Below are 71,327 nucleotides of genomic sequence, written 5' to 3' on the forward strand. Positions count from 1 at the left end.
TTTGCTTCCGCGCTGCGACCTGGGTCTTCTGTTTCGAGATAGCTGGTCCATAGCTATTCTCGCTGACCTAGGTTGGAGGGCTTGCGGTGATTTTGAGACATAGGCCGACGATTCGAATTTCGAAGAAATTTTGATCGGCTCCCATTCACCCCCCCCCTCTGGTCGCCAATTTCGGTCCCTCAATTGGTATCAGAGCTCGGTTGAGGTTTTCAGTACCTTAATCGGTTTGAAAACCACTTGACGACCATGGTGAGTCTTGGTAAGATCCCGGTATTTTCCGGCGAGGACTATGCCTACTGGAAGGTTTGCATGAGAGCCTTCTTGCAGAGCATGGGAGCCGAGGTCTGAGAAATTACCACGAACCAGCTTTACGAAGTGCTGGCTGTTCGAACCACGCCTCTCCAGGTGACCCAGCACGAGGCTAACGCCAAGGCCGTCAATGCCTTGTTCGCTAGCGTTTCTCGTGCGGAGTTCTCATGTGTCCAGGGTTTTCAGGAAGCCCACAAGATTTGGACGTGCCTTGAGAACTACCACGAGGGTACACCTCAGGTGAAGGCCAGACTGTTCGAGACTCACCGGCGTGAGTACGAGAACTTCACACAGGAGCCGGGTGAGAGCATTGACCTGATGTTCAGTCGTTTTTAGTCGATTGTGAACAAGGTCAATGCGAACAGATATGCTGGTGCCCTTGAGTACACAGAGCACGAGAAGGCTCTCAAGTTGCTCTGCGCACTTGACCGCTCTGTGTGGGATCTCAAGGTGAACACGATCATTGAGTCTGCAGGCTATGAGACTCTGACCGTGAATGAGCTTTTCAGCAAGCTCAAGGCCACGGAAGTGGATAACCAGACACGAGCCAAGCTCAATGGTGCCCCTCCTTCCAAGAGCGTCGCTCTTGTGACTGGCCCAGGTGGATCGAGCTCTAACGCTAACTCTGCTCTTGGCTTTTCTCTTGCCTCTTTGCCTTCTGTTTCAGATGAGCAGCTAGAGACGCTGGGCGACGACGACTTGTGCCTCCTCATCAGCAAGTTCCAGCGCGTCTACCATAACAGGCAGAGGAAGAAGAACCCCGGGTGCTACAACTGCGGCAATCTGAACCACTTCATCGTCGATTGCCCCAAGAAGTCCGGCGGTGGCCAGAACAACTCCTTCGACAACTACCGACACCGCGACCGCGACGAGGGAGGCTCCAACAAGGAGCGTCGGTGCCACAAGCACCGCAGTCGTGACCGGGGAGGACGCTTCGACAAAGAGTCACTCAAGAAGCGCTTCCAGTAAAAGGCCAAGAAGCGGGAGAAGGCCTTCCTGGCACAGCTCAGCGACCTCAACAAGAGCTCCGACACCGACCGCTCTTCTTCACCGACCTCCGACGATGACGACAAGAAGAAGAAAAAGCGGGACAAGGAAGCCACCGGCTTCATCGGCCTTTGCTTGGCGGCCGGTCGGCGCAAGAGCTTCTGCACCATGGCGGGCGAAGCCGATGGTGCTCGTGCGTCTTCGGGTGGACATGCTACACCGACGCACTCTGGCTCTTCTCCTGGATCCGAGAGCGATTCAGAGGTAAACTCCATGATCGACCTGTTAGATACAGAGGTTAGTGAGTTGTACGCCGCTCTCGACAACCAGAAGAGGCTGCTTAAAGAAGCAGCTAGAGAGCGTAGAAAGCTTAGGGCTGAGCTGGCTTGTGCTAGGGAGAAATCTAGTGAGGATGAGTGCGCTGGCTGCATATCTCACATGAATGATCTTGTTGCTCTCCGTGCCAAGCATGATGAGAACGTCGCGAACTTAGATGTTGCTAAGACTTCGCTTTCTGACGTGTCTCACGAGCTAGCCAAGGCCAAGCATGAGCTTGAACTTGTCAAGGACACTCCCATTGTTAGTGATGTGCTTGAATGCGATGAGTGTCCTATCTTCAAGTCTGATCTAGCTTCTTTGCAGTCCAAGTTTGCTACTGTTGTTTGTGAACTAGAGGAGCTTAGATCTAGGCCTGCTTTGCTTGGCGCTTGTAAGCTTTGTCCCACGCTTAGGTTGGAGCTAGAGGAGAAGAACGCTTTGATCAAGTCTTTTGGAAAGACTAAGGTCGTAGAGTCTAGCCCACCTATTGACTGTTCTATTTGCCCTGGTTTGATTACTAATTTAGATAGTCTTGCGGTAGAGAAAGCCAACTTAGAGAATGAGAATACCTATCTTAGGGCGATTCTGAGTTGGGTTTCTAGCAGTGAGTCGCAGTTAGGCATGATGATTAAGCAGTTCAAGCGTGGTGATGGGTTTGGGGTTGATTACACATACACGAAGTCAGACTTTGACAGGTTGTATGGTAAGATTGGCAAGGCTGCTGGGAACACTGCTAGCACGAGCACGCAGCCTTCGCTTGTTGACCCCGTGGATGGTGTGCTGAAAGAACCACAAAAAGCACCTCCACAGAAGCAGGTATGGGTTCCAAAGCCCAATGAGCTGAGGAATCCCCTCGACACGCTCCCTGCTGCCACAGCCTAGATTGCCCAGAAGAAGAGGGCTGCTCCTCCCCGTCCGCAGGCTAGGCCTCCACCTCCCAAGCGTGAGGTGAGGTACCACTGCGAGTTCTGTGACAGGGAAGGTCACCTGGAGGAGTTTTGCTTCAGGAGGAAGTGGGCTGTGAGGAGAGAGCAGGAGAGACGGAACGCGGACATGTACTCTGCTCGGGTGCATGGTCCTTCTCGGCATGGTGATAGGTGAGATGCTAGGGTGCGCCGTGTAGGTGGAGGTCAGGGAGACGGTGGTGGTTACCGTGCTCTAGCGGGTGGTCGCTTTGGCGGTCGTGCTCCTGGTCATTTTCAGTACGGCTATGGACCACGGGACCGAGGCTTTGGAGGAGGTTTTGAGGCTCCACGCTTTCCTCGCGGTGGTGTTCGTCAGTCACGCGGTAGACGGGACAGGGGATACGCTTTGTCTGGTTTTGCTAACCCTTCTGTAGAGCAATTGGCTCGACACTGGTTTGCTTCTCACTTTGCTAACCCCAGTGTTGAGACATTTGCTCACCCTTTGTCTCACTATTGATGTGCAGGTCGGAGGCTTGGAGAACAGGTGGATCATGGACTCCGGTTGTTCGTGCCACATGACCGGAAATGACAAATGGTTCTCTAGCCTCACACCGATGTGCTCAAAGGAGTACATTGTGTTCGGGGATAATGGAAGAGGAAAGGTACGTGGACTTGGCGCTGTTCGAGTTTCTGATCGCTTTACCCTGAGAGAAGTTGCTTTGGTTTCGAATCTTGGCTTTAATTTACTCTCTGTTTCGCAACTTCTTGATGAGGGGTTTGAAGTTCGCTTCAAGTAGGATTGCTCGCGTGTTTTGGATTCCAGAGGAGATTTGGTTTGTCGGATTACACCTCACGATCGGTTCTTGGTTGACTTCTCTGGAACTCCTTTTGGCCCTTCTCATTGCTTGATGGCAGGTCCTTCTTTTGATCTGTGAAAGTGGCATAGGAGACTTGGACATTTGAGCTTTGACTTGTTGTCGAGACTGAGCTCACTTGGCCTGATCCGAGGATTGCCCAAATTGAAGTTTGAAAAGGACCTTGTTTGCCATCCGTGTCATCACGGTAAGATGATTGCTACTTCACATCCACCTGTTAATCAGGTGATGACCGCTCACCCTGGAGAGATGCTACACATGGACACAGTTGGTCCTTCTAGGGTGATGTCTGTTGGTGGGAAGTGGTACGTTCTTGTGATCGTGGACAATTTTTCTCGTTATTCTTGTGTCTTTTTCATGAGAACCAAGGATGAGGCTTTCGAGTTTGTTCGAGACTTGATCTTGAGGTTGAAAAACGAGCTACCCCAGGCCATGAGAGCGATTCGCAGTGATAATGGCACAGAATTCAAAAACGCTCGTTTTGACGCCTTTTGCAGTGATCAAGGGCTTGAACACCAGTATTCTTCTCCCTACACTCCACAGCAGAATGGAGTTGTAGAGCGGAAGAATCGGACGCTGGTTGAGATGGCGAGGACGATGCTCGATGATCATAGGACTCCTTGCAAATACTGGGCTGAGGCAGTTAACACCGCTTGTTACGTGTCCAACCGCATTTTCTTGCATGCTTTAATGCACAGGACTTCCTATGAGTTGCGGTTTGGACGCCAGCCCCGTGTTGACCATCTCAGAGTTTTCGGTTGCCGGTGCTTTGTGCTGAAAGATGGAAATCTTGATAAGTTTGAGTCTCGCTCGTCTGACGGTGTTTTTCTCGGTTATGCTTCTCACTCTAGAGCGTACCGTGTGCTGATTATTGATACTAACATCGTCAGAGAGACTTGTGAAGTCACTTTCGACGAGACTGCACCGTGCAATTCTTCTGTCTTTGAAGTTGCAGGAGATAATGAGCTCGGCACCTCCATCTTTGAAGATGAGGAGGAAGAAGCTGCGGAGGGCGAGGCTGAGGCTACCACGCGTGCTGTGGACCCAGTTGCTTCCGCCACGAGCTCAGACGATGATGACGGCCCCGATCCGACTACATCTACTTCACGGGGGCTGTTCGAGGAGGTGACTCAGGCTTCACCAGCTGCACCTGAGGAGACACCAGCTTTGGTTGAGGAGGAGACGACTTCGACACGGGAAGCACCGCGACACATTCAGCGCCGCCATCCACCTCAACAGATGCTAGGTGATCTCAACGAGCGAGTCACCAGGTCCAAGATAACAAGTATCGCTGGCTTTGCTCATTCAGCGTTTGTTGCCTCTTTTGAGCCCAAAGATATTGGACACGCTCTTTCTGATTCTAATTGGGTCAATGTCATGCATGAGGAACTTGAAAATTTTGAAAGAAACCAAGTTTGGGTTTTAGTCGAGCCTCCACCTGCTTGTAATCCCATCGGAACGAAGTGGGGTTTCAAAAACAAGCAGGGTGAGGATGGGTTGGTTGTTGGAAACAAGGCTCGTCTTGTTGCCCAGGGGTTTTGCCAAAAAGAGGGTATTGATTTTGAGGAAACTTTTGCCCCTGTTGTTCGTTTGGAAGCTATTCGAATCTTTCTTGCATTTGCTGCTTCCAAGGGTTTTAAGGTTTTCCAAATGGATGTTAAATCTGCCTTCTTGAATGGTTTTATCGAAGAAGAAGTTTATGTGAAGCAACCCCTGGTTTCGAAAATCCCAATTTTCCAAACCGTGTTTATAAACTTCAGAAAGCTCTTTACAGTTTGAAACAGGCACCTAGAGCTTGGTATGATAGATTGAAAACCTTTTTGCTGGCTCAGGGCTTTAAAATGGGATGTGTTGATAAAACTTTGTTCCTCAAGCGATCTGGCACTGATTTTCTATTAGTTCAGATATACGTGGATGATATTATCTTTGGTGGCTCTTCTCACGCTCTTGTCTCCAAGTTTTCTGAGCAGATGTCCAGGGAGTTCGAGATGAGCATGATGGGTGAGCTGCAGTTCTTCCTCGGGCTGCAGATCAAGCAAATTCCTCAGGGCACTTTTGTCCATCAAGCCAAGTACACTAGAGACTTGCTGCGGAAGTTCGACATGAGTGACTTGTCTCCTCAGCCGACTCCGATCTGCACATCTACGGCGCTTGATGAGGACTTGGACGGCGAGGCGGTGGACCAGAAGGAGTACAGGAGCATGATCGGCTCTCTCCTGTACCTGACGGCGACGCGACTGGACATCCAGTTCGGCGTCTGCCTCTGCGCGCGGTATCAGGCTTCGCCGCGCACCTCCCACAAGCAGGTGGTGAAACGCATCTTCAGGTATCTGAAATTCACCCCTGAATTTGGTCTTTGGTATTCTGCGGATTCTTCTCTGGTTTTGGTGGGCTTTTCTGATGCCAATTTCGGTGGGTGCCGGTTGGATCGCAAGTCAACATCCGGCACTTGTCAATTTCTCGGTACATCTTTGGTGTCTTGGTCCTCTCGCAAGCAAACTAGCGTAGCTCTTTCTTCCACAGAAGCTGAGTATGTTGCTGCTGCTAGCTGCTGCTCCCAGATACTTTGGATGAAACAAACCTTGCAGGATTATGGCTTGAGTTTCGGTAGGGTTCCCATCTTTGTAGACAACATGTCAGCCATTAGCATTGCAAAGAACCCTGTCCTACACTCCAAAACCAAGCACATAGACATCCGATTCCATTTCCTGCGAGACAACCATGAGAGAGGACACATAGACCTGATCCATGTCCCTTCAGAGAGGCAAACCGCAGATATCCTCACCAAACAGCTAGAGCAGGACACCTTTGCTCGCTTGCGAGGGGAGCTTGGGGTTTGTTACCCCTTTTGATCGCTGACTTTTCTTTGGTTAGCTTTGTAGGTCTTATTTGTTCTTCTTTTTGTTTTCTAGGTTTGGTAGTTGCATTGTGCATATGCATTGTACATGTTTGTATTTTGCATTGTCTCACTTGAACTAGCATTCTTGTATACACTGCTATGATCTTCTAGTACCTGCTAGTGTGAGTTGATAAATTTGATCATGTATAGCTTGCTCCACTGTGTATATGACATCATCTGAGTTAAGCTATTTTGATTTGAAAAACTGAAAACATGATCACCCTGTTTTGGCTACTAGCATGTTAGGGCGTGTTGATATGCTTTGCTATCTTATTCATGCTAGTGTGGCTTTTCGTTCAGCAATTCATACTTGAAATGATCTAAATCTGATAAATTTGCTTGAACTGTTCTTGATATGGATTGAAAAGATCCAGGTGGGATTGCTTGTCGCACTGATCGAGCTTTCGGGACGGCTCACTTTGCACTTGTGAGAACCCGGGCAAGGCTGTGCATGACTGAAACGAGTGCTTTAAGCTTCTAATTGTCTTTTGGCATAGGCTTGGCCTTGTTGCTAAGTAAAGCATGACAAGCTTTCAACCCCTGGCATTAAGAATTGCTTGATATAAATTTGGTTGAAAAATGAATGTGTGCAACATGCTTTGGCTGGTTTGGCTCACCTGTATGAGTATGAGTAGCCCTGCTTTCCTTTCCCTACGTGTTAGTGTTAGATCATGGGTGATGCTTTTATTTCTCCTAAACTAAACTTGCCTAGCTCTAGACTGATTTGATATACCCTGCTGAGCTAGATGCAGGTCTTGTTTATGGATGCACACGTGCTTGTGACTAGATGTTGCTCATATCATTGTATCCCTGAATGCTTTCACTTATACCTCCTGCATTGCATTCATGGCATAGCATCTGTTCAGGGGGAGTTTCAGCTTCAGGGGGAGCTTTAAGTCTTTTTAGGCTTGATGTGTGCATGTGCCGACAAGGGGGAGAATTTTGGGAGAACTGGTCGAATAAGGGGGAGACTTGTTTGATTTTTGAAAAACTTGTTGTGCACAGGGCTTTGAGAGTGCATCATTTTGGGAGAGTTGCACTTGTGAGAGGGAAAAGCTTTGCTTGGGGAGTTTCTGCTTTGTTTTTGGCTCCTGGTTTCCTCGTTTTCCCTCTGCTTCTTGCATGACTGCATCGAGCGTTACCTCTGTCTTTGAGGAGTCATGTTTTGGCTTTTGATCGATTGCGTCGAGTCTTTGCCCTTGTCTTAGGGGGATCGATCTTTGCTTGAGTAAGTGACTGTTCTTGCCTTTCTGAGCTTTTCGTCACTTGTTTGAGTTCTTCTCTTTCGTGTTTCTTTGTTCTTCTCTGGTTTCACTTCTCCTGGTTTGTTTGTGGTGTGTTGCCAATGCACTCATCAAGGGGGAGATTGAGGAATGTGAGTACTCTACCCTGCCTGTGATGAGTGAATTGCCAACCGTGCAGTGTGATCGTGCGCTTGGTCTTTGGATTGCAGGTACACCGGCGTCGAGTGTCGGCGGGGAGCTGCCGTGGAGGTGTTGTGGCCGATGGACCGTGCGGTGGACGGCGGTGAAGGGCAGCCGGGACCGGAGCTCGGACCGGGCGGCAGCTGTGGCATCCACTCCTGGATCGAGGGCGCAAGCGGCGACGGAAGGCGGGTTTCTTGGTTTGCGCCACAAAACCAAGGAGGCGGACGGCGGTTGAAGATGCCAAGTCGTGGAGGCACGGGCGTCGGTCTCGGGACTAACGGAGGCGACAGGCATTGACGGCGTCTAGGGCCTTGCTACGAGCGAGGAGGTGACGGGCGTCGGGCGGCGTCTAGGGCCGTCAGAAGGCCGAGGCAGGAACGGCGTCTAGGGCCACGGCGTGGAGGCGGGAATCTTCCCGCGCGTGAGGTTTTGGCGGTTTTCTCAAAACCGGCCACCTACCCGGGTTTCGCGGACCCTCCAAAACCGCGGACCGGATCTTCGTCGACGTGGCGGCATCGCAGCAAAGACTTCGAGTCGAAGAAAGAAGCTCCGCCGTCGATCGAAGCTGTACAGCAGGGTGCTGCTGACCCGACCGGTCTGACCGGTCCCCTGGACCGGTCTGACCGGTCTGGCCGCAGCAGCCGGGTATAAATACCCCCACCAGCCCGTGGCTGGTTGAGTCTCTTGAGTCCTTTGTTTTCTCTGGGTTTTTCCTTCTCCCTGCCCCTGTTCTAGGTTAGGGCCAAGAACTCCAACGCAAAAGAGGGTTAGATTATAGCTAATCTCTCCAATCTAGAGGGTGGATGATGGGCAGATGGCTCTAACTTTGTATAGGTGAATTCCTCTGAAATTCATGAATGAAATCTTGTTGAGATCATCTATGTGTGCTGAGTATTCGTTCTCCCCTTCCTCTCTTGCGTTTTTGGCTTGATTTCTCTCTTTTGGATGATTTATGTTTAGAGGAATCGAGCCCTTGGATTCATGTTTTGCCGGACTCTATGACGATTCCTATGCATCTAGCCTAGTGCCAAACCTGCAGGAATCGCGAGTTCTCACGGATTGAGATTTTTGGGTTCTTGAGAAAACCCCAATTCTCTTTGATCTTCCCTTAATTACTCACGATCTGTTAATCTTTTGGGAAAGATCTTTTGGGAATATGTTCATGGGGTAGATGCGAAGCTTTCCTCCAAGTTTCGTTGGATTTGGACTTCGTTTGCTCGAGATTTGACATTTGAAGTTTTGTTGGCGGGCTGTCTGGGAGAGACCGGTCTGACCGGTCTGTGCAACCGGTCTGACTGGTCTGCAGTTTGAATTCCCAGCCCGACCGGTCTAACCGGTCTGTGCAACCGGTCTGACCGGTCTCTGCAGTCCAGTTCTGCGTTTCGACTCGCTTTGCTTCCGCGCTGCGACCTGGGTCTTCTGCTTCGAGATAGCTGGTCCATAGCTATTCTCGCTGACCTAGGTTGGAGGGCTTCGGTGATTTTGTGACATAGGCCGACAATTCGAATTTCGAAGAAATTTTGATCGGCTTCCATTCACCCCCCCTGGACGCCAGTTTCGGTCGCTCATAGTTGTCTTGTCTGCACAATTAGTCAGTCAGTTGATTATTAGTTTCTTAGGATCATTATGGCTTTCTTGTGAAATGCCACAGGAACAAAAAAGAGGAAGGAAGAAATAATATGTCCGGATGGTTCTGAGATATTACAACCTGGTCCGTCAACTGTCTTATAGAGACTTACAGTAGTAGTCAGGAATTGAGACCACTGTGATTTCAACAACGTCGTCGTTGCAGTTGACCGGTCCTTCTAGGATGCAAGTGGGTTAGTCCGTGAATCCACATATAGATTAAATTTTCGCGGGTTATTGCGGCAACCCACTTAATTAAGTTTATATGTGGGTTTTGCGGGCTGCCGCTTGCATCCCTAGGTCCTTCATTCTCAGTTTTGCCTGGCGTGTACTCGTCGACGGCTTGCTCGACTGATGAACTTTCCGGCCAGGCCTTGCCTTGTAGACAACGAATTGGAAGGCAGATCGAGAGCAGCCACCTTCGCGGAAGTGAAGTAGTTGCCATTGCAGGTCGGTAACGGCAGAACCAAGTCAGAACAGGATGCATCGAAGCACGACTAGCGAGCACGTACGGCTTGGTCGTCAGGAGCGGACGACGGACCAATGAGTCACGGCTGAATTCGACCGAATTTGGAATCTGCCGAACATGAAAACACGAGAATTAATTCAAACAATGTGCATGCATCCCCCGGACCAGTAGTTGGCCCGTCCAACAAACAGAAGGACGACGCACTAGACCAGTCCAATTCACTAATCTCGTCGCAAAAGAATGGCAAGCACTTGCTCGCAAACCGGCAAGAAAGACGTATGTATAGGTGCAAAAACCATGCGAATTGAAATTCAACAGAACCGAGCTCTGACGAAAACCGCGTCTAATAATAAATCGGGAGAGAGTGTCAAGGCTTTACTAAAAGTACAAGGTAAAAGGTAAGAAATGACTGATGACCTCCAGTCCGTTGTGTTGTAGTACTACCTTTTGGCGGTTATAAACCTGGGTAACCAAACTATAAAAGGAACTCATCCTATCTCTCTTCGAACAACCATCTCGATCGAGGCATCTCATAAACGGACAACCAGAGCTCGCTCGTCGTCCGAAGCATCATTTCTTCGATCCGCTTGTCCAAATCAGAAAATAACCAAGCATTATTGCTTGCAGCCAGCCAGCCAAGACCTTTACGTGTTTATATAGGCAGTCTGATATGGCGTCCTCGGCGGCGGCGATGATGGCGAAGGCGGTGCTTCTCGCCGTCGTGCTGATGCAATTCTGCAACGTGATCGTCGCGGCGAGGCCATTGCTGGAAGTAGCGGCGGTAACAGGAGGAGGCGGCGGGTGGCTAGGGCTGATCATGCAGGTGCTAAACAAGGGCAACTCCAGCGGCCCGCCGCCCGGAGGCAACCCCAACGGCGTTGTGTCTCCTAAGCCACCAGGCATGAACTAGCTAGCTAGCAGCTCTGCTGATGAGTTAGCAGGCTGTCTGCGGTTTTATTGATTAGAGAAGATGCTGATTTCGGTCGATTAGCGTGTACATGCGTAAGAAATTATCCAATCCGTTCGATTTTTGTACTCATTAGCTAGCTAGTTGTCCAGACACCGAATTAAGGGGTTAGCTAGTTCTGTGCGTAAATGCACTCAGTGTAATCTTGGGTTCAGAATTTAACAAGTGCGAGAACTGCGCCTGAAGTTGTATCCATTGATTTACAGATATAATAAATGAATCCATGTTGTTCTACAGAAAGAATAACACTTTAATTTGTGCCCATCGTCAAGCATTTTTTTTCATCTTTATTGAACCATATATGTGTATAATAAAGGTTTAAAGTTACAAGTAAATGATCTTTTGATCTAAGTAAAATGTAATAATTATATATTAAAAAGGAAAATAATAGAACCATAATTCAAGATGAGAGGTTAAAAATTTAAAAGAAAAACATAGAAAACCTCACATATATATGTAAAGAGTCATTGATGGGGGAGAAGTAAGCCAAATATATGAAGTGAAGGGTCCACGACCGCAAACGACGCTATCTATAGCGACGTGCAAAATAAAGAGGATAGAAGTACAACTGCTGAGATCAACTGGTCAAGTGTGTCATTGTCATACACTACTAGCTCGTCACTCTATTCGTTTGCATGCCAATCGTCCAATATAATTGGTGACTAGAAGTCAGGAGCCAGGACACTGTTGTTTCAACCGCAATGTTTTCAACTTTTCATTCGCATTTCTGCCTGGGTGTTGAACGGAAAAAAAAAACTATACCGTCCTTGAATTCGACCAAACTATAACTATAAACAGGAGCGAGCACACTGCTACCTGATCAGGAACGGACCAATGCAATGAGTCCGCGGCGACTGCTCGATCTCACTGTATTCGACCGACCGACCAAATCGAAATCGGCCGAACAAGAAAACACGAGAATTCAAACAGTGTACATGCCTAGATAGCTTTGATCGATCATCGACGGCTCGTTTTCAACCTTGCGAATTGAAATTCAATTGGACCCATCAAGCGTTGAAACCGCGTACGAATAGAGAATATAGTTCTATGCAGAGCTAGTTCAGTTAGTTCTTTCTCGCTATTATGCAGTATGGCTTCCTGTTGCCCCTTCAAAAACGTACGGCTTAAAAAAAACAAGGCTTGATTAGGTTTGCATACCGTAAGTGGGCATGCGTCTGCGTGATGACTACATGCTTTGAACAAAAAAAAAATGTAGATCTTGAATCAATAGATTAATGCCAATCCTTTGAACTAGCTTAGACTATATACATGGCTTTACTCTGTAGGAATAATCTAATTCAGAAACGAAGAGAGAATGGCTAATGCATTCAGCTGCCGCCGACTCCTCTTGCAGTCCTGCTAGCTTGCCACCTGTAACACCTCGGAGAAATGACCGTGACGAAGGCGCGTGTAGTAAAGTGAATTTTATCTTTTACGATTTGACGTTTAAGTGTGCATTTTTATGGAACCTGTACATACATGCATACATACATACATACACGCCTCAAGCACACAGAGCCAGAGCGATATCAAACCCCAAGCCAAAAGCAGCGTGTGGCGCGGAAAGTCCATCTCTGATATGCTGCGTCCGCGCTGACTGATTGTTCCGGCCGCGACATCACAGTCGCACAAGACCCTGCGCAGCTATCAGCTATGTGACGGCGACTGATTCTAGGTTGACATGATGCACGCGGTAGGGTCTGTGGGCAACCAAGACGGTTTTCAACGTTCAAACCCATGCACGTTTAATCACGCGCGCCGCACATGTGCTCTCATGATGACATGCACCCATGTTTTAACTGTACAGGAATGAGATGTAATAAAAAAAAAGTCCAGTCAGTTCGTTCTCGGAATGAGTAAAGGCTTCCGGCCGGTCTCCGTAACGAAACTAGCAGGGTATGTATGTGCTTACTTGACGGAGCAGCTGTGCCTGTGCGGACCTGTCTTTTCCTGACTATATATACTACACGCTTTGAACAAAAAAAAACTAAAATTTTGAATCGATAAATTCATGGCGTTTCTTTGAACTAGTGACACACAGTTGAAGGGATCTAATTTAGACACAACGGATGATTGATTATTCAGTCGCCCCCCAGCTAGCTGCCACTCCTCAGATGTCCAAGTGTGACCGTGATACTAGGTCATGAGAATGAAGCAAGTACACACAAGCACCGTCCTGTGCTTGGAACAGTACAAAGTCCAACGTACCTGCTCGATCATTTTGGCGTATGTTCCGTGTTGATTGAAACATACACACAAGGTTACGCATGTATGCACGCGCCAACACAAGACCGAATTGATCAAACCGAGCCAAACACCGTGTGATACGAAACAGTAGCACAGTCCGAGGGGAAGTCCATTGTATATGCACGACTCCCTACCCGAGCTACCAGACTACGACCAGTTCGATTTGACACGCTCCACAAGCAACGGAAGGATGGGACATTCAACGTTCAAACCCATGCACATCTCTTCTCTAAAAACGATTTTTGCAACAAAAGCTAACATTTTGTTGGGCCACGTCATCTTACTTTTCCCCGGCCGTCGGATCAAAAAAGGACGTCATCGAGCCCTTTAACGCACCCCATACGTATCGGCCGGTTCTAATTCTTTCGAGACGTCTCGCGAAATCGAGGAAGACGAAGCGTTTGTACCGTGCTCCTTTCTCTCTTCCTTTACCTGCTGCTATTTCTTCCCGACTTTCCGTCCCAGCGTCCGTTGCAATCAGATCTCAAAAGCAATCTCCTGTCAAACGGAAGGTACGTGATCTTCTTCTCCCTTTCCTATCTCCCTCCCCTACAGCGCCCTCACTCCGGCCGCCGACCACACACACGTGCCTGCTCGCATTGCGCCGCCCGGCACGCACTCCTCACTCCGTCACGAACGGCCACTGGCACAGGCGGCCGCGAGCTCCTCCGCGTCCGAGCTGCGCCGTTGAGGGCCACCGCCATGGGCGCGAGCTCCGCAGCACGCAAGCCACTGCCGGCCGCCGCGCGCAACATCCTCGACGGTCGAGCGCGCGCATGCTGCACGCTTCCTCCAGCACGGGGGCCAATAAACAACTCCCCACGATCCTCCTCCCCACGTGCTAGCCCACTAAACAGCTCCCTTCCGTGCCTTATCTAAATGGATGACACCCAGGAACCCAGCCGTCCACAAAGCGCTCGAGGAAATGCCTCCAAGGAAAGTTGCTTTCTGGACAATGCCTTCAGGAGTTATAACTTAATAGCACTTGAGGGGCTAATTTAGCATCAGTATTTTATTTTATATTATACCCATCAAATTTGATTCTTCAATTTATTTGTAACTAGGATATTTTTTGGATTTACATGCACAGAACCTACATACATACAATTAATATATCTTAATTACATAACAACGTCTGCACAAACATATAATTAGTATATCTTAATTCCATAACAATGTGTGCACAAATATGTCGTTTTCCATTATTTGAATTTGAATACTACTTATTCTAACAAAATCTTACCATGAATTTTCAGGAATTAGCAACAAGAACTGATCCAAGATAAGTAAAGCCCACAAGTGACAAAAAAAAAGGTACGAAATACCAGCTACACAAAAATTTTTAGACATACATATTACCATAACTGATATTAACATTAGTATTTATGCTATATAATCTTTTTTTCATGATACAAAGTGTGTAGTTTCCCTTTTTTGCCCTGAGTTACTAACTTATCGTACTTTTTTTCTTGGTCAAAAAGTTAATATTAAAAAACTACATATCTTTCCCATGCATACATATATCTATACATATATACACGCAAACTATATATATACATACATACATATCTGTGCATATAGACAGAGAGTATATGGTTCGTATAAAGAGGAACGACCAACCAATTATTCCTATAGACATTCAACAACATTGTAAAAAGAGTAGGATAGAAAAAGTATCAGCACTCCAAACAAAAAAAAGGAAACAAAACAATGATCCAAATGAAGAGAAAGGCAATTCCAAGAAAATACGCTCGCAAATTAATACTAATCAAGGTATGGTATCATATACCCAAGAATATATTCAACACTTAAAAGAGTCATATGATAAACGATCATATTTAGGCGAACCGAATTACCAGTGTAAATATTGTGGAGCTATATTCTGGTACAATGAGCGCAACCAAACAGAGAGCCGGCTTCGCAAACAAGTTACATACACAAATTGTTGTAAAAATGGAAAAATAAAGATGCCACCATATAAAGAGCCTCCCGAATTTCTGTCACGGTTAATTAATGATAGAAATAGCACAGAATCAAAGCATTTCTTGCAAAGAATAAGGCAATACAATAGCCTTTTTGCATTCACCTCAATGGGAGCAAATATAGTAAAAGACATTAACAAAGGAGAAGGACCATATATATTCTGTATTAATGGCCAAATACATCACCGTATAGGATCATTAATTCCAAAACAAGGTCAAGCACCACAATATGCCGAACTATATATTTTCGATACAAAAAATGAAATTGAAAATAGAATAAAAGCGTTACACAAAGAAGACCCTCAGGAAACAGATATAGATCCACATATCGTACATGAGCTTAAAAACATGCTTGACAAATGTAACCCATTGGTTAAAATATTTCGCCATGCTCGTGACTTACTAGAAGAACATAATGGTACAGATATAAGCATACATATATTAGGTGCCGAAAAAGGAGATCCAATACAATATGAGATGCCACACACCAAAGATTTAGCAATGCTAATAGTTGGTGAGCTAAATTTAGAAAAATACAAGAGAGATATTATCGTTAGTACTAGAAATAAAGGCCTCCAACATATAACTATTTTCCATCCAGCATATATGGCTCTACAATATCCACTACTTTTCCCCTACGGTGAAAGAGGATTCCAACTTGGGATACCATATCATGAGGATGAAAATAACAAAAAAAAAAGAAATACTATTACAATGCATGAATATTATAAGTACCACATGCACTACAGACCGAATCAACCAAATCCATTTTTATGCTATGGTAGACTGTCCAAACAAGCCATAGTGGACGCTAGAGCAATGGAGGATGAAGATAGATTGGCATATATTGCTAGAAATCAGGACAAATTAAGAGTTGAATACTTACAAGGAGTCTTTGATGCCATAGAAAAAGGATTAACCGAAAGTAATCAAGTTGGTAAAAAGACATTACTACCATCAAGCCATACAGGTTGTAAACAGTATGCTATACAAAATTACCATGACAGCATCGCTATCTGTCGTGTATACGGACCTCCTGATCTTTTCATAACATTTACACGTAATCCAAAATGGCAAGAAATAGTTAATACCTAGAGAAATGGTGAGCAACCCAGTGATAGACCAGATATTATAGTACGAATATTCCATATGAAACTACAAGAACTAATTCAAGACATTTGGTCTGGCCAACTATTTGGTCCAACATTAGCTATCTTATATTCGATTGAATTCCAAAAAAGAGGATTGCCACATGTTCACATCATATTATGGATAGATAAAAAATATGGTCATCAATGCTGAAGTGATAGACTCATGGATATCAGCAGAGATTCCTAATCCAGAAGACGGTCCTTTAGGTTATGTCCTTGTATCTGAACATATGATGCATGGGCCATGCGGTGACAAAAATGAGAAATGTTCTTGCATGAAAAAAGGGAAATGTTCAAAGTTTTATCCAAAGGAATTTACGGAGGAGACCACATTCACAGATAATGGATTCACTCTATATCGAAGACGAAATAACAATATGTATATCCGAAGAGAAAATTATAACTTAGATAATAGATGGGTAGTTCCATATAATATACAGGTACTTAAAAAGTTCCAAGCACATATAAATGTAGAATATGTAAACAAAAGTAAATTGTTGAAATATCTTTGCAAATATGTTAACAAAGGACCTGACCAAGCATCAGTCATGTTTCAACGCATAAGAACAGGAGACAACGAATCTTCAAATGAACAAGATAAAGATATTGATGAAATTAAAGAATACCTAGATTGTCGATACATATGTGAACAAGATGCCCTTTGGAGATTATTAGAATATGACATACATTACCATTGGCCACCAGTAGAAAGACTACCTGTGCATTTACCATTACAAAACATGGTGCCATTGCATAAAGAAACAAAGCTGAAAATAGTTGCTAAAGATCCAAAGTTCCAAAAAACAAAATTAACAGAGTGGTTTGAAGCTAATAAGCTATATGAAGACACAAGGAAACTAACTTATTGCGAATTTCCACAAGAATGGAAATGAGATGATCAAAATAGAAAATGGATAAAAAGACGAAGAAATTTTAAGATTGGTAGACTATTCAATGTAAATCCAATAGAAGGGGAACGCTTCTATCTACGGATGCTGCTTATGATAGTCAAAGGAGCACAAAGCTACAAAGATATCAGAACATATAATGGAAGAGTCTATCAAACATTTAAGGAAGCGTGTGCAGCACGTGGACTACTCACAGATGACAAAGAATGGTATAATACATTTACTGAGGCTGCGAATTGGGCAATTGCAGCACAACTGCGATACCTATTTTTCACCATGCTATTATTCTGCAACTTACAAGACGAGCGAAAATTCTATAATGAAACTTGGAGGATAATGACTGATGACATTCAACGTTACCTCATTAATAAATATCACCCAATTATATATACTCCAACGGATACGGAAATACAAGACATGCTACTTCAAGAGCTTGAAGAAATATTTTTAAAGAATGGAATTTACATGTACAATTATAACCTCCCACATAAGTCAACACAGTACGAACTTGATGTAAACAACCAGTTGATTCAGGAAGAACTTAGCTATGATTGCAGCAAGTTAGAAATAGAATCAAATGAACTTTACCATCAGCTAAATAATGACCAAAGAAACGTATTTCATTCAATAATAAATTATGTTCTTAATAAGGAACCAAATATATTTTTCGTGACTGGTCATGGTGGCACAGGGAAAACATTCCTATGGAACACTATAATAGCATATTTAAGAGCGCAAAGAAAGATTGTACTTACAGTTGCTTCATCAGGAGTTGCATCTTTGCTACTTCCAAATGGACGAACTGCACATTGAAGATTTCGGATTCCTATTGATGTAGACGAACTTTCAATCTGTGACATCAAAAGAGGAACAAAATTAGCAGACCTCATTCTGAACACAGATCTCATCATTTGGGATGAAGCACTAATGACACATAAGCAATGCTTTGAGGCTCTTGATAGATCACTTAGAGATATAAATTCTGGAAAAAAAAATCAAAATTGCAAAATGTACCATTTGGAGGAAAGGTTGTAGTACTAGGAGGAGACCCTAAATAAATATTACCAGTAATCGAGAATGCTACAAGAGCACAAATAATCAATGCCTCAATATTTCGATCATATCTATGGAAATATGCAAAAAAAGATTTACTTACATGAAAACATGCGACTTAAAAAACTTGATGCAAACACAACAGACTACAAAGAATTAAACAATTTCAATCAATGGATACTAAGTATAGGAAATGGAAACACCGAAAATAACACCACATCTGACACAGACGATCTTTTAGATTGCATCACAGTTCAAATCCCGGATGATTTATTGATAAAACAAGCAGACAATAAGATAGAGGCTCTTGTAAACTCAACATTCCCTGATTTCAAATCAAACTACAACGATCCCGAATACCTCAAAAATAGAGCAATATTAGTAACAACAAATGAAATAGTGGACGAAGTAAATGAGTACATGCTTAATTTAGTACCTGGAAATGAAGTTGAATATTACAGTGCAGACTTAATATCCAAATGCATAGATACTTGTAATGATGCTGATATATTATATCCTATTGAATATTTAAACAGCCTAACTGCAAACAATTTTCCAACACATAAGCTAAAATTAAAAGTAGGGGTCCCAGTTATGCTCCTACGGAATCTAAACCAAAGCATAGGATTGTGCAATGGAACAAGATTAATAGTAACAAATCTTGGGCAAAACATTGTAGAGGCGATAATTATAACAGAAACACATATTGGAGAAAAAGTCTACATACCTAGAATAAATCTAACCACACAAGGCTGTCGCTAGCCATTTGTTCTATGTCGTCGACAATTTCCAATTAAAGTTTGCTACTCTATGACAATAAACAAAAGCCAAGGACAAACACTATCAAATGTAGGAGTGTACCTAAGAAAACCAGTATTCACTCACGGCCAGCTATATGTTGCAGTATCTTGAGTGAAAGATAGACAAGGGCTAAAATTATTGATAGAAAATGAAGATGGAACATGTGGAAACAAAACTATAAATATAGTGTATAAAGAAGTATTGAACATGGACTGAAACATAAAAATATTTGCTTCCACTTACTTTTTTTCTATTACATTTCTTTACATTTACAATTACGCTTCAATTAACTTATTCCTTTTTTTACTCACTGCTGGTTTCCTTGCATTGTCAAATAATTAGCAATGCAGGTAATCTATCCACCTACATCTCTATTTATGCTACTGTCCAAATTAAAGAAATAATAACAATGTGCAATAAATGAGTTGCAGGGCAAAATAACTCCATTATCAGAGCTGCATCCCGTGAACACTCTGTACAATGTTCATGTCAGGGTGTCAAGGACTTGGGAATATAGGGGTAAAAGTGAGAACAATCCTCTGATCCATTTTGACATGGTGGTCATTGATCAAATGGTATCAGTACATACTCCTTTGCCAGCAATTTTTATAGAGATACTCTTTCAAAGCATTTTTTTCCTACAAAACTATGTTTACATAATTTTAAATCTTTGAAATTGAAATTGCAGGGTTATGCAGTGTACTGTGAGGTACCTCCACAAGTGCTGGACAAGTTGAAGCAATATTTACAAGAAGGAAAGATTCTCTATATATGCAATGCATGTGTTGAAAGGGCTAAACCTGGATTTAGAGTTGTGGATACCCCTTACATATTAAAACTGATCATGAGAACACAGATCTTCGAAGGAAATAGCAATGATACAACTTTCCCAAAGTATGTATTTTCATTGACCCCAATCGAAATGCTACCACAATATGCAAGGAGGACAGACCGTTTCCTAGGTAAAAAAAATTGTTTACTCATATTTATATTTGCCTTACACTTAATCCGCACATGTTCATTAAATATACTAGGCTATCATAACTTATTAGTTTTTTTGGAATGTAGATGTCATTGGAAAAATCACTGCCATTTCAAATGCAGCTGTAGCACGTAACACATCTGGAGACCTTATGATGCGTAGGCTGATAACACTTCAAGATGAAAAGTACTTCTCTGACTTAAAAAAATATACATTTTCCATCTCACATACATATTTTCACATACAATCTCCATGCTTGTTTTTTTTAACTACTTGCAGGGGAAACACAGTAGATTTATCACTCTCTGGACAAAGGGCTCTTGAATTTGATGCTGATATTGGTCAGAATCATCACGTCATAGCAATATTTGTGGGTACACTCATGAAAATATATCGAGAAGACTATAAATTTCTCAGTGGAACTTCGGCATGTCGGTGGTATATAAATGAAAATGATATTCCAGCAATGAGAACATTTCAGAGAGGGTATTATTTAAATTCTATATTTAAATTGAAACACATATCTTAACACTATTTACTCATCTTTCGTTTATTATAACTTGCAAACAGACTGCCATCTCAGGTGACACCAATTAAAAAACTAGAACTCCTAAGCGAAGACTACATGGAGCAAGGTGTTGAAGAAAAAACTCTCTTTGACCTCAAACAGATCGATCCTTTGGCTGACAAGGTAATCCTTGTTACATATTAATAACAGCTACTAAGTCTCTCTTTATGTTAACCATGGCTCATTATATTCCTGTCTCTATACATGTTTAGAACAAGAGATTCCAGTGTACAGTCACACTGATATCTACAGCAGAAAAAGAGCAATGGTGCTATAGAGCTTGCAGAGTTTGCAACTCCAGAATGGTCCCATGTGATGATGGATATGAGTGCACAAAGATAGATGGCTGCTCATGCAAACAATATGATTGGAAGTAAGAAAATTCCTACACAACCAACCTGCAACAAATATTTAATTATTGATTTCTAAATTTTTCCTTAACTATATTTCTACATCATTTAGGTACAAAGTTTGTTTCATAGGAGCAGACGACACCTATAACCTTCAGTTCATGTTTTTTGAGAAAAAAGGGGTGGAGCTTATTGGCAAAAGTGCAGAGACCCTAAGGAAACAATATGATCCAAGCTCCATTCCACCTGAGATATCACAGTGATATTCAAACGAAGTGTCAAAAACATAGAGCCTTCTTTTGAGGTCGTCATGATCAAAGAAAGGCATGGAAAACAAGCAACATTACCAAACCTCATGCACAATGTGTCTAATGATGATCTGCCACCACTGGTAACATTACCATCAAAGAGAAAGATCGAGCAGGTCAGCCAAACAAATTTTTTTCATTTTCTACATGTTTCATTACACATATTTGTACTATGAACTTGTTACAGCCATCATTATCATACACTCCTCAGTTCATAGATATACATGATATGGACGTAGACCAGCAGTCTGGGTAAGTATACTATTACTTTTTCATACACATATCCTATTTCCCCTCCTCAAAATCCAAAAACTGAAAAGAACTGCCAACTACAAAGAAAAATGTTTACTCTGTTTTCTGCTGTTGAATTTAATAGGTCCAAACTGAAAAGAAGAGCCATTTTCTTTATCTGGCTACTTGGTAAATAGTTACAGTCTCATTTCTTCCTTGCACGGAGCTACCTACTACATTACAGGATCATTGACCCTGGCAAACTCTTAGTTCTATCTGTTTGATGATATTTTGTCGCTCTCTGCTTGTAATGATCACAAACCTACGGTCTATGCATCAGAAGCACAGTTAAGCGTTCAGTTCATTTTTCTTTACATGGTAATCTGTTCAAGCTTTTGCAGTTGGACAACCCTGAGCAACAGGAGAGGAAAAAGCTAAAAACTAATGAATGATCAAAGGTAAGCCAGTCTAACATAATTGACCTTTATCCATAAACATTTAATTTGGATTTAACTACTATCTACTTATATTTTTCCTATTTGTGCTAGGACTGCATAGCCAGCAGCAAGGAAACCAAACAGAAGGATATTTTGTTGCACACGACATCCCAATATGGATCATGCTTCTACTTGTAATTTTGGATACAACTTTGGCTAACTGATAATGCTTTTGCTTTTGGGATACATCCTTTGGTCGGAAAAACTCGACAACCCAGAACATTTGTAGCCACCATAGAATTAGGTGATGAAATGACAAGTTATAAGATACCAACCTTTTGGGGAACAAAGTTTAAGTTCCCAGCTTTCGCTGAGCAATACTATTTTACTTAATGTAACATCAAGGTTGTAAGCAACATGGCCTACGCGGCGTTGCCGCGGGCATTTCTAGTATACACCTAATTTCGATACAGGCGTACCACGTGCATACTGTATACATACATACTGTTTTTTTTTTGGGAACGATATACAGACACACTTGGTTCTCACTTAAGCCCATTATATATAACACCGGAAATCCACGACAAAAATCGTGTAAAATTCAAATATTACAACTTGGGCCTAATAATGATAAAGGAAGCTATAATGTGAGCACGATAGCAAGATAAAGGGCCGGACCCCCACCAGAATCATATTTTTTTTTCTGTACAAGAAACATTTATAAATATTATGATCATCAGCTAACATCCTAAAATTGGTAAGTGCCTAACAAATATAACCGAATGCTCATGAAGCAGCATTCCATACTTATTACAAAATTTCCAGACTGCACGACAAACTTCTGCCGCATTTTATTTCAAGTAACAGAAGACATAGGGTAATGGCTCAAGCTGACAGGGAAAAGTCATTTCTATGATACACCTTCGCTGGTTTGCTAACATGGATTCCTCAGAAACTGCCAGCCATACTGCTACTCACTCGTGTATTTCCAAAATTACATTCCGCTTTTGTCCTGCAACAGGAATACTCCTCCCACAATGCCTGCAAAATAAATGAAATTTAAAGACAGTGCCGGCAAAGAAAAAATAACAACAGCAGTATTTCTTCAAATGAAAAACAGGGAGATACAAATTATAAATTTATGTCAATCACTCAATTCAAAGAAATAGATTGACAATAACCACGTTTCATTCAGGTTGGCATTTAGGAGGGGTTTACTAATATCCAGAGTCCAGACTCTAACTAGCCTGAAAAATAAACCCTGAAAACTCAAAATCCCTAACACCCAAATAAAATTCATCAATTGAGGTGTCAAACTGTTGTTAACAGAAATAAGTTTAAGACAACAGTGCCACTGCTCTGAGATAAGCAAAGAAGTTAGCTTCCAATAACAATCTAAAAGAACTATATGGGGAGCTTACCTCCTACGTAAAATGATATCTACTGCTTAGTTGCAATCTCATCTTTAGATTCTACCTGAAATTGCAAGGGCAAAAGGTGTAATCAAACATATAAAATACAAAAAGCAACAACAATTCCAGTTGAAAGCAAATTATTCTCAAAACATATATTTTCCCAGTAAATATGCCAGTATGCCAAGGTACAATTTTGTTTCAGGATGGCATTGTGGACCTGATCTGCAGAACTTCTCCGAATTTTTCTAGTTGCATTCCTCATTGTGACAAATTCCTCTGCAGATGTTGGGTGAATGCCAATAGTGCCATCAAAATCTTGCTTTGTCAAGCCAGCCTTAACAGCAATTGCAATTCCCTGTCATAAAACGTGTACATTCAGGAACCAAGTTGAGAACGAAACAGAAATGGCAAGCAAAGATGCATCAACTCATGCAGACCTGAATTATCTCAGGTGCATCATCACCACACATGTGCACTCCTACAACTTTGTTTGTTGTAGCACAAACAATAATCTTCATTAATACACGATCAGGTAGTCCAGAGAGAGTGGCTTTGAGAGGTCTGAAGTTGGCAACGAAGACATCAACATCTCCATACTCTTCAATAGCCTACAAAATATGCATCTATTAGCTTCCTTTGTATATTAAATTCCTTATAATACTTAGATGCATGCCATATTGACATGTATAATCACCTGCTCCTCAGTAAGACCTACTTGTCCAAGCGGCGGTTGGGAGAACACAGCAGAAGGTACAACTCTGTCAAAAATTGTAATCCACAATGAAATAGTACTCGATTAATATTCACAAAACAGGGAGACCAATTGTGGTTCATGCAGTAGCGAGCTCAGAGTATGTGTGGCTGGATGCATAAGTAAAATGAGCAATCAGCAGGGCAAACATTATGAGAGACCCTGAATACTCCAAAAAATCTACTCATAATGGATCAGGGCACAAGGATGCAAAATGGCACTCTTGGCATGCTCAAATATAGGACACAGAAAGATCACAACATGAATGTCAGCATGGTGGCAGACGATAAAAAGGATATTGTGCCCATGATAATTCTCAATTCAAGTGCACCAGATGGGCTCATTCAGGGTCAAATGATTCAGTAGCCTTCATGCTATAACAAAAGAACCCGTTCCCTCAAATATGTGGTGTTCAAAGGTTATGCTGATGAAACATGATAAATGTCTATACCTGTAATCTGGTTTGGTAGGTTCATTACCAAAGCAAGTTTTCGCAAATGCCCCTCCCTCCATCAGTGCAACTGGGGTCAGGTTGATCCTATTGGTAACGTCTCCCACAGCCCAAATTGAATCGACTGAGGTACGAGAATACTCATCAACCTAGCACAAAATTGTTGCAAAAGCTCCAAAGATTACATAGTGAAACAAAATCACATAACCTCAACACTATTTATTGTTTCACCTACCACAATTGCACCATTCTTATCCATTTCGACCCCCACCTCTTCTAGTCCAAGGTTCTAAAAGGATAGCAAGTGTGTTAGGAATTGGAATGAATGCATCAATAAATATATCTATAAGATCTCACAAACTGCAAGTGCTCTTAACCTTTGTATTCGGTCTGCGACCTGTTGCAAACATTACATGTGAGAACCCACCAATAGTTTCTTTATTGGTCTTCAGAGATAACAGATCATCATTTGATTTAGTTACAGCAAGAGGCGTCTGTTCAGTATGAAATGTGATGCCCCTTAAAGACATCTGTTCAGCAATGAAATCTCTGACCTGTGCATCCGGAAAAAAGGGGGAAAAATAAGGACATAAGCAAAACATTTGATTTGTTATCAATGCTATATTTGATCTTCTAAATATATGCTCACCTCCTCGTCAAACCCTCTTAAAACTTTCTTCTGCCGGATAAACACATGGACGTCACTTTTTAAGCCATTGAAAATGCCAGCAAACTCCAAAGCAATATACCCACCCCCCACTATTGCAATTTTCTCAGGTTTTGAGGGCAAATCCAGTGCAGCATCCGAATCTATAGCATACTCTATTCCGGGGATATCTGGCATCGATGGACGGCCACCAACACCAATTAGTATGTTCTTAGCTGTGTAGAGCTTACCATTCACGCTAACAGTATGAGGATCAACTATCTGCGCTAAGAAAAACAATAGATAAGCAGATACACCTTCATATACAGTATTCATTTCAGAAAACAGTCATATCCAAAATATAACCTGATACACAAACATCACCCAACCTTTCCACGGCCTTCAATTAGTGTGACTCCTGCATTGTTTAAGATATTCTTGTAAATACCAACTAGGCGCTGCAGCTCTGTATTTTTGTTGGCTATGAGAGTGCTCCAGTCATGCTTTGGATCAGTCTCATATGTCCATCCGAAGCCATGAGACTCTTCGAACTCATGTGAATACTTAGATCCATACACCAACAATTTCTTTGGAACACATCCACGAAGCACACATCTGTAATGCAAGAAGAAAAGGTGTTATGATATCAATCAAAATTCAACAAGTAAAACATATTTCAAGGCTAAACATAGAACTGAATTCATGAATATACATGGAACAGAAATCATTGTCAGACACAGAATATACAAACCACAAGATATTTATAGAAAAATGTGTTATGCAAAATGGTTAACAACCAACCAAGAATAGACATCTTAGACAGAAAAGGCATGCTGTAGACATTTAATAGAAGGGGTCACCAAATGCAGTCTCAGTTCTTATAAATGAGTAAATGACAAATGGTGGAGCAATGCTGAAACAGGCTACATCACAGTGGTACAGGTAAGACAACAGTGTCCGCAGCTGATACATTGTTTGTACAGCCAATCAAATTCCTCCACTAAAACTGAAGTCGAAACAGCAAAACTTCAAGCATTTTATCAGAGTTTCATATGACAATATTTGCTGCTGGACAAAGGTCGGAATAACAAGAAATTGTACATGTGAAGATCATGTAGTTCAACCACTCGTGTAACACCATCACAATCGCATGAAAAAAAATCTCAATCAACAATGCCTTAGACTCGTGAAAAATAGCATGCCATTGTGATGTGTGGTAACATTAAATCTTCTTAGTCCAAATACTTTGTCAAAAAGTACTACTAATGCACATAGTACTGCAGTAGTGTGGTCCCAACACCAACAGAAACATTCATCACCAAAGAGCACTAACAATTTAATGCAACGGAATTGTTCCGTAATTCAGCCCAACTTCTCGTGGAATAATTCTAATTGGCGAGCAATTTACTAGGCAATCACCCTCCAGTGAGAATCATTCCATGAGAAGTTCAGCTCAACTGTGGGGACGGCAGATGCAAAACCGAAGCAATTTTTGTCGCACTAGCATGATCAAACCAAGCAAAAAAAAATGGAGACAGCAGGAGCGTCCTCTTACGTGCCGCCGAGGCCGCCGTGCTCATCCGAGGCGACGGTGGCGAAGGGCATCTCGCAGATGGCGACGCGCGCGCCGTAGAGCGTGGAGGCGAAGCGCGACGCGCGCACGCCGCCGCTCCCGGCGCCGATGGTGAAGAGGTCGTAGTCGTACTCCCCCTCGGCGGAGGCGCCGTTCGGGGACGCCGCGGCAGACGCAGATACGTGGCAGCGGCAGGGGCGGGGATCCCGGGCGAGCCTCGGGAGGGCGGCGAGGGAGGGGAGGCGGAGGAAGCCCCCGCGGAGGTGGAGGACCCCGCGCGCGGAGAGGGAGCGGGATAGGGTTTGGAGCGTGGAGGAGCAGGAGAAGGGGATGGTCGCGTGCGCCGCCATGGCTGGCGGTGGCCTGCGGCTCTCGCTCTGGCCGACCTCACCGCAGCGGCGGCGCCGCCGCTTCCTAGAGTCTGGGGAGGGGAGGAAGCGGAGAGAGGAGGCCAGATAGAAGATTACTCTTTCCTTTAAGGGGCCCATTCATTCCTATATTGAAGCCATTAACAAAAGATGCATCTTTTCAGAAATAGCAATTCTAGCTAGGGGAAATCTATGAGAATTACATCGAACACAACATTATTTCTCAGCTTTACTCTGTTCGTTTTGTTGTATAATCATGATGATATCTATCACATGATTATGTCCCTATGATACTTAAGTGGCTGTGTTCTATGCCAAGGGGTCCCTAGTTGAGTTAGTTAGGAGGCTCTGATAACTCTCCTCAGGTCCTGGGTTTGAATTCTCATAGGATTGAATTTCAAGATGTGGTTAAAAAAAATCCCTTCGTCTGTCCCACACCAAATCATAGGTCTAAGGATCGGCCTAGATCGTTGGTCGTCTCACATGTGTATGAAGTTTACTGTCATAATGAATTTGTACATTGGTTGGATAAAATGCTACACCACATTTACTTTCATGCAATTTGCATTATTTGATTTTCTTTTTATTTAGAGATTTTAGCTTCAACTTGGAAGCCAGATAGAAGATTCGTCCGGTGTGTGGAGAGGGTGCGCCTTCCTCCCGTCTGAAGGCGTACAACTTGGAACCATCGAGTCCCGTTAAACAACAGCGAAGACGTATTTTCTCTCTCTAAAGGATTGTTTACGTAAACGAATTTTTGAGGCGGATGCTAGATCTTTCGTACGAAACCACGCCAATGGTGAACAGTTGGCGCACAAAGCAAACCCTGAGCAGCATCCATACATCTTCTCTGGCGTCGTCCTGTTTTAGGAGGCTAGAGTCCGGATTAACACCCAAGTTCATTGGAACTCTAAGAGGAGAGTCATCCGTCTGACCAGTAACGCTCCCACTCCCGGCGAGGTGTATTATTTAGGATTCAAACACCGGTCCTCCTTTTGTGGAGGTTGGCATCTAAGCCCATCGGGCTACCCTCCCTCCCCCACACACACATCCTGTTTCAACCGTCTCAAGTTCTGATTGTGCAGACCTCAGATGGATGAATGCTCATGTCACTGATCTCCAGCTGAGGAATTGCCCTATGGCTGAAACTGATCTCCAACTGAGGAACTGCCTTATGGCTGAAACGGTGTCCAGGAAACCGAACCTATCCTGTACTGGATGGAACGCCACTACAATCTGTCGCAGGCTTCGGATCGGGAAGGAGGAAGAGGAACCAGTAGAGGCGGCGCACACGCGCGGGCTGACCCCTGCAGCGAACCGGGCACCTTGAGGTGAACCTTTATCTTTTAGTTTCCTTTTCTCTTTTTTTTTTTGAAGCAAAGTTGTGCGTTCCAGCTAGGAGATACTTCTTGAACATACTCTTGCGCTGTGAGATTCAGCAGCATTGTCATGCTCTGTAAAGATCCTGATAGCAGTGGAAGGAATCTGGTTCTCCATTAGGAGCATGTGCATGTCAATGGTGATCAAGCTCCACTCCCAGGGCCTTCCCCGCTGCAGGGTTTCATACTCCTCATCCAGATATCCTGCACCAAACTTCGCCCAGTAAGAGCTGGACAATGAAGCATCAATCAAACAGAAGCATCAAAAAAATTCCTCCTATGTCATAATAACTGTCCCAGCAAAGAGCAGGCTGAATTGATTTCTGCTGGCCACCGGTGTCAGTCTAACCAGTAATCGTTAGACCATAGATTCAAGGCTGTGCTTGCTTTGCTGCAACAATCTGTTGACACACCAGCTGCCTGAAGACTGGGGAGCACTTCAGTGAATGGCGAGGACCAATGTAGGCAGCTTTGGGATTATAAGCCTCTGGGTCACAAGACTGGATTTCCTCTAGCATACAAATGATGCAGTTTCCATATGCAACCCTGTGCTAATTCGTGGTTCAGAGGAGTTGCCAGACCTGAAGTCTCGCCACTCTCCCGTCCTCCCTATTTGCAGCGGCCACCGTTTTCTCACCCCTCGTATTATGCCCTGCACGTATATATGTAATATGTGGGGGTGCAAGTCAGGTACAGCCTACAGGTAAAAATAGGGTTATTTAGATATATGTCATTACAACTTTCGCCACGTGGAGAACTGCCATTACAATTCGTGAAATACGAAATTTACCATTACAACTCTTGGGTTAGCTGAAACTTGCCATTTTGTACGCCATCCGCGACCTATGGCCCACTTGCAGGCGAGTACACGCATATGTATTTTCGTATTGACTTATTTGCCCCTGGAACAAAGGGATAAGACTCGCTCCCCCGCGGCTGACTCTTGCGCTGGGGCCTTCACCTGCCGGACCGCCGCTCCTCCCCGGCCGCACCTCCGCGCCTGCGCCGCCGCCGCCGCCCCTCCCTGGCGGGTCCACGCCGGCGCACCTCCCCGGCGGGCCCGCGCCGCCGCACCTCCCCCGCAAGCCCGCGCCGCAGAACACGATGGAAGGTGGCAAGAACAGGTACGATGCCAAATCCTTCTCATTTCTGATTTCGCGGTAGGATCGATTCGATCGATTTGTAGGGGGTTGGCGGCATGACTGTGTTCGGCAGGATAGTGTTGGGGAGAATGGCGGCTTGACTGTGTTTGGTAGGATAGATTTGGGGAGAATGGCGGCTTGACCGTGTTCGGTAGGATAGATTTGGATTTGCGGCATGACTATGTTCGGTAGGATCGATTTGGATTTGCGGCATGACTGTGTTCGGTAGGATCGATTTTGAGCAGGATGTTTGACTTGATTTGTTTCTTAGGCTTGACTTCTTCTCGCTAGAGATTAAGGTGGAAGGTTTTCCCACAACGGACTCTTTGGGTAGGAAATCGTACTCAAAGGGGACGGTGATTAAGTGGGATGTGGAAATAGGGTCTTTTTCTCTTGAGTTGTTGCTGGAGAGTTTAAGTAAGGAGCTAAAATGGGGACCAAATCAGGTTCCCACTGTTTGGTTTGTTGACAAAAAATGTGGCGAGGATGTCAGACTTGTTGATGAAAGGCAAATGACTGATTTGTTTGAAATGTACAAGTCTGAGATGATATGCTAGGTGATTGTATCAATCTTTGACAAAGATGTTGTTGCTGAACACGAGTATGATACACTAGGTTCTCTTTGTGTGGTGCCACCAGATGACGTTAGTTTGGATATGCATGACATTCATACACAATATGCACCTGTGAATCACAATGAACCTAGAGTCACCCAAGGTGGGGGAGTGTCTGCATCCAAGGAAGCAGATTCTAAAGGGCCTGCAGATATGGACACAGATGCTTCTGAGCCTGATCGTGAGCCTGACATATTTGACAATGAGGAAGAGTACGTCGGTGTGGATGATAAACACATATATAAGACAGAAGCACATGCACAGCCACATACACAACCACATACACAACCACATGAGAATGCACACCCACCTGAGATTAATGATCACAGTTCTGATAATCTTGCTGCTGAAGGAGGAATTCCTCTTGAGGCACAGGTGAATGATGCAAATCCCCAAGAGGTTATTGTAATTCATGATCCTGAAAATTCAAAAATTGAGAGAGGCTCTAAGTTTCCTGACATTATAGCATTCAAAAAAGCTATAAGACATTACGCTGTGAAGGAAGGCTTTGAGTTCACTGGGCTGAAAACAGACCGTACCACATTCATTGCCCATTGTGCTGCAGAGGGATGCCCATGGCGTATTCATGCTTCAAAGGTATATGGTGAGAGGACAATAGAGGTAATTCATTGTAGCTGCAATAATTTCTGATGTTTTTCATGCATTGTCATATTTTCTGTTGTTTTCATGCATTAACAATATAGCTATTGGCTTTTGCAGATTAAAGTGCTTCCTGCAAATCACACCTGTGCAACTACCAAGCTGAGGGTTGGCAAGATGGCATCACAAGGCTGGTGTGCTGACAGGTTGGCTGATTGCCTGAAGAAATATCCTAAGAAGGGTCCCAAGGAAGCCAAGGAGAAATTAGAAGAAGATTATGGGATTAAGCTGAGGTACTCAAAGGCTTGGTCAGGTATGAAGGTAGCCTTAGAGAATATTCATGGTAAATATGAGGACAGTTTTGGATTGTCGTACAATTGGAAGGCCCAAGTAGAGCTATGTTCCCCTGGGTCAATTGTAGAGATAGAATGTTCTGGTAAAGGGAAGGCCAAGAGGTTCAAGAGGATTTTTGTTGCATTGAAGCCTTGTATAGATGGTTGGCTAGAGGGATGCAGACCCTTTTTAGGAATTGATGCATCTATCTTGAATGGAACTTATATTGGTCAGTTGGCTGCTGCTACTGGTATAGATGGGCATAATTGGTTATATCATGTGGCATATGCTATTTTTGACTCTGAGACTGAAGATAACTAGAAGTGGTTCATGAAACAGTTACATGGAGCAGTAGGGTGTCCTAAAGGAATGGTCATCATGACAGATGCATGTAAAGGACTTGAAACAACAGCTGGTGCTTTATTTCCAGAGGCTGAGTACAGAGAGTGTATGAGGCATCTTTATGCTAACTTCATGAAGTACTACACATGAGATGTGTTCACTGAACACTTGTACCCAGCTGCAAGAAACTACACAGAGGGAATGTTTAAGTGGCACATGGCAAAGATACATGAAGCAACTCCTGATGCCATAGAATTTCTGCAGCAATGGCATGGTAGGATCTGGTATAGATGTGGCTTTTCAGAGGACAGCAAATGTGATTACTTGACCAATAATGTTTCTAAAAGTTTCAACAGCCAGATCAGGCATCTCAAGGGACTACTTGTTCATGAGTTAGTTGATGCTATAAGAGAACTGATAATGGAGAAGAGGTACCTGAGAAGGAAAATTGGAAGGGAAATGACTGAAATAATTTTGCCTGGTGTCATGAAAGATCTCCAAGCAATTAGCCACAATCTGAGAGTTGTGAAAGTGTCAGTCAGCGATGATGAGTTTGCTGAAGTCACTTTAATTGACCAATGGAACAACATCAAAAGGCACACTGTCAACTTGGTGAACAGAACATGCTCCTACAGAGAGTGGCAAATAACTGGGAAACCATGCGAGCATGGCTTGGCATGGATACTATCCAACAGAGGACTTAAGATGTCTGACTTTGTCCATGAATTCTATTCAGTTGCCAAATTCAGGGCTGTTTATGCAGGAAGAATTGAACCAATGCCAGATAAATCTAATTGGCCTGCTGTGGATCTTGACTTCAGAGTCTTCCCACCTTTACACAAAAGAGCAGCTGGAAGGCCAAGAGTACAGTGGATAAGAGGTAGCTTTGAGAAAAATGCCACAAAAAAAGGTGAGATGTAAGAGAAGCAAAGGCTATGGCCACTTCACAAAGACTTGCAAATTAGCAGAGCCAGGAGAAGGAGAAGGACCATCAGACAAGAGGTAACCCCAACTATCTTTACTATCTTGCATTTTTAGTCAATCAATTAATGATGAAGTTTACTGTATGACAGGATGAGAGAATTTGGTGAAGACGATGCTGGCCCATCCCAACAAAAGAAACAGAAGGTTGCTAAGAAGAAGAAGTCTCCTAAGAAGAAGAAGACCCCAGTGAAGAAGAAGAAGATGACGGCAGAGAGTGCACCTCCACCAACTGTTGTGAGAAGCCTTAAAGATTTGCTAGGATTCTAGAGCACAGCCATGTTCTGCTGTCAGTTTGGTGCTACTTAGTATATGAACCATGTCTACATAGGATGTCTGCTGAACATCTATGTCAGTTTGGTCCTATTTACTCTGTTTATGAACCATATTTCTGTCAGTTTGGAACCATGTTTCTGTCAGCTATATGTATGTCATGTTCGAACCATGTTTCTGTCAGCTATATGTATGCCTGTTTGTTAACCATGTGTTTCGCACAATAATTGGATAATGATGTCTCAGTAGGACAGTGGCAAAAAAAATGATGATGTCTCAGCTTGACAATTACCATTCATTCATGGGTCCATTCATAGTCATACATAGTCATTACAGTCACATGATTACATCATTTGGGGGTACAATTCACTTCAGCATTACAGTCACAAGGATGCCAAGTACTAAACCTACTGCTAAAGCCATTACAATAGCATTCATGTCAACTGATTTGTGCTTCTTCATCTCCCAAATCTGACCAAGAGCAAACTGAATCTCTGCCTTCATTTGAGATAGCTGCTGCTTCATCTCCCCAACTTCCTGCTTCATTTCCCCAACTTGTTGCTTCAGGTCTGCTTCATCTTTATTGCATTTCTTGTGCAGGTCCATCTCATACTGCCTCTCGGATCTGATGTAGCCACAAGTTGTTGGGTCTTCCTGCATTCATTTGGTGACATGAACCACAATAATTTGAGAGCAAAAGCACAAGCACAAAAGCCACAAGCCAAATGAACCGCACTCACCCTGATGTTGTTAGGGCACTTGACGAAAATCTCATTGTAGGTCTAAGGCTGCTTGCTTCGAATGCGAATCAAACTCACGCGGCAACTGGGGCACTCACCGAGAGGCAGCCTCCCACTCGCAGTCGAGCTCGACCCTGATGCTGCTGCCGGGTTCATCCATGGCCTCATCCCGACAATGGGGGTGGCCATGATGCTGCTGCCGGGTTCATCCATGGCCTCATCCCGACAATGGGGGTGACCGTGGAGCAGGGGTGCGGCGGCGCAGGCCTGCGGGGGAGGAGCGGCGGCACGGGCTCGCCGGGGAGGTCCGGCGGCGTGGTCCCGCCGGGGAGGTGCGACTAGGGAGGAGTGGTGGTTCGGCAGGTGAAGGCCCCAGCGCAAGAGTCAGCCGCGGGTGAGTCTTATCCCTTTGTTCTAGGGGCAAATAGGTCACTACGGAAATACATATGTGTGTACTCGCCTGCAAGTGGGCCACAAGTCGCGGATAGCATACAAAATGGCAAGTTTCAGCTAACCCAATAGTTGTAATGGCAGATGTCGTATTTCACGAATTGTAATGGCAGTTTTCCACATGGCAAAAGTTGTAATGACATATATCTAAATAACCCGTAAAAATATGTACAAGCAAGGGAACAAGAATCTTTAACTGACCTCTTAGTTGCTCTGGCAAAGAAAGATCTCATAAAGCTGAATCTCTAGAAAGGTTTGTTGAAGGTAGCTAAAGGTAAAATAAACTTTTCCTGTGTCAAATCAGATGCTTAAGGAGAACTTATCTCCCACAGGAAATAGCAAGGCCACACCCAGCTAATTTTGTCTAACTCGAGTTTAAAAAAAACGAGACATTGTATGCATTGATCATAAGGAAACAAGGCACATAATCAATTTTCTTTTTTCAGACATCTACATCATACAAGTTGATCTCCAGACCCCGCACAGTGCGGGAAGCCTACGGCACTGGGTACACCCTTTCTACATCATACAAGTTGACTCTTTTATCCACTATGTTTACAAATAAAAAAAAAATCTGCAGTTGAACTGCAGAATAAAATATTTGCACCAAAGAAGTTCTACAGCTAGGGAACGAAAAAAAAAATAGTCTGTGGCTATATTTTGCTTTACCTTTGTACGGACAGAAAAGAAATATAAATCAGTGCGGGTGCTAAGCACCTTGGCATTCTCCAGACAGATTTAGCATAGCCTTTTTCTGGTTCGCTTTGACTGTTACATTTCCAGTATATCAGTGTAAGAGAGTCTAGCGTGGTTCTCCACAAGACCTGAGTCGTTGTAAGAAACTTTCATATCTTCTTAATGGAAAGATATGCAGCCCTCCTGCATATTCTCGAAAAAAAAAACAAGCTGAAAGTACTATCTGGACGTATCCCTGTCCATCATAATTGGCTGTTCACCTTCAAACTCCGATATCACAATGAGTGAATCAGTCATTTCAAGAGACAGTGGCTCCAACTTGTTGGTAGGATTTATATGCTGCCATGGAGATAAAATAAATGAACTGGATCATTATTAGCACCTAATGAATTGTAGTTGTTGATATTTGAAAGGACAAAAGAACCCCATGTCAAAGCACATCAGGTCAATAGAACCTCAATGGCATCTGAACAAACAAAAATGATTTGAACAATACCTAATGTACTTAGAACATCATTTCCACATAAAGCTAACAAATAACACGGGAAAATTACCTGCTTGCCATCCTTGACGTAACCAATCGCAACTTCACGACGTAAAACTGCCCTTTCAGAAAGCTCCGAGAAGGATATTTTCTCTCCTTCCTTCATGTACAGGCTAATTTCCTAAAATGAAATAAATGCAACAGGGTACATGCTTCAAAGACCAAAAGTAGCCTAGAATGTACTGGGGACAAATTATGGTCATATTACCTTAATATAGATCTCATCACCTTCAGCATTCAGAACGTCCTTCCACACTTCATTCAGCTCGCTAGTTTCCGCAACTACATTCCATTGCTCTCATGAGATAAAGAATTTTTTAAAAATGAAACAACAGGACAACCAACCTTGTGCTGTCACACGGCTCATTACTTCCTCTGCTCCAATAAATGAAAGTGAGGGTCTTATTTTAGATATCTGTATAAAATGGAGAAGTCAAAAACTTTTTGCCAAATTTAAATAATTTTCACGACTTGAGTAATTAGTATATTAGAAAATTCTTACTTGTTTTCCCAATCCTGTGTCAACAATTTCTGAGACAAAGTTCTCAACCTAAAAGGTATTTCAGGTTACAAATCAGATAAATCAAACAAATATTATATGTATCTTTTTAGGATCTTAGCTTAGGAACATTTACAAGAAAAAACGATGTGGAGTGACTAGTTGGACCATATCAGGATCCAATTTTAGTCCCATTGTCAAAGGGAGAACAAAGAATAAAATATACCATCATAGAACCCATATCTCATTGAATAATGATTTGTTCACTCTGGGTTCAAATTTGAGTCTCTGTAATAGATAATTTGAAGAAAATATGCAGGTTCACTTATTGCATTTCAAACATTACTAATTAATTATCAGTGAGAAGAGCTGACCATAATGCCATGTTTCTCGCAAATGTTTTCAGCAAGAAGAAGGGTATATGCCAACTGTTTATCAGCCTGTGTAGCATCTGCTGAAACCACAGAGTCACAGATAAAGCATCAATTATAATAATGATCTAACAACAACGAACCGAGAAATATCATAGTTCTTTTATTGGTACCCCCAATGAGCCAGTCTCTGTCAGATATCACAACAATTGAAAGTGGAACTTTTTTATCAGACTTGGCAGATTTCCGGATGTTAATTATCGTGTCCTTCAGAGTATCATAGTTCAAAGGACACCCCACCTGCATTAGTATGTTTCAGATAAATTTCAAATAGTAACATTTTATGTCTGTCTAAGCACACTAACAAAGGTATAGACCGAAAAATACCCGATGAGAAACTTTAACATTTTTAAGCTGGCTCTGCAAAAGGGGGTTGATAATACTGCTCCTCTCTTTAACAGGGGTTTCTGACAAGATTTCCTGCACATTTAATTAAATTAGATCGTCTAAATTTTACCCTAGGTATCAGCATATGATCGGTTTCTTTTGCCATGATTGAAGTGTGAGAGTAGCGCAAATGTTTTTATTGTTGTCGCAGTTGGTCTCTGCCTACATACCACTGTACTACCAGGTCCAAGGTAACTATCATACTCCCGTATCATCTCAGTAACTTTAGGACGCCAACCAACAATAAGCACGCTTTCCTTTGGCCCCAGCATATAATCACCGCTCTGCATACAATTCACCAAAGATGGGCCCAATAACTTAGAAAGGAGTAAATTCCTATAGATGCATTATTAGATCAGACTTTACCTTAGACAGCGATTTCGAAGGGCGCTTTACAATGCTCTTTAGCCGTGTTTCCTTCTCCGTGGTAGAAGCCATACTAGATCCTTGATCCTCTCTTGATTCTGAGTAATGACTTGATGTTTGTGTTTCTTTTGGTCCACTTAACAATGTATATTGAGGTCTTCTCCTCCGACGAACAGGAGCAATAAGAAGCAACTATGAAGGCAAAAGAAAGAAAAAAAACGAAAGCAAGAGTGCATCAAGTCAAAAACTAAATATAAAGTGCCATGCATCTACTCATGACTGATCCTGAAATTTCTACAGCATCCACCCCACTTTCTTTATGTAACAGTGAGACAAGTTTAATTTTCGTTCCGCAAAAATGGTTCCTGGGAAAAGTTTCAATTAATAAAAAGTCTGCAATGATACTTAAAGCATATTCATAGTTTACAGATAATTCTATTAACACAGAATGAGACACTATATGGCAAGGGAGCAATGAGAATTACTAGCGTGGAATGAGTTTACACATACTTTATTTGTGCAAGGGAAAAAGTATTCACTCATCAGAAAAAAAAGTGGAATGTCTCTGTTAGGTGCTGGAGACCTCAAAGGCTTCCCTTTACTTGCTTAATGAACAACGATGCATCCCCTCTCTTTGTATAGACTATAGAAGTAAACTATAGATGGAATCATAGAGATGTGATCCCATCCATCCTAACTTACAATAAGTAAAGACAGCTTGGTTCCAAGTTTGTGTTGCTGCTTTGGGGAGAGGAGATGTCTGTGTGACACCCCGGCCCAGGGCTTAATAGGATTAATAGGATACTCATACCAACAAGTTGCAACTTTTTTTCTGGAAGCCGGTCTCCAAAGAACTCCGAGGTTAAGCGTGCTTGGCCCGGAGAAATTTGGGGATGGGTGACCGACCGGGAAGTTCTTCCCGGGTGCGCACGAGTGAGGACAAAGTGTGCAGAAAAGACTGGTGTTGGTCTGTGAGGACAGTCTATGTCCTAGAAAACAGCCAGATGTAAGCGGGCCCAGCCTCGGGGAGGCGGGACGTTACAGAATGGTATCAGAGCCAACTCTCGCGGTTTCACGGGCACGTACGGGCGTAAGTGCGGAGGCATGAGCACGGGCACGTGGGGGCGCAGATGCCACCGGCATGTGCACGGGCGCGTGGCGGGTCAGTGCACGGGCATCTGGGATGCGCCGTTGGCACTGGTCGCACGGACGTGGCACAGGGACCGTTGGCACTGGACGCACGGACGTGGCACATGGGCTGCTGGCACTGGACGTACGGGACGTGGCCAAGAGAGGACGTTCCTGGCTTGGGATTGACCGACAAGGACGTCGGTCTCTTAAGGGGGTGAGCATGTGACACCCCGGCCCAGGGCTTAATAGGATTAATAGGATACTCATACCAATAAGTTGCAACTTCTTTTCCGGAAGCCGGTCTCCAAAGAACTCCGAGGTTAAGCGTGCTTGGCCCGGAGAAATTTGGGGATGGGTGACCGACCGGGAAGTTCTTCCCGGGTGCGCACGAGTGAGGACAAAGTGTGCAGAAAAGACTGGTGTTGGTCTGTGAGGACAGTCTATGTCCTAGAAAGCAGCCAGATGTAAGCGGGCCCGGCCTCGGGGAGGCGGGACGTTACAGTCTGCCCTAAGGCTGCTGGCCACCATCCATCCCCTTGGTTAGGCAGTAGCAGTGGAGCCAGCTGCTGCCTATAATAGTATTTCATAGCTCATTTTCATGAATGATTCAGGATAACTAGTGGAGGCTTGAAGCTTTCAACAATCACACTGTTCTCATGTAACACTATGTCAAGGGAAATAATTCTCTACTATCTGGCTTCAATATAATAACCAGTATCCAGAAAGATACATACTTTGTCTGTTTCTTTCAGCACTTCATCATCGCTTGGGTGAAAATAAATTTTTCCAGACCGGAAGATACCACAAACAACTGCCTGACCATGAACATGAAGGGGAAATGTCATAGCAAAAAGAAGTGCAGAAGACAGCAGAGGTGAATCAGTATATTGGAAAGAACATTACATCATGGATTTTACGTCTGACATCCATGTACTTCATGCCCCCTAGTTCAGTCAGGCTGAAAAGATTGAAAACATTTTCTGCAGGACAAAACAACAAAAGTGAAAAATCCAAACAGGGTAAATTCCCTCAACATCTTATTTGAGGGGGGAAAATCCATCTATATCTAGAGCCCAAAACTCATCAGGACACTGCTAAAGTAATGTAAACTGAGCCAACAAAGCAGAAATGTATAGAATGATTTTTTTTTCTCGAACACGCAGGAGAGCTGCGCATCTTTGTATTAAAAGAGGGTGTAGAATGATAAAATTACAGAAACATGGCAGTATGAGAACAATTTGCACACATCGGAAGTATACTATGGTATGATATATTGATATTCCCTAAGATAAATAATGATTTCAGAAGTTCTGAAGAATAATAAACCAAGTCATGTTTGGCATGTGGCTGTACCAAAACATGCCAAACAAAGTGTTCTAAAAAAATTCTAGCCAGATATTGTGATATTAAAACATGGTGAAATAAATTAGACCGCTATGTATGAGTATGATGATTTTCAGGCGATTGCAGTTGCAGTAGAAATTGTGCTAAAGTGGCTAAACCATCAGATGAAAGATGAATGGCAAAAAAAAAAAGTGAAGCATGAAAGACCTGGGTAACACAGATTTGCTCCCAGATGCAAAGTATAGCTCACGTAAGTTGTTATTCACAAATACATGTCAGTAAGATAAGAGCATTACTGTGCTGGTTAAGCAAGTGCTTGTAGATTTTGAGAAGGCCCTTTTGCCTAGAGCATTGCACAAACAATTTAGAAGCAACCATCTCCACAGGTTGCACATTTAAGCCACTGATTGATTTCAGAAGTTCGCAGGTGGTGGAGTTAGAAGCCTACATTAATACAAGATATAAGCAAAAAGGTCTAAATGTTTATACACGCATAGTATAGATTGTGAACTTGCATATACCTCAACAATGATAGGGATAGATGCGATTTGTGTAATAGGTTGCAGAGCCAATAAAGAGACAAATGCATCTGTGTCCACTTCATACCTGAGGAAGTTCAGAAGGTTAGATAGAAAAATAAATTTGCAAAAACAGCTAACAGCACAGTTAAACATAATGCAAACTTGAACAAGTGGTGCTAAAGTAGTCGCAAAAAAAAAACACTAATGTTTGCAAAATGTAAAGAGCTTGTCTTGTTATATTTTCCCACAATTATAAACTAGCTGTTTGTTCCAATACATTCATTCAAATATTCAATTTAAGAAGAACAAATATCCCAACGCCCTTCAAATGTTCAATCAAATGGATCTAGAAATTGCCATCATATTTGACAAGAGCTGACAGCATAAATGTAGGTTGGCTCTGCCCCTCCCTGAGAGAGCCAGATGACCTGCCGTTACAGCACTTGCTATTTGTCTGCAAACTCTTGATGCACTAATACTACAAAGGAATGTTATGAGATATAAGTCAAGCTACCCCTCTGGTCCTCTCTCAAATGGTTCAGTACTGGAAACGTCATGTAATGCTAGCCTGAGCCTGTGGGAAATTCCCTACAGCTATTCATCGAGAAACATGCTCAAAGTCGAAGGTTCATGATACATGCGTACCGTTCATTCTTTGCTGGCAAGATGATTATAGACTTTGCTCTGTGTGCTGCTGCCCTCTCAAATGATTTTGGCATGCTAAGGCTACAGCTGCAGGTTTAGCATAGCCACAAAATGTTTTCAGTATTCACAAATCAACGAAAATATTTGTGCTCATGGTATCTGCTTGTGTTCTTCACAAAAGTGAAACTGGGATAAAGGTAGACAGATTATATAAAGTTGTCACTCCTTCAGAGAAACAACACCGTGATGAGTAATCCCTTTACCTCTTGGTGATTACATCAATATGGTTCAAATCTTTGGCCATGCCATCTGCAATCTTTTCAACTTGCTTCCTTGGAAGATCCGAGAGAAGAAGGATTCTCTGCTTCCTTGACATTGTTCATAAGAAAACAATCAGCTGCATTAGATAGTATAGATAGATCTTACCAATCCTCGACAGCAAAAGGATGGATCCACAGTAATCGAAATGATATGTCATCCTTCAGTTACCTTGCTGTAGCTACACCTAAGCGAATTGCTGATTCGTGGAACTTATCCAATTGGTTCAATATGGAAATCAGATGGCTATTGACTCCACAGATGATGATATGATCATCCTCAATGACCTGCAATTGTGCCCCTTCCCTCACTTTATGCATATGGGTCTGTGGACAACCAGGCATATGTGTTAGAAACCGCATCAACACAGAAGTTTTTTCACATCAGTTTCAGATAATTTTGAAACCACTCACTCTAAATTGCTCTGTCATTGCGCTTAGTAAACGGGAATAGAATAATATACCCCAGATAGCAAGAAAGAATCCAATGACACGCTCAATACGTGTCTTTTGCTGTGCAAACAGGCAAAACAACAGAATAGAAAAGGATCATTATAGGAAAAGAATCTAAAGAAGTCAATCTGTTAGGTACAAAAACAGCTAGGAAAACACATCAGTCCTTAAGCCTCACAGAAACTGGCAGTAGTCTCCCTAGTCCCTGCTTACCTTTAGATGGGTAGATGATGAACATAGACAAGCCCAGGCTTCCCAAAAGCAGTCCTCCAGGGACTGTTCTTTCTTCCTGAATTAGAAACCAAGATACTTCATCATTTTTTACATCAGAATCAACCACCAAGGATATAGAATATCCTCCAAAAACAGAGAATAAGGAATAAATGCATTTTTCAAAAATAACTAACAGACCTGAACTTATGAAACAGTAATCCTCCAACAATGACAAATGAAAAGCACGTGATGAGTAAAGTAACAATAGACCTGCAAAGGTAATCAAGATGAAATGTGAATTTAATAAACCTTTATCAAGAATTTCGGTTATTATGCGTAATTATGCCTTTGAAAAAAAGAGAGTAAAAGCTCAGTGACAAAAGAAGCATGAAATGATGGCATACAAATACTACCAAGTTATCTACATCACAGACAGAGTAACACTTACAAGACAATGTTCCGTTCAAGCTGAGAATTGAACAGATAGTATAATCGTGAAATACTCCATCTGACATCAGGCAACGGTGGAAAAGTCACATCTAGCTTAAGAGGTATGGGTTTTCTGATAGGATCAGATATGCAAGCAAATGGCAAAGTTGTAATGCCACTTGACATCCACGGAAGCAAATTCATCAACTGCATCCGGCTAGAAACAATTTTGTGTAGAAAGCAGATTGCCATGCTTATAACGGCAGCCATGTTACTGTTTCCCTGGGAAAAAATGAAGCAAACATAATGTGAATTAAATAGACAATTTATTGCAAAGTACTATAACTAAACAGAGGGTCTTGCATATGATATATTGTGTCTTCTTAATACCCTTAGTAATGTTACCTTTGAGGCTTTGACACAGCAACACTAAGCAAAATATCCAACCTGAAGTACTACCATACATCTCCAGTAGGAATGCATCCAAGGGTCAAGCATGATTAAACCATCGCTAGAAAAAAGGTATTGATGGGCTATGTTTATTTGGTAATCAGTTCGGTAGAAGTAATGTTTGTGCAGAATTTTAAATTCAATGTTCCATATTCCCCTCAATGCAGGGGAGAGCCAGAAGAATAGTATGTTCACTGTCCATGACCATATGCTATGAGGCAAAAAAAAAAAGTCAAGTTGAGAAAAATTACAATAGAAAACAAACATACATCTTAATCATGTGTCATGTGCCTTGTCTATTCAGTTTTATGTATCAGATTCCTGCAGATCACATGGCAGCCACTAGCATCGCAATATACAAAACTTGCAGGATTGGAGCAAGCACATGCATTACCATATATTAGTTGGCTCGAGACAGGAGAGAACAACCATTATGAAAAATCACCTGACTGGGAAATCGCAAGGAACTTGCTGTGGCCGTTGAGGTGTTCGGCGTTCCTGCATTCTTGACAGTAATGTCGTTATCATCGGCCCCGCTCTCGGAGGTGAGCACTCCGACTCCTGATGAAGCAAGACAAGACAAACGAAGCTTGTAAACAACAAGGAGCAGGCGGGGCAAAATGACAAGCCAGACCGTGACAGAGCAGCCGATTCACCGAACCTGTGTTGCCGGGCGGATCGCCAGCGCGGCGGGCTCCGACCCCGCGGCCGTGGCGATGAACGCGGAAGCGCCCCGGGAAGGCGTGGAACCTGGAAGCGGAGAGCGGGGGGGCTATGCGTTCACTCTCCGCCGTTGCTCCGCAGAACAGAAACGAAGAGAGCGGATCGGAGCAGGCCAAGCGGTGGGCGGCGGCGTACCTGAGGGCGCGGGGCGTGACGGAGGGGAGAGCTCGCCGGAGGGAGGGCGGCGGCGACGCGGCCGCGTGGAGCTGCGACCTCATCATCGCCTCGACGCCTTCCCTCTCGCTCGCTCGGCGCGCGCTTGTCTCGGGAGTATCGGCTCTCGGCTTGGACAGGTTGTCGAGGCCGTGCTCGAAGGAGCGACGAGGGACCCGAGGCGGGGAACCAAGAGGCGCTTTTGAGTTTTGACTAACGAACGCAGCGGTGATGTGAGGGCCGAGGATGAGGCGGCGGACATGGGGTGTGGCTGCCGGCCGGGGGCTCTCCGAACCCACCCAACTCTGATCCCGGCGGTGCACCACCGTGCGTGCATCACGCTCGGGTCGCTCGCGATGTCGCGCTGGCTTTTGGCTTTTGGGGGCGTTCGAAACAGAAAGTAACATGGCCCGCTACATCGAGATCAGGCCAAAAAATATCGCGATCTCGAGCTTGTTTCTGCTTGCTCCGAGTATTGTCAGCACGCTGCCAATTTGTTTCGTTTGCCCAGAGCATTATCGACACGCTGCACTGTTGACACCGCAGCACGGTCCGGCACTTCATGAGTGGCGCCGTCACCGGAATAGGACCGTGCCACAATGTTATCACCTTGACATCACCCACCTCATCAGCCTCTCAAATTATATATAAAAAAATGCCATTCCACCATGACCGTATTGAACAAGTGACACAGTGTTTTAGGATTACGTTAAATCACAGATTTAATAAGCATCGAGTCCACCGGTCTCCAGCCTACAAATTGGCCTACCCTACAAATACATTCCCACCAAAGACACAAGGCACAACGCTTCCAGTCATCTGGAGCACACAAGCATAAACTTGGGGCAGTAGCTCACCTTAGAGGCCGAGCAGAACAAAATAAAGCGCGCTATCAAGCTTGAAGAAATTGGGGGAAACTGAGGGTGGGAATACGTACTATATATAGTTAGCTATCACTAGAGCTCAACTTGATGGAGAACCACCCGGATGAGTTCATCAGTGTTAGTGTGGAGAATAGTTTCAGGAGTTGTTGATGGGCACGTGCAGACGAAACAACCCCTCTTGCGATGGGGCTGCTGCGCTGGGACTTGGTCTGAGGTAGGAGGTCCTCAGGTTATCTTCTCCAAGCCCATGAGGAGAGCAGTATGTACAAGGATCAGGAACGTTGAACCGAGGAATCCTTCCATGAGCTCGTGCTTCCTTTCCCTAACATGACCAGCAATCTCCATGGCTTTGCCCTGCAAAAACAAGACCCAATGTCTTATAACTGACCAAGACCAAGTGTTTGGGTGAAAGACTGAATTGAACCCATTACAACTTATGCAACATATATAGGATCTATGTGGGCAAACAACTTACTGTCACAAGTCACTAATGATGCACAAACTTTAGCTTATTCCACAGAGTGGAGCCCAAATAATTAACTACACACACAAGCCCAAATAAATTCTTCTACTGTTGATGTGTTGCAAAATTCTTAAATGGGTCCCAGGAGAACATACTGGCTCGCTACTAATTTCACTCTGCTCATTTCAACAGAGAACTTAAATAGCAATCAATGTCCTGGTACTTGGACTAATCAATATCTCACCTACACCACGGACTACCATGAACCATGTGAGGCTGCCAAATCACAATTCATTTTAGGACGTAGACCATCTATGGAATTCTTAATCATTTAACTTTTGAACCCTTTCCTCAAACTAATTACGCATTGATAAGAGCACTCGTCACACAATATTACTTGGATGCAATATTATGTACTGGTAGTTGACTTTACTCTCAATTTAGCATAAAATGGTCAGCACAAACACAATGAAAGAGAATTTCATCTAAATATTTTGATAGGCGGATCGGTTATATTGCTTGAATATAGACCATAAGCTGACTAGTCTAGCAGCCTCAAAAGGGAGAAAAATAAGCATTGGGTGAGAATTCAGAGTTTATCTTTCTTTATTTCTTTTTCTCAAATGACGCAGGAGAGCTGTGTCAGTTCATTAAGACAGAAAAAAGAGTACAACGAGTCCAGTCGAGATCCAATCCGAGTACAGAAAACACCCACCCACCCACACACCCCCCCCCCCAACAAGAAGATTACAGGCATGCTACAGACAAACTAAAGTTTATCTTTCTTTACATTTCAAAATTTGTGAAGTATTGTTATTTTGTTTTGAAATGATTGAGACATGTCCAGCACTACCTTTTAAGCGGTAGCTTGCTCAAACACTACCTTTTAACAGGTGTAGTCGTGTAGTGATGCAAACCGATCAAGACCAAGATACCATGAGCACCAAATAAGCACATCAAATGCTGGAGTATCAGTTCGTGAGAATGAAGCTAAAAAACTGTTGTCAGATGCCTAAAAGAAGCGGCTAATAATATATTTTTAGATAACTTCAGAAATCCAAGAGGGGCACTGGAAACGGTCCAGGATGCCGCGTCGGAAAACTGCATGATTATCAATGTAACAACCTACAAAGGGTGCAAATCATGATCACAAATAAGCAATGAAATGCACAACCACAAACCAGCAGTGTTCTGGATGCGAAAGTTAGGAACAGGCTGCTCTCAAGAGCTTTTCAACCAGCTATATATGAATACTCGATGTTGAACTGCATGACTAATCCCAGGTACGTGCATAGCAATTGTCTCATTTAACTTCAGTGACAGTAGCAAAGCTGTTTTAGGAATCAATATTTGTTGAAAGCATGTTTATTATACAGGTAAGAGGTAGACAACTGAATTCAAATCTGTCTAGAAAAATCAGAGGCTGCCAAGCAACACTGAGTGTGATCTAGACAGACCCACTATAATTTGACAGAAATGCCTACAGAATGGAGTTCTTTTAAGTTTCATGCTGGAGTTATCTAAGTTTCATGACTACCATCACATCAGTTCTGATGTGAACTAGTTAGGTTGGCTTAAAAGTAGGCCCACCAAAAGGTGAACGTAGGTAAGCTCAAGACATTTGAAAGTGGACACTCCCTCACAAGTTTTCCAGAGCCACCTGGTATAGATTGGACATCTAGAAAAAAACTGATCCAGAGTAAAAGCGGCCACTCAACATACCCAGTCAACTCACTGGTTACTATGCTTTAGCTGCAATGTGCCGTGATTTGATTTTGATAAACAATCAGCGTAGCTCTTACAATTCAAAGATGTGGACATTTCAGCATCCACCAAACCATTCAGAGATCCTTGGGCCAAGCAAATATTAATGGACGGAATGTACACACTCGAAGGACAGAATCCAACAGGGTGTCAGGCCATGGAGGCACGACTACAAGCCAGCTAATTATGCAGTAACAGCAGAATATGAACTACAATGGCAAGCACAATTCAACAAAACTAGCAGTCCCCCAACCATATTACCCATAAATCAGAAAACTCGATTTTAGCATCAAAATCCAAGGGCGCCTGGTTTCTACAGAGTTCTATAGTAACTTCGCAAAAAATCCAAATGAATGCTTACAGAAGTACCCACACTACAAAGCCGCCCAACCAACCTATGCTTTCACACAGATACAACGACGACACATTCCAATGGGAAGCAACGCAAACCTCCCCAAATCCAGAGCACCTACATTCCTACACGGCACCATAGACACGGCCATGAAAAAGGGGCAAAAAAAAAAAAGTAGCATCACAAGCATTCGATTACGAGGACATCACAAACGCGCTAGAACGAACGAGGAACGATGGACCTACCTTCAAATCGCATCCGGGGAGCGCGATCGAGCCGAGCGGGCCGGAGATCACGAGGCGCCGGACTTGATCGAAGCGCGGGGCGACAGGGCAGCGCTCAGATCGATCCCAGACGACGACGACGACGACGCGCTAGCTTAGACGAGAGGCGCGTCCCAGCAGCAGGCTGCACGGCATCTGAGCGGACAGCGACGGCGCCCCCGAAGCTAGGCGAGGCGAGCACGAAACCCTAACCCCCCACGGCCCCAAGGCCCCGCGGGTGAGGGGGAAAAGGGAGGGGGCAGGGCAGGGGCAGAGCACAGCAGCGCTGAAACGAAGCAGAGCTGGGTGATACACAAGTAGTACCACCACGCCCCCCTCCGGATTTCCCGCGCGAGCGCGGCCCGGTGATATTACACTCCTAACCCCGCGGAAGACGGCGCGGCGCTCCGCCTGGCGCCACGAGCGGTGCCCCGCAGGGGCGAGGGCAGGAGGGTAACTTCCAGCCGCCGGCTCGGCAGCCGGCGACCTTGCTTGCGTTTTACACTTGTGCCCCCCAGACCAGAAACCGATGGGGCCCGGAGCCCGGAGCCCGGAGCCCGAGGGTAGTAAAGGAACTGCCACTGGCCCCGGGCGGCAGGGCGCGGAGAGGTGCTCGCCGTCCGGATCGACGAGAACCAGGGCACCAGGCTGCCGCCGGTGAGAAGGGAAGGGGAGGGGGATGAGTGACACGGATGCGGAGGAGTCGCAGAGATGGATGCGGCGCGGCGGGGGGTCTTGTCAGCGACTTGAGATGGGGCGTGGGGGTGGGGATGACGTGGAGAAGCAAAGGAGCTCCCAGCTCGGTTGACGTGGGCGAGAGGAGCCGCAGTGGCAGAGCAAGAGTAGGCGAGCAGAAATGCAGAGTGGGCTGGTGAGCTGAGAGTGGTAATGATGCGGTTTTGATCTCAGCATCCCCGCTGCTTTCGGCAGCGTACACCAGGGAGCGTCAGAGAAACGTATGCTGGGCATTACATGGGTGCAGCAGAAACTGTATTCGGCTGGTTGGTGCTGATTTTTTATAAGAGAAAAATATTATTGATTGACTGGTGCTAGTTGATGCTGATTTTGTGTGTGAAAGAAATGCTGTTTAAATACAGTGAAGATGAAGCGAACGGAGTAAAAAATTGCCAGGCCAAAGATGCGATAGTATTGGAGAATACACAAAGGATTTTTTTATTTTTTAAAAAAAAGGACAGGTCGAAGGATATGGGTATGGAAGCATGGTGCATTTCTTTTTTTATTGAGAGGACAGGAAACGTAGACAGGTTTTTATACACATACCACAAGACTACGGCATTGTTTAGTTCTTCAAAATTTTAAAATTTTACAAAATTCTCTATCACATCGAATCTTTCGACATATGCATGAAGTATTAAATGTAGTTAAACAAAATAACTAATTACACAGTTTATCTATAATTTGCAAGACGAATCTTTTGAGCCTAATTAATCCATAGCGGGACAATAATTATTAAATACAAATAAAAAGTGCTATAGTGCTTGACACCTAAAACTTTATATATCTAAACAAGGCCTACTGCAAGGACAACAGGCGGCAACACGGTAAGGTGTATGATATTCCATTGACTCCCTATCACAATCCGAGGTCTCTGTACCAAAGGCGCAAAATCATCAACAGTTCTAAACCCACTCCTTCCAATCTCAAGGTGCTTGTTTAGCTGCTTCGTGTAAAATTTTTGAAATTTTTTCACATTTAATGTATTAAATATAGATTAATCACAAAATTAATTATAGATGAGAAACTACGAGACGAATTTATTAAGACTAGTTAATTCATCAGTAGCACATATTTTCTGTAGTTTTATTGTAATAATTTATTATCTAATTATGGTCTAATTAGATTCTAGGGTTATTAAAACGATAAAACGACGAAACGAATAGAGGGTAGATTTTAACGAAACGATGGACGTTTTATCGTTTTAACGTTTAAACGTCGATTTCACAAGAACGTTTTCTCGTGACACGACGTTTTAAACGTCGTTTTAATAACTAGGTTAGATTCATTAGATTCGTCTCGTAATTTACAAGCAAACTATACAATTACTTTTTTATTTTCTTTAGATTTAATACTTTACATATGCCGCACATATTTGATGTGATAGTTTTGAAATTTTGAAGTTTGCATCTAAACCAGTCCTGAATCATCTGCCTTAAATGCAAAATGTAGATTTTAGCTTGTCTCCTTTCGATTCATTTCAATTATTTCGATTTATTCTCTCACATAATACTATTGAATCAGCCCAACAGAAGGTAAATTAAAAGGAGGTTTGGTCAAGATAAGAGGCAGTTACTAATTGAACTCAAAAGGCATAAGGAGGTGTAAAATCTTCGTGCCAGGTTCAAGATGACTGCATAAGAGCTGCCTTTTCAATCAAAATATGATGGTGGGCCGGCACAGTGGGCAGCCGGCGCAGATGCAGAGGGAGCGAAAAACGCGGATCGTGCAAAGGAGTCCTGCTGGGATGCCCCGGCCGGCCCACCATTGCTGGAGAGTGAGAAGGCGCAAATGTTGCTCGTGGGCTCTCAATTGTAAAAGGCAAGACAAAACAGCCGTGTCTAGCTGGGCTGAGAACTAGTAGGCCCACAGTAGCAACCCAGTAGAAGCCTACTTTTGGCTTAACAGCTAGGATGTAAACATTTTGAATTGTGATATATTTCGTACCTTCCACAAAAAAAAAAAGCTAGGACGCGGCAGGCGGCACGAGGGGGTGAAGAGCGGGCGGACGAACGGCGGCGAGCATGCCACCATCACCAGGCACGCAGCTCCCCCACGTTCCGGCGATGTATTCATGTATACTACAGCTAGTCATTAGGTCATATGGCCACTAAAGACGATGTTCTCTGTAGCATTCGCTTGCACGAAGATGTAAAAAAATTCTCTTCCATGATCTTTTTTTAGGGAAATTCCTTCCCTTCCATTATCTGATCTCCACCCCACCCAATATTATACTCCCTCCATCCAACTATCAAAGGCCTATTTTTTGGTAACACAGCAAACTTGGCATTTAGTCTAGTCCTCGTGAATCACAAAACGTCATTAACCGGTACTCTCCACGGATCCGCTGCACACGGCGTCGCCGAAAAACAGCGCTAAACATCTCCTAAATCATGCGCCTGTAACAACCTGAGTACGTAACAAACTGAACTTCATCTGAATCTTGAACGGCCATCTCCTGCTCGCTGCTGGGATCGTCCATGCATATGGATTCCTCAACTTCATCGGAATCTTGCACAAACACTAGCTGCTCGCTGATGGCCTCCTCCATGCCCTTGGTCTTGTCCTCGCCAAGGCTGGCGCCGCTCCTCGTCGCCGTCGCGCGGAACAGCAAGGGCGGGCTCAGCAATGGTGAGCAGCAAAGGAACAAGGATTGGTGGGAAAGATGTGTGGGAACGATAGATACACATGGGGGTATATGGCAAGGGTCGGAGCATCAGATCCTTGAGGAACGGAAGCCAAGGCGCGCATGGGAGGGAGTAACTGTGCTAGCGATCAAACGAAGCGTCGCTCGGCGCGCCCCTTCGACAAAAAACGGAAATAGGCCTTATAATTTTTAGATTTTGTAATGGGCCTTGGATAGTTGGATGGAGGGAGTAACACGATACAATGCTCTCGAGTTCACCATCCATCCATACGAAGATTTACACACTAGTCGTAGTAGTACTTACTATAAGAAGAAATGCCTGTATACAGGGAGGGCGGGCCGCCAATAAGCCCGCCGGGCGCCAGACCACGCAAGATATAGGCGAGTATGTAGCACGCACAGCCAAATACTAGCGAATAGCAGACTTAGTGGCTACTAGCAGCTAGGCACTACTACCGTGTCCTCCGTCGTCTTCCTTGTTGCGGGGCGCCTGGTCGTCGTCGTCGAGCACGATGGGCGTCACCTTGGGCACGTGCACCGGGAGGCGGTCGACCTCGGCGGCCCATGGGTTGGTCTCCCCCGCGTCGTCGACCGTCCTGAGCGCCTTCCAGACGGCGCTGTTGCACTTGAATCCCGACCCGAAGGCGATCTGCCAGACGCGGTCGCCCTTCCTGATCCGGCCCTTGGCCTCGCAGTAGGCGAGCTCGTACCAGAGCGAGCTGCTGGAGGTGTTGCCGAAGCGGTGGAGCGTCATCCGCGACGGCTCCATGTGCCAGGCACTCAGGCCGAGGCTGCGCTCCAGCTCGTCCAGCACGCCGCGCCCGCCAGCGTGGATGCAGAAGTGCTCCAGCGCCAGCTTGAAGTCCGGCACGTAGGGCTTGACGTCGGCGCGGAGCGCGCGGCGGAGCAGCACGGCGCCCAGGAACCGGAGCTGCTCCGACAGCGGGAGCACCAGCGGGCCCAGCGTCGTGATGTTGGTGCGCAGCGCCTCGCCGGCCACGGACATGAGCTCCTTGGAGAGGGACACGCCGACGTTGCCCTCGCCGTCTTCCTCCTGCGTCACGCACCCGTAGCTCCGCCCGCTGGCGCCGCGGTGCGTGCGCACCGTGTGGACCAGCTGGTACTTGGCGCGCCGGCGGTCGGCGCGGCGGTTCGACAGGAGCACCGCCGCGCCGCCCATCCGGAACAGCGTGTTGGTCACCAGCATCGGCCGGTGGTTGCCCAGGTACGCGTTCAGGGTGATGTTCTCCGTGCTCACCACCAGCGCGTACGTGTCCGGGTGCACCTGCAGCACAGAGGCAAAGCGACTCCATCATCAGTCTTCAATCACGTCCGTCCGCTTCGTTTCGTTTCATTTGCAGAATTGCAGTTGGCAGCAAGCAACGTGACCCAACCCAACCAATCAAACCATGGTGGATTACATTATAAGTACTTGCTTGATCTCTGGAGCTGCAAGCGAGGTGCGCTGTGCATTGAAGATCGTCACAGCTGAGTAGCGTGAAGCTGTTCTTTCAGTTGTTATTACCGTCGAGGACGGCCGTTGGGGGGCGGCCTGGGCAACGAATAATTTTTTGCAGCTTCTGGACTTTTGGTCGCAGAGCAGAGCTGCAGTTGCAGGCTTGCAGCTGCGATCGTCTGGTGTATCAGGCATTAAGCAGGCGCAGAGGACACGACGCATCGCAGTGAGCCAACCCTAAACTAACTGCCACCCAACCACAGTTACTATGCCTGGGAGCTAGTACTAGTTACACTGGATCAGGATCACTGGGCAGGGCCCGGTGGAGGGATGGCAATTGGGTCGTGTCAGCTGTTCTGGGCTTCTGGCCGGGGGTGATATTGGAGATGGTAAGATGATGTTTGTCCCAAGATCAGTGTTATACTGGCTGCTTTAGTGATTGTGATGAGTCCTTTCAGAGACAAGGTTAAACAGACTGTGGATTGTGTGTTTTAACCGTGCTCAAAATAAGAGGTTTTTCGTTCTGAACCGAATGAACTCGTGGTAAGAAGTCGCTACTGCTACCGGCAAGCTCCGGAAAACGGTGAAATGTTGCAGCAAATTCTGCATGGCTGGCCTGGCTAGCTGAGGTCCATCCCAATGCAACAGCCAGAAGGACAGACCGGGCCTTGATATCTCAAGTCCCCGTCGATCAGGTGGCTTCGGCGGCTGGTCCATGGACTACTTGCCCGTTACAGCTCTGCACCCAGGTAAGTGGACGGAGCTTGTTTCTGTTGGTCCACGGTGGACTAGACTGGGCCTGTGTGTGGGTTCTCAGTCTCAGGCCCTGCTGCCCAGCCGATCCTGGCCGTCCGTCCCCAATCGGACGGCCTGTGCTCCTCGTGGGAGCACATGCCCTTGATGGCTTGATCCATGGAGCATTAAGCATGGTCCTAGCTGCTGGATGGGGTGTTTTGGCAAGTGGCAGATCGATCCACCCCCTCTGGATGATTGGCTTGTTTTTTATGCCCGACATGTCAGTGATGTTCGAATTGATATGGCCGGGGACGGTTCGGGACAGGCCTATATGGTCCTCGCCTCCTCGGCGTGGTAACTGGTAAGGCCATGAGCCTATGAATGCCACATCTACCTTAAACACCCCCACCGATCATACAAAGTTAATGAATAAATTTCGCTTTATCATGCATGTACAAAGTGTCTGCGATTGGGACCAAATACTGTAGAATATTTGAGATTTTTTCCCCTTTGTTTGATACTTTTTTTTTGAGGAAGTATCTTGATACTATGCTGCCTTATGATCTGAGCGAGACTAGGATTTGGATCTTGCTAGCAGTCACTCCTACAGCCCTAAATGCAAACAGTCAGTCACAATGATGCTTTTTAATACACTGACTTGCTGCGACTGTCACGATCGACCTTCAGTTGAGAGAGCATCTCTGATCACTATGAAGTGACAGATGTTTCTTTCATGGATTTACTCGAAATGGTGGCTGTACGTAATCCTACCAACCTGAGACTATTGTGATGCCGTCATGCATGGTGTTCATCTTAATGATGATGACAAGTATGTCAAGTGCTTGTGTCCAATGACATTCCGCCCATTTATTCCCATCATGCTGTTTCGGAGATCGACAAGCGACACGCAGGATCATTGGCGGCCTAGCTAGGTAGCTGCTCTCATGCGTGTGTACGCGCTCAGTGTCTCAGTGTGTGTTAGTTGCATTGCACCAGAAATAAAGAAGAAGAACATGCGCGCACGGGATGTAGCTAGCTCTCGCAGCACGGAAGAATTGAAAGAGAGAAGGGCCGGGTGAAGGATAGATCGAAGCACGCGGTCGGCGCGCAGTAGCTTAGGTACCTGGAGCAGGTGCTTGGCGAGATCAATGGCGATGATGCCGGCGCTGCAGCCCATGCCGCTGAGGTTGTGCGTGACGACGTCGTGGCGCAGGCCGTAGCGGTTGACGACGAGCGCCGTGAAGGACGGCGTGGGGCTAAAGAGGCTGGAGTTGACGATGACGACGCCGATGTCCCGGGCGCGCGCGCCGGTCCTGGCGAGCAGGTCGTCGACGGCGCCGAAGACGACGGCCTCGGACTCCTCCCTGGCGGCGCGGAGGGACATGTCGACGGGGACGGTGAGCAGCGACGCCGGGAAGTGCGTGGCCTCGCCCACCCCGGCGCGCTCCAGCATCCGGGTCTGGAACGCGATGCTCTCGTCCGTGAACCGCCCGGCCACCGCGAAGTGGCGGATGGACTGGGCGCGGGTGGCCTCGTGCGCGGGGCCCGGCTTGTACCCGGACAGGTCGACGAGGTAGACGGGGCGGGGGCGGGACGCGGCGTACGCGCACGCCGCGGCGGCCACCCCCGCGCACGCCGCGGCGGCGAGCCCCGCGTGGGCGCGCGCCCAGTCGCGGAGCGCCGCCGCCCCCGCGAGCGACGACGAGGAGGAGGACGGCACGAGCTGGGCCGCGGCGACGAGGAGCGTGACGGCGAGGATGTGCGGCAGGCGGTGGTACAGCAGGCGCGCGTGGTTCAGCGTGGCCTGCCTCACCGTCCGGGACAGCTCCGCCCTGCCCATGGCGGCGGACCGGTGGTGGCTCGCCATGGAAATCAAATAAATGAGAGTGCTAAGCTACTAGCTCGTCAGAAGCGTCGTGCAGTGAGTGGTTCTCGAGAAAGGCCACTGCCAAGAAGACGAGATCAAATTAAGCTGGCGATCGCGGAAGGAGCAGCAAGCTGACCGACGGCAAGCTTGCTAGTGCGAGCGCAAGCGCAAGCGAGAGAGCGAGGTGCGGGAGGGTCGCGGTGCCGCAGGGGCGGATTTATACGCGCGCGACGCGCGGGCCGGGAAGACGGAAGAGGGAAGACGCGAGGCCGGGCGGTAGGGCCGGGGCGAGTAATGGAGCGAAGCTAGCGAGCTGTTGGCGGTTAATGGGCGCCCCCATGGCATGCGCATGTCCCTGGCCGCATGGACGGCTTCATTTCTGCACCCCGAGTGGAGTAGGAGGAGATACTAGAGGTGGCCGCGAACCGGCGGGCGGCCCGGCCGGACCTGAGCACCTCTGCGACGGGGTCTGACGGGCGGGTGAGGGCGTTACGCTGCGCTCGTGGCGGTTGATCGTTGGTGCACTGCTAGATGATGAGTTACTGAAATCGTTCGAGGGCTTCACAGTAGGCCGGGTTCGTTGACCCTGGAGGGCGGCGGCGGTTTGATCATCAATCATATCGATCCGTCGCGAGTCGACGTTGGCAGCTGGCTCTGAATCTGGCCGGCCGGCTTTGTTGATTTTAGGAGTGGTGGTATTTGCCAAGCAAGCGTCAGGCCCGGGCCCATGGGGCGTGCGGCCCGTGCGCCCGCACAGGGCCCCCAATTTTATCTGAAATGGCCCATTAACTAGTTATGAGTTGAGGTAATTTGTTCTGAGCTTCTGACCTGCTTTGGTCCTACTTGCGCAGCCCAAACGCAAATGACGTCCAGCCCAAAAAAAGAAAGGTCCGGCCAGCCCAAACACAATCGACGTGCAGCCCAAAATAAAAAAAAAGTCCGGCCGGCCGGTGGCCGCCTGTCCAGTGCCCTCCGAGGCTCCGACTTTGGCGATTCCAGTTTCGCTCGACAGATGAGACGGAGACGCCGACCGAGACTCCGGCCAAGCAGACGGAGATGACAAGTCGGCAATCCGCAGGACCAGGTCGCGCCGCAACCTACCTGCAAACACCGCCGCCGACGCCACCGGGGCCGCGGTAGGCAGAGCACCAGAGCCGGAGCGGCGGAGCCGCAATCCACAGCCCACAGGCGTCAGGCGATCAGAGCTGAAGGAGAAGGTAAATAGTTTTCTTTTTAATTTCCAATCGCCAACTGTATTGATCTACATGTACTTGTATCCTTTAAATCTTAATAGATTAATTATAATTTTGTCCTTTAATCTTTTGTGTTAGAACGATCGATTGAAGTCATGACTTCTGCAAATCGGTCTAGAAAATATGATTCCGGCAGCCAAAAACGTAAAAACAAACAAAGACTAGATGATTTAACTCAATCTCAAAAAGGAGCTATGGATAGGTTTATTGTAAAAGAATCGCAAGTGTCCTCTAATAATCAGATACTTGATCAGAACCCTGCACTTGATAGTAATATTTGGCCTGTCTAGTAGGCCCCACTTTAAATTTTCGTACAGGGTCCGATTTATGCCGGCACAGCCCTGGCAAGCGTGGTACACTGGCTGCTGGTACCATATGCATGTTGCATACATGCTTGTGAGGGCCAGGTAACCTGTCTAGCTATATGCACTACCACGTCCTGCATGCATGCCGCCCAATGGAAAGTGTACCTTTGGCCTTTAAGTCTTTTATCTTTTATTTCAGTATACCTTGCTTATGTGTGGGCTCGATGGATCGTGTGGAAGTATTTTTGTTGAAAAGTTCAGTTTACACCCTCAAACTATGAAAAAACTTCAATTTTCAACCTTCAACTGCAAAGTCGGATAACGGAAACCATCCAATTGTCGAAATCCAGCAAATTTAGCACTTAGGGTGGTTTCAAAGTTGATTTTTCATTTTGTGAAAATTTAAAATATTCAAATTTAAACTGAAATTTTATAAGTAATTTAAGTCAAATAAATATAGAACAAGTACCATTTTTTTTTTAAAAAAATTAACCTATCTATTCGCACTCTCAGCTATTTGGATTTGATTTCTCCAAATTCCTAATATTTTTAGAAAATTTTTTGGCAACTGTTTCATATTTTTCTAATTTAAAATAAAATTTTCTTGATCTTGAGATCCAATTAGTTTTTCATGTCTAGAAAAATATATAAAACAACATTTGAAAACAACATAAGGGACAAACTTGTCCAGTTTCGATAGTTGAATGCATCCGATTTTGTGGTTGAAGGCTGAAAATAGAACTTTTGTGATATTTTGATGGTGTAAACTATATTTTCCTTTTTCTAGTGTCATCCTCCTAAAACTTGCTATAGCTGGGTAGCATTGAATCGGGGGCCATAAACTAATAGCCCCTGCGTCATTTGGACGCTAGGCACCGGAGCCCTCTACCCGGCCGAACCGCCCTCCACTCTAGCAAAAGCGGTCTAGGCAGCATTATTTGGATGCTATAGACTAGAGTAGCCCCCTGTGTTATTTGGATGCTAGGCATCGGGACATTCTACTCCGGCCAGACCGCCCTCTACTCTGGCGAAAGCGCGTCTAACGGGATTCTTCAATGCTATAGGCAGGATTGAAGACGACAGCAGATTTAACGTGCAATTAACGGTGTTGAAATGATCATATCCGTTGTGGCAGCCCAGCATATTTTCATGGATGCGGTATTGCACGACGTACGCGGCCTCTTGGCTCTTGCCTTTCTGAATCTTGATAGACTTTTACAAAACTTATTAATTCTTTGGTTCCAACCCGGCCGGCCTAGAGCAGGCAGCACGTCTAGCTCCAAGCCTCATATCCAATATAATACTTGGATTTGCTGCCTGAATCGTCGGGCAGGATGGTCACTTCACAACTTTATTTGGAGTGGAGTATATACATGCCCTCTCACATTCTTGCTCGCCCGCTCGTACACCCGACGAGATCCGCAAGTTCCTTCGCGTTATAGATACTCAGAGAGCGTGCATGGATCTAGTAGCAAGAAACCTGAACCTTTTTCTGCATCGCCGTGTCCTGCGTTCCAAGAGTCAAGTGCAGGAGTGCATGCATGTCGTGCTGCAGACTTGTCGTCCTCACCGTCGACCGTCGGAAGATCCCCGCCGGCCATCCTGAGATTATCAACATACAGCCGTGTACGCAAGATCGCCGTAGTAATCTAGCTAATCTCTCAAATCTGCAGATGAGTATGGGAGTATGGCGACGACATCACTCAGTTAAAGAGCGTTGACGGCGATCGAATTCTGCTACACCTACACCGGCCATCCTTTTCAGAACCCATCATTGATGCTCAAATGAGATTCTAGCATGCTCGATCAGCCGCTCATCTCCTCGATCTGCTCCATCGGCCACTCGATCGGCCTGCACGCGACCCATCGACGAGCGAACCCGCCACGCCGGACTTGAACGCCGGCAGGTGCACGAACCTCGCACGAACATAAATGCAAACCGGCAGCTACCTCCTGCGATCATGGCAGAAATTACGCGCGCCCCCCGTCAGACCCATGCTAGAGTAGGAGTACTCCGATCGTTAAATGCCGGGAGGGAGGGCCGCGCGCCGCCGCACGACGCGCGGCGTGGTCGGACCGGCCGGCCGGTCCATGGCCCCCCGGCCCGTCCCGGATAGCTTGGGAGCTCAGCCTCCCCCCTGGCACTGGCAGCGGCAGGTCCCTGCACGCAGACGGCCACTGTCCTGGTACCCACACGGATATGTCGTACGGGGCATGTTCGGTGTCTGGAACGCTGGGGCGTTTGCACGCGGAGTGTCAGTCCGGCCGCACGCGGAGGCGCCGCCCGGCCAGCCGATCGATCCGTCGCGCGTTGACCGTTTCCGGTGCATGCACGGCATGGCCAACGGCGAGCTCACTGGAGAAAATGATCGTCAGCGCGGTGCCATGCCGCCGCCGCCCGGGGCACCGACCGTGTGGATGGCGGATACGCGGCTTCGCCACTACTGAACGGTATGGGCTCTCATGGCCCTGCGCTCTGAAAACGGCCTGTGCGTGACGAATTGTTTGGCCTGAAAATACTGAAAAAAATTGTAATTAGAGGTAACAGCGTTGAGCATACTGCCCCACGAGTTCGTAGTTCTAGACCCCTTATAGGGAACTGAAATACGGTTTCGGACTTCGGAGCTCGGGACAAGTCGCACAGGCTTTCACCGGTAGATATTGCTGACTTTTTTGGTTAGAAAAAATAATAATAACACAAAAGGACATTGCTTGTTTCAGGTCTCGTAGTATGGTGATAATTTGGCAGCATCTGAGGTAGTGCAATTAAACGAGGATCTGTCAGTTCAGAAGAACATGCGAGTTGACGGGCTGATCGTCGATGCCCTCGGTCTTCAGATCCTCAGCTGGGCACTGCTGTTAATGTGACACCGCCTTTAATTCTTGTTGTCCTGATTGGATTTTCATTAACTACACCTAGGAAACCATTGCCATCTTGTCCAGACGTCCAGTTGTCCTATATCTTATATTACTAGTGCCTTGGCGCGCGCCTTGGCGCGCGTAATTTATTTATTTGTTTTCGTTTGACAATATAAGTTTATATAGAGATTTGTAGTAGATGTATAGACAAATGGATATACATAGATAGAAATATGATATTTATTTTTAAAGCAAAGTATGCAAAAAAATAGTAGCTGAAATCCGACGTCTCAATCTCGCCGTCGAAGGCGGCCGGGAGCGGTCCTGGGGCATTTCCTCACCATGCAATGCGCGGCTATCACGCCCGACCTGCGGCACCGCAGCGTACCGGAGCGAGGCCGGGTCGCCCGCCGGTGACGGCATGAACTCGCCGCACCCATCGAGGGCGTGCCCGGCGGCCCGCCCAAACTCGCCGCGTGGCTCTCCAGCCTAGCTTCACTGCCGTCATTGCAGTAGAGCACACACCCATTCGGAGGCCCCCAAAATTACCGGTCGAGAGTTCTAGATTCAGATATTTTGTAGTGACCGAATGGATAGCTGACGCGTGGACCATTCGTGTCTCAAGGCCTCAAAGATAACGATGGCACGGCCAATCACATGCCCTGCCAATTTAGGATCGAATAGTAGGAATCTTTTTTTACTGGCGTGGCCAGTCTGCCGTTGCGCCGACCTTCGGGGCATTCACATATAGAAATTAGGGCTGTGATTAGATTCAAAAATTTTATCCCAAAAACGTCACATCGAATATTTGAGCACAGGCATGGAATACTAAATAAAATCTATTTACAAAACTTTTTACACGGATAGGTTGTAAATCGCGAGACGAATCTAATGAGCTACTTAATCTATGATCTGCAACAGTGATACTACAGTAACTGTTCACTAATTATGAGTTAATTATGAATTAAGTATGCTCATTAGATTCGTCTTGTGATTTACAACCCATTCGTGCAAAAGGTTTTGTAAATAGATTTTATTTAGTACTCCCAAATAGCAAGATTCCCTTTCATCCGTAGTCATACAGTGGTACTACAGTAACCGCTCACTAATTATGAGTTAATCATGAATTAAATATGCTCATTAGGTTTGTCTCGTGATTTACAACCCATCCGTGTAAAAGGTTTTGTAAATAGATTTTATTTAGTACTCCGAAATAGCAAGATTTCCTTTCATCCGTAGCCATACAATGGTACTACAGTAATCGTTTACTAATTATTAGTTAACCATGAATTAAGTATTCTCATTAGATTCGTCTCGTGATTTACAACCCGTCTCGTGATTTGCAACCCATCCGTGCAAAAAGTTTGTAAATTGATTTTATTTAGTACTCCGAAATATCAAAATTCTCTTTCATCCGTAGCCATACAGTGGTACTAAAGTAACTGATCACTAATTATGAGTTAATCATGAATTAAGTATGCTTATTAGGTTCGTCTCGTGATTTACAACCCGGCCTGTAAAAGGTTTTGTAAATAGATTTTATTTTGTACTCCGAAATAGCAAGATTCCCTTTCATCTGTAGCCATACAGTGATACTACAATAACCGTTCACTAATTATGAGTTGATCATGAAGTAAGTATGCTCATTAGTTTCGTCTCGTGATTTGCAACCCATCCATACCAAAGGTTTTGTAAATAAATTTTATTTAGTACTCCGAAATAGTAAGATTTCCTTTCATCTGTAGCCATACAATGGTACTACAGTAATCGTTCACTAATGATTCGTCTCGTGATTTACAACCCGTCTCGTGATTTACAACCCATCCGTGCAAAAAGTTTGTAAATAGATTTTATTTAGTACTCCGAAATATCAAAATTCTCTTTCATCCGTAGCCATACAGTGGTACTACAGTAACCGATCACTAATTATGAGTTAATCATGATTTAAGTATGCTTATTAGGTTCGTCCCGTGATTTACAACCCGGCCTGTAAAAGGTTTTGTAAATAGATTTTATTTTGTACTCCGAAATAGCAAGATTCCCTTTCATCCGTAGTCATACAGTGATACTACAATAACCGTTCACTAATTATGAGTTGATCATGAAGTAAGTATGCTCATTAGTTTCGTCTCGTGATTTGTAATACATCCATACAAAAAGTTTTGTAAATAGATTTTATTTAGTACTCTGAAATAGGAAGATTTCCTTTCATCCGTAACCATCGGATCACGATCGGACGGGCGAAATTTTTTTAGCCGACGTGGCTGCCTGAGAGGGCGCGGAGGGTCGGCGCTTTCATATAAGATATTTATTTTTAAAGCAATATAAGTTTATATAGAGATTTGTAGTAGATGTATAGACAAATGGATATACATAGATAGAAATATGATATTTATTTTTAAAGCAAAGTATGCAAAAAAATAGTAGCTGAAATCCGACGTCTCAATCTCGCCGTCGAAGGCGGCCGGGAGCGGTCCTGGGGCATCTCCTCACCATGCAATGCGCGGCTATCACGCCTGACCTGCGGCACCGCAGCGTACCGGAGTGAGGCCGGGTCGCCCGCCGGTGACGGCATGAACTCGCCGCACCCATCGAGGGCGTGCCCGGCGGCCCGCCCAAACTCGCCGCGTGGCTCTCCAGCCTAGCTTCACTGTCGTCATTGCAGTAGAGCACACACCCATTCGGAGGCCACCAAAATTACCAGTCGAGAGTTCTAGATTCAGATATTTTGTAGTGACCGAATGGATAGCTGACGCGTGGACCATTCGTGTCTCAAGGCCTCAAAGATAACGATGGCACGGCCAATCACATGCCCTGCCAATTTAGGATCGAATAGTAGGAATCTTTTTTTACTGGCGTGGCCAGTCTGCCGTTGCGCCGACCTTCGGGGCATTCACATATAGAAATTAGGGCCGTGATTAGATTCAAAAATTTTATCCCAAAAACGTCACATCGAATATTTGAGCACAGGCATGGAATACTAAATAAAATCTATTTACAAAACTTTTTACACGGATAGGTTGTAAATCGCGAGACGAATCTAATGAGCTACTTAATCTATGATCTGCAACAGTGATACTACAGTAACTGTTCACTAATTATGAGTTAATTATGAATTAAGTATGCTCATTAGATTCGTCTTGTGATTTACAACCCATTCGTGCAAAAGGTTTTGTAAATAGATTTTATTTAGTACTCCCAAATAGCAAAATTCCCTTTCATCCGTAGTCATACAGTGGTACTACAGTAACCGCTCACTAATTATGAGTTAATCATGAATTAAGTATGCTCATTAGGTTTGTCTCGTGATTTACAACCCATCCGTGTAAAAGGTTTTGTAAATAGATTTTATTTAGTACTCCGAAATAGCAAGATTTCCTTTCATCCGTAGCCATACAATGGTACTACAGTAATCGTTTACTAATTATTAGTTAACCATGAATTAAGTATTCTCATTAGATTCGTCTCGTGATTTACAACCCGTCTTGTGATTTGCAACCCATCCGTGCAAAAAGTTTGTAAATTGATTTTATTTAGTACTCCGAAATATCAAAATTCTCTTTCATCCGTAGCCATACAGTGGTACTAAAGTAACTGATCACTAATTATGAGTTAATCATGAATTAAGTATGCTTATTAGGTTCGTCTCGTGATTTACAACCCGGCCTGTAAAAGGTTTTGTAAATAGATTTTATTTTGTACTCCGAAATAGCAAGATTCTCTTTCATCCGTAGCCATACAGTGATACTACAATAACCGTTCACTAATTATGAGTTGATCATGAAGTAAGTATGCTCATTAGTTTCGTCTCGTGATTTGCAACCCATCCATACCAAAGGTTTTGTAAATAAATTTTATTTAGTACTCCGAAATAGTAAGATTTCCTTTCATCCGTAGCCATACAATGGTACTACAGTAATCGTTCACTAATGATTCGTCTCGTGATTTACAACCCGTCTCGTGATTTACAACCCATCCGTGCAAAAAGTCTGTAAATAGATTTTATTTAGTACTCCGAAATATCAAAATTCTCTTTCATCCGTAGCCATACAGTGGTACTACAGTAACCGATCACTAATTATGAGTTAATCATGATTTAAGTATGCTTATTAGGTTCGTCTCGTGATTTACAACCCGGCCTGTAAAAGGTTTTGTAAATAGATTTTATTTTGTACTCCGAAATAGCAAGATTCCCTTTCATCCGTAGTCATACAGTGATACTACAATAACCGTTCACTAATTATGAGTTGATCATGAAGTAAGTATGCTCATTAGTTTCGTCTCGTGATTTGTAATCCATCCATACAAAAAGTTTTGTAAATAGATTTTATTTAGTACTCTGAAATAGGAAGATTTCCTTTCATCCGTAACCATCGGATCACGATCGGACGGGCGAAATTTTTTTAGCCGACGTGGCTGCCTGAGAGGGCGCGGAGGGTCGGCGCTTTCATATATAGAAATTTACAACCCATCCGTGCAAAAAGTCTGTAAATAGATTTTATTTAGTACTCCGAAATATCAAAATTCTCTTTCATCCGTAGCCATACAGTGGTACTACAGTAACCGATCACTAATTATGAGTTAATCATGATTTAAGTATGCTTATTAGGTTCGTCTCGTGATTTACAACCCGGCCTGTAAAAGGTTTTGTAAATAGATTTTATTTTGTACTCAGAAATAGCAAGATTCCCTTTCATCCGTAGTCATACAGTGATACTACAATAACCGTTCACTAATTATGAGTTGATCATGAAGTAAGTATGCTCATTAGTTTCGTCTCGTGATTTGTAATCCATCCATACAAAAAATTTTGTAAATAGATTTTATTTAGTACTCTGAAATAGGAAGATTTCCTTTCATCCGTAACCATCGGATCACGATCGGACGGGCGAAATTTTTTTAGCCGACATGGCTGCCTGAGAGGGCGCGGAGGGTCGGCGCTTTCATATATAGAAATACAGTACTACTATTCTCATTCTGTGCAGCTCTCCTGCGCAGAGTTCTGAAAATGGCTAGCGGGGCATGCCTTATTTCTAAGAGGGAAAAACAGTTCCTGTTTTTTTTTTGAACGAACGAAACAGTTTCTGTTTTGTTTTGTTTTTTGTTTTTTTCGGTAAGGACCAGGTACGATAGCTTATATATATATATGGATGCTACTTCATTTCCTACTTTGTTAGAGCTAGGTATTATTCTTAACTAGCTACTAGAATTCGTTTTTTTAACCCCCCCCCCTCCCGAAATTTAGACGATTGAGATTTAATCCACTTATATTTTAGCCAGCAAACTATAGATTTGATGCGGTACAGGTAGCTGGGGTTTGTCAAAACAAAGCCTTACGTTTTCCCTTTTTTTTTATTAATCCATGTGGAATTAGAAGCATTAATTGTTCTCTCTTGCATACTGTAACTTTCATAATAGACTTTTATCCTAGAGCATGGCACTGATAGATCGGTGGCACCGTCGTCTCCAGCCGATATTATTGATTCAGAATAACTATGACTACAAACTTATTGCTCTGATTTTGACATGGTATACATACTTGCAGCTGTCCACGCACTAACTACTAGCATTTTGCTGTTGATTGACTTTAAATTCGGTAGGGTTGGGGAATATCGATCCATATATATGGATAGGAATACAAATACAAATTTGTGTTCTTGCTGCAAATTAAAGAGGTTTCAGTTTAAAGATGCTTCATTTCCGTCTTAATAGTTTTTTTATGCAACCATCTTACTACTTGTTAGTAACGAATTAAGGACATGCTATGAAATAATGACAGGACAGGGCAAGGCAAGGCACTAGTTAAGGTTAGCTGCGCATTTTGCCTATAACGTACAATCCCCTCTAGAATGAAGAAGACATTAATGTCAAGATATGAACGGGGTGCCCGAATTCAACATGCATGCATGGTACGCGGATTCCTAATCGAAGTATCATTTGTTAGTGCGATAAGAAGCGAGTCATCCTTCAATGAAGAACAGTAATCCAGAATTGATTAAAGCTCCTGTACAGGACCACGATTAGCTTACTAGGATCGAAACCGCACCCGTGTTGGGGATCGCCTCCTCCCGAAGGTGGCGTGACACGAAGGAGTGCCGAAGCTTCAGCGAAGATGACGAAGCATCAACCCGAAGGTTCTTAAGATGATGAAGCAGCGAAGAGTTCGTCGAAGTTCGGCGCCAGAAGATGGAATCCTGAGTCGCCGGGATGCTTCGGGAAGCGCGGAGGCGAAAAAATGATGAAGGTGAAGTCCCTCGAAGCTTGTCGAAGGTCGTTGCTAAAGGTCGTCGAACATCACAGAACCCGGAGGTCCACACTCTCGAAGGTTATGACAAGAACCTTTGGGTGCGGCGGGCGACTCAAGAATGGCCAGCGATGAAGGCGGCGCCACACGAAGCTTGTCAAGGACCGCTACCGAAGGTTCCCAAGGGGCAAAAAACACATGATCCGGGTAGGAGTATCCAAGTCGGACTGTCCAACCTAGGGAAATTACCAAATACCCCTGTTGTAACCTTTTGACATTCGTGGGGACCGCAGGGGCATTTCTGGAAAGATGTAATAAGGTTGGGGGTATAAATACCCCCTCCCACCCAACGTTGTACGGGTTGGAACATTTTGTAATGGCTGTAGTGCAATTTCTATTATGCAATTCGTGCTCTAGTGTTCTAACCTTCGTTCGAAGAGTATTCACTCTGTCTGGTGATCGGTCCAAAGATCCCAACAGACGCGCCCACTCGTGTTCTTAGCTCGAAAATCACCTTACGATGGCTCCACAAAGAAAAAAAACCACCAACCAGGGCGTTCCTAACGCCGAAGGTTCAAACCTTCACGAAGTCCCCATCGGACAATCTCCTCCAATTGAACCAACTCCCGCCCAGCTGGCTGAGAAAGAAAAGTGTGTCCAAGCAGAACGTGCTATTCAGGCAAAAAAGGTCGCGGCAACAGGCAAAAAAGCAGCAGCAACAACAACAACAACAACCAAAACTGAAACACTAAACAACCTCTCCCAGCTCGAAGATGACCAGCTCGAACAAAACGCGCATCATGAGCTCAACCTTCAGCTTCGCGCACTAGAAATGAAGAAAGCTCATCTGGCCAGTCAACTGGCGACCAAAAAGAGAGCAGCCGAGCAAGCTCAGAGGCTAGCTGAAGCAAAATGCAGAGTTGCAGAAATGCAAGCAAAAGTCCAGAAAATGCAGGAAGAAGTTGGGCAACCACAAGAACCCTCAAACACCCACGAAGTTGCTGAACATTCCAGACATCACGAAGGTCAACAACTTCACCTAACAACTCAAACATATCAAGATCAACATTTCCAACCAAGCCCTCCATTCGACCCAACATCACCGTTGTCAATTGCCTTGCAGCGAACATCCTGGCCATACGGCTACAAGCCAGTTCAACTCCCAAAATATGATGGATCAGTCGACCACGCACAATTCATAATGACTTACGAAGCTACAATCGCCTCAGCTGGCGGAGATGATCCCATCATGGCAAAATCCTTTGTCATGGCATGCCAAGGTCCAGTCGCAAATTGGTACTTCTACATTCAACCCCTCTCAATTCAAAGTTGGATACAGCTCAAGGAAAAACTCAAGCAAGACTTTCAAGTCTTCAAAAAATTATCCATCAACACCTTGCAACAATTCAGCTGCATACAGATGGACAGAGAGCCACTACCCGAATACCTTCGGAGATTTGTGCAGAAAAAAGCGCAAACTCCAAACTTCTCTGAGAAAGACGCAATAGCAAAATTCATCGAAGGTCTCCTCCCAAGCCAATTGGCATCCCACCTCGACAGAGCGCCACCAAGAAGTCTGTCAGAATTGTATGCGGAGGTAGTGAAATACGCAAAGTCCGAAGCAGACCACAAGCGAAGGGTCGAACAAAGAAAGTTAATGAGGCAACAGTTGAGCTGGCAACAAAACAATCAAACAAACACCAACCAGCAGAATCAGTACATACTCCCTGTTGAACCTTCGCAAGATATGGATCAACCAGAAAAATTCGATCCTTACATAATCCCACCACCCGCACAACCCCCGAAGGAACATGACAACAACAACTCCAAAGAACATCATCAAAGGGGCAGGTGAAAGGCCCGTGTTTGGTTTTGGTAATTGAGTGACAACTTAGGTGGACTAATAAGTGTTTATGTTGAGATACACAGGAGATTAGTCCACACAAAGACACTAGTATGAGCAACATGTGCCATGGAGGAGAAATGGCTAAGGGTTGATGCTAATATGCTATGCTCATATAGTGTGATCGGGGAGCTCACTGCATATGAGACATGACATGGAGTTATGTGACCAAAGTGGAGAAGATCAAGACAAGGCTTGGCTTGATGGACCGGTTGCAATGGAGAAGGGCAAGTCAAGGCTTTCAAGCGAGGGACCGCGAGGCGGTGAAGCTTGGGCAAGATTTGGCGCCGATGGACCGAGGCAACGGTGAAGAGCGAGCAAGGTCAAGATCGATGGACCAAAGAGGTCATGTGATGATATGGAGTGGATCATAACATTCAAAGAAGATCAAGCCAAGTGTTGACTCATGATGATGATCAAAAGGCTTGATGGAGTTTGGTGCTTGTGTGGCATCAACATTTGGGAAGATGAAATGGAATGCGCAAGGCAAAGGTATGACTTGTAGGACATTTCATTTCACCGGTCAAAGGTTGTGTAGAGAAGTGCATGACTGGATTTAGGATAGATGGCCGTACTATCAAGAGGGGCAAACTTGTTTGCATATCGGTCATCTAGTGCCACTTGAGCGATCTAACATTGCGATGTTGCTAGGATCGAGTGGCATGGTGAGATCAAGTGAAAATCCTTTGAAAATGATTGTGAAATGCTAACACACATGCACTTGGTGTTGTTCACGTGGTGGTGTTGGCACATTTGCAAAGGAGAAAGAGTTGGAGTTGATGTTGATCAACTTTGGGAAGCAAGAAAGGTCTTTTGGTTTTCTCCGGAAATTAGGTTGTCTCTTGGAGTGGAATACTGCTTTGATCCATTGTGTTTTGGATCAAGAATTCAGTTGGGTTATGTAGCCCTCTGAATTAGCTTTCCATAGAGTCCAAGATCACCTAATTTGGACATCGGAGCTAAGAGTTATGGCCGTTTTACCGAGGTACATTTCTGCTGGAAATAGACCTGCGGACGGTCCTCCCTAGACCTGCGGACGGTCCACCCTTGAGGGGCGGACGGTCCGCCGTTATCTCGGTTGAGTTCAAACAGAACCGTTTTTGGCTCTGTGGGTGGTCCAAAATGACCTGCGGACCGTCCGGTCCATGGGGGCGGACGGTCCGCCTTTAAAAGCTGAAACGGGCGCAGAAACTTGGCAGTTCTGTCTTGGGTGTCCAAAAAAAACTGCGGACCGTCCGGTCCTTGGGGCGGACAGTCCGCCTCCTACTGATTTTTCTGGGACAGAAACTCTGCGGGTTCTGTGTGTGCTCACCTTTTGAACTGCGGACAGTCCGCCCCTGGGGAGCGGACAGTCCGCCGGTAACTTCCAGATTTAGTCAGAGACGTTTGCAAATCGGTTAGTTCGAAGTTTTGAACCGCGGACAGTCCGCCCCAGGGGTGCGGACAGTCCGCCCGGGGCTCTAACGGTCGACTCTGACACATAATCATTGCAGTTCTAGCCGTTGGTTTTAAATGGCGGACGGTCCGGTTTTTGTGAGGCGGACAGTCCGCGAAAACTCAGTTTTCACAGGATTTGAGTGTAACGGCTAGTTTGGGGCCTCCCTCTATCAATAGAGGGTGTGGCCGGCCATTTGGTAGGATAGAGCACCTTGGGGACTTGGTATCCATGTGTGAGAGTGCTTGAGAGCCCTCTACTCACTCTAACTTGATAGTAATCATCCGATCGAGTGAGAGAGCGATTCTAGTGCGATTGCTTTGAGAGATTGCATCGAGTGGCACTAGGTGATCGTGTTGCAAGCCGGTGTGCTTGTTACTCTTGGAGGTTGCCACCTCCTAGACGGCTTGGTGGCAAGAGACTCCGTTGAAGCCCGCAAGAAGTTTGTGCGGTGCTCCGGAGAAGAGTTTGTGAAGGGTATTGTGCTCACCCCGCGGGAGCCGCGAAGAGCAACTCTAGTCGAGCGAGACGTGAAGAGCAACAAGTGGTCCGGCCGGATCATGTGCTAGTGCTCGGTGTGAGCACTCCACGTGGGAGAGTGTGACTTGAGAGTCACCACTAGCAAGAGGATCGGCAGCAACCTTGGAGCTTGTCTCAACGAGGATTAGCTTGGTGGCAACCAAGTGAACCTCGGGATAAAAATCACCGTGTCAACTTTGTCTACTCTTCTCGGTGGTTTGCATTCTCCAAATCACAAGCATTGTATTTACATTCTTCTATATCTTGTGCTTGTGTAGTTGCTCTCTAGTGATTAGTTAGCTTGTGTAGCTTGCTAATCAACTTCTTGCTTGTGTAGCTAGAAGTAGAGATCCTAGTGTAACTAGTTAGCTTGTGTAGCTTAATTAGTTGCTCTTGCTTAGATTGTGTAGCTAAGCAAGTTGAGCACTTGGATTTGGCTTGTGTATCCTTGTCCTTGAGCATCTAGTGAGCTTAGGTTTGGCTTTGTGCTTTTGCTCATTAGAATTGTTTAGGAGCTCCCCCGGTTTGTGAAGTACTAGTGCTTAGGCTTGTGTGACTTGGCATTAGAATTGTTAGGAGAGCTCTTACTAGCTTGGCACTCCATTTGCTTTGTGTAGGATCCTTTTTGGAGGTGCCTTAGAGTCATAGTTAGAGGGGTGAAGTCTTGGCTAAGCGAATAGTTTCAATTCCGCATAAGTTTCGGTTAGCCGACGTAATTAATTTTAGAAAGGACTATTCACCCCCCTCTAGTCCGCCATCTCGACCCTACAAGTGATATCAGAGCCGAGGTCTCTCATTTGTGGTCCTTACCGACCCGAGAGGATGGCGACTTATGGGCTAGATGTTGAGTGTCCACATATTTTTGATGGCACACACTTTGCACGGTGGAAAAATTGGATGATATGCAATTTTAAATTTATTTGCCCTCAAATGTGGTGGATGGTGGATGTAGGTTTTTCTCATGTGTTAGATGAAGGAAATCTAACTCCAACACAAGAGAAATGCCTAGATCTAGACATCCAAGCTACTAACATCTTGTTTAGATCTTTGCATAATTGCATTCTTGGTGAGATCATGGACAAGGAAACCGCCCATGAGATTTGGAGTTATCTAAATGAGAAATATGGGGCGGGCTCCGATGATCATGATGATTATAAGACCAAGGAGGAAGTGCATGAGGATGATGAGCACATCCATGACATAGTGGTTGTGGAAGATTGCTCCACCTCATGGTCAAGTGATGACGATGATAATCAATCTACAACAAGTTCACTTGACATGATTGATGATGATTCAAGTGTTGCAAATTATGATTCTACTCCAAGCATACTTGATAATCAAGTTGGCTCATGTACGGATGATATTGCTATGTCAAGCTCATCTCCATCTCCACATTGCTTCATGTCACAAGGTGACACAAAGGTATCAAATTGTAATGTGATTGATCTTAATTCATATGATGAGCTCTTGAGTAGATATGCTAGATTGACCAAATTATTTGAGGAAGTGTTAGCCAAAACAATCAAATTTGAAAAAGAAAACTCTTTTCTCAAAGACACATGTGAACAACAAAAGCATCTACTTTATGTCATGAGTTGTTCACATGAGGAGCTAAAATTGACTCATGAGGAGCTTAGTGTTGCTCATGAGAATTTAGTACTAGACCATGCTTTACTCACTAACAAATTTTCTAGTAAAGGAATTAAAACTAGTGAGAGCTCATCACATGGGTTAAAAGATCAATTGCAAAATGTTGCTAACCCTTGTGATGTAGGAAAGAAACATGTATCCACCTCATGTGATGATTTATTGTCTATGCCATGTACTTCACATATAGATGCTTGTTCTTCTTCTACTATGCAATATGAGACTAACCTTGTAGAAGAAAAAAAAGAGCTCCAAAGTCAAGTGAAGTATTTGAGCAACAAGATAGAGAGATGGACAAAATCAAAAGTCACCCTTGAAAGCATAATCAAAAATCAAAGAAGCTTCGGTGACATGAGTGGCATTGGTTCCAACAAGATCAAAGCCAAAGGCAAGAAATGGGGCAAGAATAAATATAATAGGAAGATGAAGAAGCAAGAAGAAATGAAGCTATCTCATTTCATGTGCTTTCAATGCCATGAGATGGGACATCTTGCAATTGGTTGCCCCAACAAAGAAAAGCTCAAGTTAAAGAAGGAAGAAGAGAAGCTTAAATATATCAAATGCTTCAAGTGCCGCACTTGGGGTCACCTCACCTCAATGTGCCCAACCAAGCAATTGGTGAAGCAACAAGAACCTCAATCAAAGCCACAAGTTGAGCAAGAGAAGGCACCCCAACCTCAAGTCAAGAGCAACCATGATGATCAAGTTGATGACTTGAAGATGATGAAAAAGAGAACAAGAAGGGGTGGCAAAACAAGAGCAAGGCATCCAACTCATATTCAAGATGCCAAGATGTTGAGCAATAACAAAATTCAAGAGAAGAATCCACATACTCA

The 71,327-nt window shown here is 44.8% G+C and overlaps 4 protein-coding genes and 1 pseudogene across 5 annotated transcripts; 2 read left to right on the top strand and 3 right to left on the bottom strand.

Moving 5' to 3' along the window:
* The first annotated feature begins 13,405 nt into the window (after positions 1-13,405).
* On the top strand, positions 13,406-22,178 carry LOC120647216 (annotated as a pseudogene).
* Positions 22,179-22,342: 164 nt separating this feature from the next.
* On the bottom strand, positions 22,343-27,102 carry LOC120647217 (glutathione reductase, chloroplastic-like). The gene is made up of 11 exons (XM_039923907.1): positions 26,619-27,102; positions 25,453-25,678; positions 25,067-25,345; positions 24,795-24,971; positions 24,653-24,706; positions 24,418-24,566; positions 23,910-23,973; positions 23,653-23,823; positions 23,433-23,570; positions 23,222-23,276; positions 22,343-22,841 (listed from the first exon to the last, which is right to left on the bottom strand). Exons 1-10 carry the CDS (start codon positions 26,984-26,986, stop codon positions 23,241-23,243), a joined length of 1,662 nt encoding a protein of 553 aa, XP_039779841.1. The 5' UTR covers positions 26,987-27,102; the 3' UTR covers positions 22,343-22,841; positions 23,222-23,240.
* Positions 27,103-30,292: 3,190 nt separating this feature from the next.
* LOC120648256 lies at positions 30,293-31,393 on the top strand. The gene is made up of 3 exons (XM_039924984.1): positions 30,293-30,760; positions 30,860-31,052; positions 31,161-31,393. The coding sequence occupies exons 1-3, from the start codon at positions 30,293-30,295 to the stop codon at positions 31,391-31,393; spliced, it is 894 nt and encodes a 297-aa protein (XP_039780918.1).
* Positions 31,394-34,232: 2,839 nt separating this feature from the next.
* Positions 34,233-43,512, bottom strand: LOC120647218 (putative ion channel POLLUX-like 2). Of its 2 annotated transcripts, none has more exons than XM_039923908.1 (24): positions 43,143-43,512; positions 42,946-43,034; positions 42,730-42,845; positions 41,854-42,116; positions 41,604-41,675; positions 41,406-41,481; positions 41,154-41,252; positions 40,912-41,066; positions 40,686-40,790; positions 40,423-40,509; positions 39,778-39,862; positions 39,553-39,700; positions 38,816-38,892; positions 38,647-38,727; positions 36,782-36,973; positions 36,586-36,699; positions 36,356-36,448; positions 36,142-36,268; positions 35,972-36,051; positions 35,601-35,648; positions 35,444-35,513; positions 35,307-35,380; positions 35,109-35,219; positions 34,233-34,893 (listed from the first exon to the last, which is right to left on the bottom strand). In XM_039923908.1, the coding sequence occupies exons 1-24, from the start codon at positions 43,226-43,228 to the stop codon at positions 34,774-34,776; spliced, it is 2,568 nt and encodes an 855-aa protein (XP_039779842.1). In that variant the 5' UTR covers positions 43,229-43,512; the 3' UTR covers positions 34,233-34,773. The 2 variants fall into 2 exon arrangements, with proteins under 2 accessions (XP_039779842.1, XP_039779843.1); XM_039923909.1 differs by having other exon boundaries at positions 35,972-36,048; positions 43,143-43,511.
* A 6,986-nt stretch (positions 43,513-50,498) lies between these two features.
* Positions 50,499-54,666, bottom strand: LOC120647219 (probable 3-ketoacyl-CoA synthase 20). The gene is made up of 2 exons (XM_039923911.1): positions 53,583-54,666; positions 50,499-51,553 (listed from the first exon to the last, which is right to left on the bottom strand). Exons 1-2 carry the CDS (start codon positions 54,324-54,326, stop codon positions 50,711-50,713), a joined length of 1,587 nt encoding a protein of 528 aa, XP_039779845.1. The 5' UTR covers positions 54,327-54,666; the 3' UTR covers positions 50,499-50,710.
* Positions 54,667-71,327: the final 16,661 nt, after the last annotated feature.

The sequence above is a fragment of the Panicum virgatum genome, chromosome 9K (genome assembly GCF_016808335.1).
Source record: "Panicum virgatum strain AP13 chromosome 9K, P.virgatum_v5, whole genome shotgun sequence".
Classification (NCBI taxonomy): Eukaryota; Viridiplantae; Streptophyta; class Magnoliopsida; order Poales; family Poaceae; genus Panicum; species Panicum virgatum.

Bases quoted from the DNA above. Each gene is read 5' to 3' on its own strand.
- LOC120647219 (XM_039923911.1), bottom strand. From the start codon at position 54,326: ATGGCGAGCCACCACCGGTCCGCCGCCATGGGCAGGGCGGAGCTGTCC. The intron at 51,554-53,582 runs GTACCTAAGCTA...TCTGTGCTGCAG, and splicing joins TCGCCAAGCACCTGCTCCAG to GTGCACCCGGACACGTACGC.
- LOC120647217 (XM_039923907.1), bottom strand. From the start codon at position 26,986: ATGGCGGCGCACGCGACCATCCCCTTCTCCTGCTCCTCCACGCTCCAA. The intron at 24,707-24,794 runs GTTAAGAGCACT...CTATCCTTTTAG, and splicing joins GTCGCAGACCGAATACAAAG to AACCTTGGACTAGAAGAGGT. The intron at 23,974-24,417 runs GTATAGACATTT...AATTTTTGACAG, and splicing joins CCTACCAAACCAGATTACAG to AGTTGTACCTTCTGCTGTGT.
- LOC120648256 (XM_039924984.1), top strand. From the start codon at position 30,293: ATGGACACAGATGCTTCTGAGCCTGATCGTGAGCCTGACATATTTGAC. The intron at 30,761-30,859 runs GTAATTCATTGT...TGGCTTTTGCAG, and splicing joins ATGGTGAGAGGACAATAGAG to ATTAAAGTGCTTCCTGCAAA. The intron at 31,053-31,160 runs GTATGAAGGTAG...GGTCAATTGTAG, and splicing joins GTACTCAAAGGCTTGGTCAG to AGATAGAATGTTCTGGTAAA.
- LOC120647218 (XM_039923908.1), bottom strand. From the start codon at position 43,228: ATGATGAGGTCGCAGCTCCACGCGGCCGCGTCGCCGCCGCCCTCCCTC. The intron at 39,701-39,777 runs GTATATGCAAGT...GTATTAATGTAG, and splicing joins CTATCCCTATCATTGTTGAG to GCTTCTAACTCCACCACCTG. The intron at 36,269-36,355 runs GTATTTTTCGGT...ATACTAATGCAG, and splicing joins ATGTTAAAGTTTCTCATCGG to GTGGGGTGTCCTTTGAACTA.